The sequence below is a fragment of the Quercus suber genome, unplaced genomic scaffold (genome assembly GCF_002906115.3).
Source record: "Quercus suber isolate HL8 unplaced genomic scaffold, Cork oak 2.0 scaffold_41, whole genome shotgun sequence".
Lineage (NCBI taxonomy): Eukaryota > Viridiplantae > Streptophyta > Magnoliopsida > Fagales > Fagaceae > Quercus > Quercus suber.
The window spans coordinates 1,749,044-1,811,643 of NW_027069506.1; the positions used below are offsets into that span (position 1 = coordinate 1,749,044).

At 35.8% G+C, this 62,600-nt stretch overlaps 4 protein-coding genes across 6 annotated transcripts; 2 read left to right on the forward strand and 2 right to left on the reverse strand.

Moving 5' to 3' along the window:
- Nucleotides 1–18,373: 18,373 nt before the first annotated feature.
- On the forward strand, nt 18,374–21,680 carry LOC136066636 (high mobility group B protein 3-like). 2 transcript variants are annotated; one of them, XM_065771289.1, is made up of 6 exons: nt 18,374–18,599; nt 19,335–19,395; nt 19,489–19,581; nt 19,670–19,727; nt 19,840–19,884; nt 21,507–21,680. In XM_065771289.1, exons 3-6 carry the CDS (start codon nt 19,490–19,492, stop codon nt 21,561–21,563), a joined length of 252 nt encoding a protein of 83 aa, XP_065627361.1. In that variant the 5' UTR covers nt 18,374–18,599; nt 19,335–19,395; nt 19,489; the 3' UTR covers nt 21,564–21,680. The 2 variants fall into 2 exon arrangements, with proteins under 2 accessions (XP_065627361.1, XP_065627359.1); XM_065771287.1 differs by lacking the exon at nt 18,374–18,599 and having other exon boundaries at nt 19,193–19,395.
- A 17,376-nt stretch (nt 21,681–39,056) lies between these two features.
- Nucleotides 39,057–40,012, reverse strand: LOC136066637 (nicotinate N-methyltransferase 1-like). Its single transcript, XM_065771290.1, has one exon. It carries the CDS (start codon nt 39,851–39,853, stop codon nt 39,098–39,100), a length of 756 nt encoding a protein of 251 aa, XP_065627362.1. The 5' UTR covers nt 39,854–40,012; the 3' UTR covers nt 39,057–39,097.
- Nucleotides 40,013–46,297: 6,285 nt separating this feature from the next.
- LOC112029826 (uncharacterized) lies at nt 46,298–54,146 on the reverse strand. Of its 2 annotated transcripts, XM_024062505.2 has the most exons (11): nt 53,970–54,146; nt 52,654–52,833; nt 51,783–51,964; nt 50,969–51,673; nt 50,794–50,871; nt 48,993–49,464; nt 48,704–48,903; nt 48,446–48,522; nt 47,926–48,027; nt 47,147–47,330; nt 46,298–46,644 (listed from the first exon to the last, which is right to left on the reverse strand). In XM_024062505.2, exons 2-11 carry the CDS (start codon nt 52,823–52,825, stop codon nt 46,555–46,557), a joined length of 2,262 nt encoding a protein of 753 aa, XP_023918273.1. In that variant the 5' UTR covers nt 52,826–52,833; nt 53,970–54,146; the 3' UTR covers nt 46,298–46,554. The 2 variants fall into 2 exon arrangements, 1 of the variants encoding a protein (XP_023918273.1); XR_010628138.1 differs by lacking the exons at nt 46,298–46,644; nt 47,147–47,330 and having other exon boundaries at nt 48,346–48,522.
- Nucleotides 54,147–58,113: 3,967 nt separating this feature from the next.
- Nucleotides 58,114–58,982, forward strand: LOC136066627 (uncharacterized). The gene is made up of 2 exons (XM_065771278.1): nt 58,114–58,743; nt 58,875–58,982. Exons 1-2 carry the CDS (start codon nt 58,114–58,116, stop codon nt 58,980–58,982), a joined length of 738 nt encoding a protein of 245 aa, XP_065627350.1.
- The last annotated feature ends 3,618 nt before the right edge of the window (nt 58,983–62,600 follow it).

Here is a 62,600-nt window from a genome sequence, read left to right on the forward strand (position 1 = left end):
TACATTTGTGGGTAATGAGGGTATATATAGTATGGGTGAAGGGTAAGAAAGTCACTCATTAAAATCCTCCAGGCAGAATGTTTCACGACTGTCTCGCGGGAAGGCCTTACCCGCGAGACACTCGCGAAAAAGACAGCCTGGCATGACTCTTCAGCTTCCAGTCATGTGCTTCTCACATGACTCTTTCGCGGCTTAGCTTCCAGCGACACACCCGCGAGATCCACTGATCTTCAATAAAGCTTGAGTCTTCACCAACTTGATACTAAACCCAATACAATTAAATCCCACAAAATACAAGGAAATGAAATAAAGTAATTACAACACATTTTGTCATGGAATAAAGCCAATATAAAACATAGTTGTAAATCACAACTTTACAGGGAGGATACGCGAAAGGAGTGGTTACATACATGGTGATGGATGATCTAGTGGTGAAACCCATGTCCACCATCTCTAGTATCACTCTGCTTAACAGGTTTAATGTCAAGGATGTAGGAGCTCTTGAGGAGAAAGTGATCCATTTGGGCATCGATGAGGTACGCCAATCATTCTTTTATTTTTGTGCAAGAGTCCATTACTTCTGTTTTGTTTATTTTTTCTTAGTTAATGTTTGTTACATACATCCATACACACAACGTTTAAAATTGTACGTTCAAAACACGATTTCAAAATTTCCTTATACACACTAGTACCTAGTAATCATCAGCGCTTTTTATTCATTCTTTATGGTGAAATTTATTGCAAAATAACGTTAAACTAAGGTATTAGTTGAAGCTATTCAAGTCCTAATTTCTAAACCAAGATATGAGAAAGAGACTGAAATTTAAAATTGATGGATGATCCATCTCAATCCAAGTCCATATTCTTCAATGTTTCATGATATCTGATGTTTGTTAGAATTATGTGTGAACGGTTTTAGACCCCTTAGAACAACCAGATTGGTTAGCCTAGATTAATTAGCCAAGTTGTTACTTACTCAAATTATGCAATTCTAGGTTAAAGCAATCAAATAATCATATCAAAATAATAAAGCAGCGGAATAATAAAAGACACAATAATATGATCACCCAGGAAACCACACGGTAAAAACCTGGGGAGGATTTGACCTAGCTATCCTCAAGGTAAACCTGAATCCACTATGCAAAAGAATCGAAGTTCATACAGAAGGACTACAAGCTCCCCGCTTTACTTCCTAATGCTATCCACCAGTAGAACTTACTGACACGACCACGTGCAAGCTCCGAATCCACAGACTCCTTCTTTCTTGGATTCTTCAATCAGCTACAAGCACCCACGCTTGATATTCTTTAAGCTTCAATGGTAGCAACCAAGTTGATCATCAAGATATTGATACTATCTCTAACTTGAAAACCCTAACCTTTGTGTAAAGGAAAGCTCCTCTAGATCTCACAAGAGATTTACACAAAACAGCAATGTATGAGCAACAATACAACTGGAGCAACTCTCAAAACGTGGTTAGGGTTTTACCTTATATACCTAGGGCAAAAACATAAAACCCTAAACGTTTAATGAGTTAGGGCTGAGTTGGAAAATCTGCAGAAAACGCAATCTGGTCAATTTTCAATCGATCAAATCTATTCTTCGATCGATCGAGCCAGACCAAAATGCCCCAATGCATCTACAGTCTCTTGATTCCAACTTTACAATAATTAAACAACTTTGAGCACACTATAACAAGACTAAACATATTGTTTTGATCAAGGTTTGCCAATATTACACATTAGAATTCTAAATACATAAATTCCTAAACCTTTAGAACCTAACAAACTCCGCCTTTGGCAATCCGTGACAAAACCCTAATTAAAAGCTCAAAGTTTTACAAGTAAAAAGCCCTTTACAAAAATAATGCTCATAAACTTCAAATTCAACCCTAACTACTATCCATCGGTTGCAAGTGTAGACAGCAACTTAGTTGAATCAACCTGTATATTCCTGAAATACTCAACAAACGCATAAACGCATGTGTGACAGAAAAGAGTAAAACAACAGGTATAACATTCTTGTAAAATTCACACAAAAGAGAAAACCCTAGCCAAACACATTGGAAATTAGAGATTGACATCCCCACCTTTCTCTATACAATTGCTTGTGGTATCTCCTCAACCCTTCCCTCTCCATTTCCACACCATTGAGAGGTTGATAGCCCAAACACTTACCACATCCTTTGAGAGTGTTGAGTGACATTTTGGTGCTGCTGGGAAGTATTGGAAGAAGCCTGAAATGGAAGATGCAACATGGAGCTTGTTGCGGGATCCGGGGTGCTAGACAAGATACAGTTCCGAGAAGCCTTGTTAGAGTAGGAGCTTAGAGGGCTTAGGTACGTCGGGTAGATTAGGCTTGGAGGGTCTCTTGCTAACTCATGTATCCCAACTGATTGTCTAGTGGATTGATTTCCGCTTGGAAGGCGGCGGAGAGGTTTTTCGCCGAGGTCTTCGGTTTCCTCTTCGAAAACACGTCTCGGTGTTTTCTGTGTTTGCATCCTTCTTCCCTACTCTTGTTTATTTCATTTTTACTGCTGTGTGCTTTAAATATGGATTAGAGTAGGTGTATTGCTTATTCGCTTGTGTTTACACTATTCCGCACTTAGCATTAAGTTAGTGTAAAATCAACCAAGCCGTAATTTTAATTGGGGGTCTAAGCAGCTCTTGTGTTTTCAACACATTTTTGAGCTTTCATGCTTAATTATCATGAAACTGGGAGAGAATCAAGGGAACGTCTTGGGATGGGGCCATCAGGCGCTTCCGCTTCTTCTCTTTTCTCATCGCCGGTACCACTTGCACCGGCTCGATTGTTGTTGGTAGCCTTAAAACAAGCCTGCCTTAGCCTCTCTTTTTATAATTAGCTTTAAAACAAGCTTGCCTCAACCTCTCTTTTTGTAGTTAGCTTTAAAACAAGCCTGCCTAAGCCATTTGGTGTATGATGTACCCTTCCTTTATCTAATGAAAAAGGGATGTACTTTTTACTTTACGAATCTTTTTTTTTCTCTGTAGTGATTATTTAATGTGTGTGTTATCATTCTTCCCTTCAACGAGACTTGGAACTAATGTTGTTGGTGGTAACGAAAAATCGTCGCGTTGACTTTAACAAAGCCGACTACAGCACTCAACTGCTAGCCGTAAATAAGTAAGCCATGTAGGAATAATCATTAACATAACCACGTGTTCTATACTACAAACTGTGTAAACGTGAAAGGATATTGAGTCCGAGGACCATGCAAAACCTTAATTTTGTCCAACACTTAGATAATCGATAAAAGTTGTTGGCTTCCCCATAGGTTTGTGGTCCGAAGAGCCATGCAGGACCTTTGCTCACGTCTTTGTTGAGTGGAGAAAGGGTAGGCGATCCAACGAGTCGGACCCCTTTTAGATTCTACTCGTCGCCCAGACAGATGTTTGGGGTAGTTAATCTCATCGGGGGCTATGGTCCAAGGGTCCATGCAATGCTCTGATTCCATTCAACCCTTAGGTAGTTGCTGAAAGCTATTAGTTTCCCCATAAGTTTGTGGTCCAAGAAGCCATGCAAGACCTTGGTTCTGTCCAATACTTAGATAATTGTCAAAAGTTGTTGGTTTCCTCACAGGTTTGAGTCTAAGGACCATACAAGACCTTGGTTCTGTCCAATACTTAGATAATTACTAGAAGTTGTTGGTTTCCCAATAGGTATGTGGTCCGAAGAGCCACGCAGGACCTTTGCTCACGTCTTTGTTAAGTGGGGAAAGGGTAGGCGATCCGAGGAGCCGGACCTCTTTTAGATTCTACTCGTCGCCTAGACAGATGTTTGGGGTAGTTAATCTCCTCGGGGGCTACGGTCCAAGGGTCCGTGTAATGCTCTGATCCTATTCAACCCTTAGGTAGTTGTTGAAAGCTATTAGTTTCCCCATAAGTTTGCGGTCCGAGGAGCCATGCAAGACCTTGGTTTTGTCCAATACTTAGATAATTGTCAAAAGTTGTTGGTTTTCCCATAGGTTTGAGTCCGAGGACCATGTAAGACCTTGGTTCTGTTCAATACTTAGATAATTACCAAAATTTGTTGGTTTCCCCATAGGTTTGTGGTTCGAGGAGCCACGCAAGACCTTGGTTCTATCTAAAACTTTAGCAGATTAGAAGATATCAGTATATACCTTCCAGAACTAGCCCCACCGCGAGCTTTCTTGAATCGCTCTGTGTTACCGCCACTCCTTCCAATAGAGGTCCAACAAACTTGGCCACTAGATTCGCGAGGGCTACTTCGAAGTATAGGCCTGAGCAAAAGTCGGGCTAGGACAACATCTGTGTGTGTCTCGTGTAGTGTCCTTCTCAGGCATAGTAAACTAGCCACCATAATGTCCTTTTACGAGGGCTCTGGTCATGAGGGCCTGATCCTATCTTAGCTACCCATTGCACTAAACTATCACCCAAGCTCTTCCTACAGACGGCGCTAATTGTAGGGTCTCAGTTTTCGGGCCAAGCCCAAAAACGAATGGGATTTAGGCTCAGTGGACCCGGTACAATGAATTTGTAGAAAGTGGGCCAAAGAGCTAGGCTTTAGTGCAACGGAAAACGACTAAAAAGGATTTACATGATGATCAAATAGAAATAAGCTGAGCTTATCAAGGAAAGCTCGTCCTCGGCACCATCCGAGGAGCTCCGTTCTTGTTAATATTGGATGGCTGTGGTTGCAGGAGCTCTTGAGATTGCCATCGTCCCCCATCATCATCAGCAAAAGCACACAAGAAAACTATCACATCGCCTGGGTTTCACCAAACAAAAAAAAAAAAAATCAAAGAAACCCATCGTTTCAGGAATGCAGGATGGCGTGTACAAGAAACTCAGCATTTGGCTTGGGGTGCCAATATGCTCTAAAGTACCAATTCAGGCAAGCATCATTGAGGTGTCAGGTGCGGTTCTTTGTCTTGGCCTCTAGCTACATTTTCCAACATTCTACAATACCTCACCCACAACAGGATTCATTAGAACTTGGAACTAAAAAAGCGACCTGGAATTTGGATCAAGGTTTTCAGACCCGAACCGTTCACTAAACCGTAAAAGAGAGAGATTCAAAGTTTTTGAGGTCAAACCGGGGTCGAACTATGATGACATCATAATTAATTTAATAATTAATTAAAGCCTAAATATATATGAAATTTATAAAACTAGCAAAATTGACTAATATATCTATATATGTGAGGGAAATTTAATGACTTTCAAGCATATATTTAATAGTTAAATAAGAAAGTTAGTAAAATAAAATAAAAACTATGAAAACATTAAAATTTATGATTAATTTTTGAAGTAAAGTTGAATATCTTTAAAGAATTTTAATTATAATTTTTTTTTTTAATTTCTTGTAAGAGATAGATAATTTAATTAAGTAGAATAAAATTGTGTTAAGTTGTTTTTATAAAAAAAAAATAAAAAATAAAAAATGCTAAGGGGTTGGACCACATGGTTCTTGCCACCGGTTCGTGCGGTCCAACCCCGGTTTTAAGGGTTCACAGAATTACCACATATGCCCAGTTCTTTATGCTTAAAAAACCAATTTTCATCTCGGTTCCCAATTTTCATAGTCCAACCTCCCAGTTCAGTCCGGTCCGGTTTTGAGAACTATGATTTGGATAGCTTATTTCACTCCCATATTTTCAAATTTTCCCCATTATTTCTCAACAAATCTAGTGGAAAGCTCTAATAACTTACCATAGAAATAATCATCTTCAGTTGGAAGTTGCAACAAAATAATATTATCAATTTATCCTAAAGAGTAACCTAAAATCATCACTCAATTCCACCTCCCAACTTGAGATCTTCCACAAAGGGCAATCCAATATTCTTTATTGTAAGCTTAGCTCATTTTAGTTCTAAAAGGGCTAAGTAGAATAAAATTTTGTTAAGTTGCTTTTTTTTTTTTTTTTTTTAATTGCTAAGGGGTTGGACCGCATGGTTCTTGCCACTGGTTCGTGCGGTCCAACCCCGGTTTTAAGGGTTCACAGAATTAATAAAAAATCCAGTTCTTTATGCTTAAAAAACCGATTTTCATCTCAGTTCCCAATTTTCACGGTCCGACCTCTCAGTCTAGTCCAAATCTAAAAACTTTGATGCTAATAAGACCACAAAAATAGACACTGTAGTTTATTTAAAAAATATATATTTATGGACCGATCAAATCATCATTGCTTGATAAGAATAACTATTTGCTTCACATCACAATAATTTTAGTTAGAAAACATGGGTTTCTTTTTTAAAATAAAAATATGAGGTATTTTAAGCCTTGAAGAAAATTAAAACATTTGTAGAAGCCTATTATGACTATGAAATTAAGGTCTTGAGATTTTGATAGAGAATATGAATTTGCACCAAACGGATCTAAATAATTTTATAAAACAAATGTAATTCAACTTGGTTTTATCAATTTTAAGGTTCATATAATAAAATGGTGTAATTTAAAGAAATAAGTAGTCAATTAATTTGTAACATGGCTAAGGGCACGTTATGTTGTAAAGCATGCAAGAGTATGGCTAAGGGCACGTTAATTGTTCAATTGTTGTCCGATAAGGATTATACAAGAAAACTCACAATTTCAGAGAAAAAACCTAGTATTTGTCGAATCTTCACCATCCTTAACGGCCGCAACATAACCTAATCGCCAAGGAATTTACTTTACAGCTCTCTCTCTCTCTCTCTCTCTCACTCAGTGGTCCTAAGTGACTAGAACTCCTAAGACTAGATTGGAGATAAATTTGATTGTTAAAAAAAAAAAAAATGGTTAGGGTCGAAATTCCTCCTCATGTTTTGGTTATATATTGGGTTATGTTTCAATTGTGGAAAAGTGGTGGAGAATTTTTTTAAATTAGTCCAACTGTTTTTGGAGAATTTGGGGAAATTGTTACAGGGTATATTTCTTTTATGTTCAATTTGTTCGATAAGGATTGTACAAGAAAGAACTCACAATTTCGGAGAAGAAACCTAGTATTTGTCTTGTACACGTGTATTACTTTTATTACGCCCTAATTATATGTATGTGAAATTAGAGTCCAAATTTGATAAGGATATGGTGTAAAACCTATGTTTTACACATTCCAATAAGAGATTGCCATATCAACATTTTACTTAACATTCAATACATCATACAACACCTAACAATATCCCAATAAACTCCTAATTTTGTTGGATTTATATATGAGTATTAGAATTGATTGGGTGTGGTTGTGCTTATTTTTAAATATGTAATAAGATAATGTGTAATATGTTGGGATTGGAAGGGTAAAACATAGGTTTTACATCACGTCCTTACAGAATTTAATAACGGTAATGGTATATATATATATATATATATGGAGTATGCTAGAGATACAAACTTTCTTACAAAAAAAAAAAAATATACAAACTGGTGATGTGGTAAGTAGTTATTGGAAAATGAAAAAGTGATGTTAATGGTGGACCTAAATGAAAACCAATAAAAAGGTTAGTCATATCAACAGTTTGTAAAAATGTTGTAAAATAGCTTATAACTATTGCATTACTTATATATAAGTGATAGGCAGACAATCACTCACAGTTTATCACATTAAAGTTATAGCAAAAAAATTTAGTTTGTGATTCTAAAACTATGACCAAGAAAAAGAAAGGGGGTACAAGTTTTCAAAGTTTGTTTCATTAATTAGTTTAAACTTTAGGGATATAGATTAATTAACTTTTTAAATTATGTTATATTTGGAAATTTGTCAATAGTATATTTATTGACTTTTTAAAACATTCCTATATGAAGAGTTTCTTAAAGTTTTGTAATAAATGTGATCGAGAATTCGAAGGGTACATGCATGGTATAGTACTGCACCCGTACTAGTTTCCAAACCAATAAGAAGAAAAAATAAAATGCAAAGAAATTCATATATTTCTCCTCTCTCTCCGTTCTCTTTTCTATTGTGAGAGTAAGTTCACCATTCCAATGGCATATCCTGTGGATCAACCCCCTCTGTATACATAAAGGTTATTTGTCACTTTATTCCATATATCATAACCACTTCCTCATGAAAAGTTTCGCATCAAATACCTTCGTACGGAAATTTGACTAACATATAAAGATACTATTTAACTAGAGATGGACCCAAGAGGGCCTGACCCCGTCCTAAGAAATTTTTTTTACTGGATATATTTATCATTTTTGTAGATGGGTCCGTTTTCTCTAATTAGTCTAGCCTATCTAGCAACTATCCAATTCAAAAACTTAACAAAAACAAGATTCAAAAAAATTTAAAAATCTTAGCTAGCCCAATATTAAGAAACAATATCTTTTTTTTTTGTTTTTTTGTTTTTTTTTTTTTTATCTTTGTTAGTAGATGGTTGCATCTTAATATATTATAAAACAATGATTTTGTGTATTTATCTTGGTTAATTATTTATTATTTGGATTTTTTACTTTTTATTTTATAGTTTTGCTTATACTCCAAGCCCCTAGCTTGAAACCTTTAGCCGTTCCTGTATTTAACCCCAAAAAATAAGTTTGTGACTTGAATCCAACCATGTTACATAAAATATTCTTCCAAATTCTTTACTCTCAAAAAAAATAAATAAATAAACTTTACTTTATGGGATTTCCACTCTTTCATGTACCCAACAAAAAAACCCAAGGTAATGAATATAAAAGGTCGGTTCATAGAGAGAGAATCAAATTGAAATTCTGGTTTCAATTTGTATCCTTGAGAAGGTAGTGACCATATTGGAGAAATTAGAAACGGAATAAAAGAGGTGAACAAGCTTCGATTGATGCTTCAAGATGGAATTTATCTTTAGCTTCCATGTTTGACACCACTATTTACATGCTAGCAAGTGAACCCAAAAGTTGATTTTAGGCGAAACTACACTATTGGTCCTTAATGTTTACTTTGTGAGCGCTATTAGTCTGTTAAATTTCAAATGAGTGCTATTAGTCCCTCTAGTTTAAAAAATGAGAACTGTTAGTTCTTTAGTTAATTATAGTTAGCATTATTGTTTATGTGACTAACGGAAAAATGATGTGGCCGGGAAGGCGAACGATTGTGATTCGAAGGAGGTGAATGGTCGCTGGGAAGGCGAAGGGTCACCGATTCGAAGGAAGGCAAACGGTCGCCGGGAAGAAGGAATGTGAAGGGTTGCCGGGAAGTCGAAGGATCGCCGATTCGAAGGAATGCGAAGGCTCGCCAGGAAGTCGAAGGGTCGCCGATGTGATTTGGAGTGGGTATCGATGTGGGTTGCAACGGCGAACTGAAGCGTTGCCGTTAAGGTTAATCGGCAATGGTTGGCTCTTAACGGAGCTTCATCGGCGACGATTTGAACTTCATCGGCGACAGCTGAACTTAATCGACAACGGTGGGAGCTCAAAGGTGACGGTGGTTTGGGTTTTTTCGGTTGAGCTTAATCGGCTTTTTGCTCTTTTTTTTTTTTTTTTTACCGAAACATGTATTGAAATGTTTATGTATTGAAATGGCTCTCTGGGTATTGAAATTAGGCTTTTTAAGTCTTTAGTGACGAATTTCAGTTTCGTCACTAAAGACCAGGCTTTGTTAAGATTTTTAGAGACGAAATTCATATTTCGTCACTAAATCATACTTTTAGTGACGAATTATGATTTCGTCACTAAAAACATATAAGTGCAAAACTATTATTATTTTTAGTGATGAATATTTTTCGACACTAATTCTTTCTTATAGTGACGAAAGGATTTTCGTCACTAATACTATCCATAGTAATACCTATAGTGACGAAATATTTCGTCACTAAAAATTTCAACTTTTAGTAACGAAATATTTCATCACTATAGATTAATTAAACTCGCGCCAAAGTTTCCCTCCACTAGCGCCCATTTTTCAGATCACAATAGCGACGAAATTTATTTTTCGTCACTAAATGCTATAATTTTTTTCATTATTAGTGATGAAGTTCATATTTCATCACTAAAGCTGTATTTTTAGTGACAAAAAATATTTCCTCACTAATTTTTGTCACTAAAAATACATTTTGTTGTAGAGGTGTCAAGGAGGTGTCGAGATTTAAATTTCAACAGATACAACTATCGAGAAACTATCAAGGAGCTATCAAGGAGACAGGAGCTTTCTCGATCGATCCACTAGCTGTCGAGAAGCTATCGAGATTGCGATAAGAAGAAGTTGAAAATCTCGATAGATAGCCTAGCTGTTGAGAGGTGTCAAGAAACTACCAAGCTATCTATCTGCAGGTGTCCAGCTATCTGTCCAACTTTATTGAACAGTTTTTCTTCACTTGTTTCTTGGTCCAATCTTTATGGTTTTAATACTGTACTTGAACAACATGTTTCTTGAAGTATTAAACACATCCTAAATCTATCCAAATACAAGTAAAGTTCGTTTTATCAAAGGATTAGCCAATTACATAAAAAAATGACATATGTTCTTAACAAGTGAAACACATATGTCCTAACAAACACAATAAGGATAAAGCTTAGAATTGTATCCAGCTACAATTTAGGAATTGTCAAATAAGCACTTAATTAGGCAAGCCTAGTATTTAACCTCATCAATAACAGATTCCTCTTCGAAAGTTTCTCAACAAATTAATTCACAAGACATAGACTCCAATTTATAAAGTTAACCCATTCAATATCATCTCCAACATTATGACTAGCTTCCATAAAATTTACACAACATCATCAAGAGACCTATGTAAGCAAAATCAAAATATCCTCCAAGACAATAAATTTATAACTTCAACTAATTCCAAATAAACCCAATAGCAATGGAAAAATTAGATTTACCAACCATCAAATGTTATAACTCAAAACCCCTAAATTTCCACCATAAATAAACCTTAGATAGTCATCATTAACACAAACCATAAACTCACTCATCAAATAATTTCACCAATACAAAACTCATACATATAAACACATAAATATCACTTTCAGTGCTTATAAATCACATGGGTATCATTATTAAAGCTTAGATAAAAATATAACCTCAAGCAAAATATAAAACTCACCAAAAGGATTAGAAATTTTACCTCAAATAAAAGATGAAGATGCTTAGAGGTTCCTAAAGATTTTCTGGTGACATTGCCGGAAAATGATGGTGGAGATGGTGGCATGGAGGTACCAGTGGGAGAGTGTGAAGGAGTGTGAGATGAGTGCTTGTATTTGTGAGAAGATGAAAAAGAAAACAAAAGTAGAGGACCCTTGTTGACCGGCCAAAAGAGAGAAGGGATACTGTGAAAATGAGTGATGGAGAATGGTGGGTAGGTGGGAGCACATGGGACACTTAAAATATCTGAACCCCTTTCTTTTCTTTTCTTTTTTTCTTTTTTTTTTCTTTTTTGTGACTGGGACGTTACATTCTTCCCCTCTTATAAAAATTTTGTCCTCGAAATTTTACATACCTTGATCCTAAAAAAAGGTTTGGGTATCTTGACAACATAACATCCTCAGACTCCTAAGATGTCTCTTTCACCAAATGATTCTTCCAAAACACCTTTACCCAAGATATTGTTCTATTGTGTAAGACTTGCTCCTTACGATCCAAAATCTCTACCAGAATTACTTCATATGACAAATCATCTCTAATCTGAATAGGCTCATAGCTCAATACATGTGAAGGGTCAGGAATGTATTTCCTTAACATAGACTCATGGAAAACATTATGAATTCTTGACAGGGTCGGTGGTAGAGAAATTCTATATGCAACTTCTTCCACTCTCTCCAAGACCTCAAAAGGCCCTACAAACCTGGGGCCTAACTTACCCTTCTTACGAAATCTCATTACTCTTTTCATTGGTGCAACTTGTAGGAAAACTTTATCTCCAATTTCAAGTTCCAAAGCCTTCCTTTAATGTCATGATAGCTTTTCTGTCTACTTTGGGTTGCTCGTAGTCTATCACAAATCTGATTTACCTTTTCACAAGTCCTTTGAATAATCTCTGGCCCCAAGATTTTTTGTTCTCCAACATCATCCCAACAAATTGTGGATCTACACTTTTTCCCATACAAAGCCTCATAAGGTGCTGCTCTAATACTTGAATGGTAACTATTATTGTATGCAAACTCCACTAAAGGTAAGTGACTAGCCCAACTCCCTTTAAAATCCAAAACACATGCTCTTAACATATCTTCTAAAGTTTGAATAGTCCTTTCAAACTATCCATCTGTCTAAGGGTGGAAAGTTGTGCTAAAATCAAATCTAGTACCCAAGGCCTTTTGCACATCACCCCAAAAATGAGAAGTAAACCTTGGATCTCTGTCTGAAACAATAGAAGTAGGTACATCATGAAGTCTCACAATCTCATCAACATAGAGCTGAACTAACTGATCAAGGGAGTAGTTCATCCGAAAAGGGAGAAAATGAGCTGATTTTGTTATTCTATCAATAATCACCCAAATAGCATCATGACCCTTAGGAGACCTCAGCAATCCTAAAACAAAATCCATAGTAATTTTCTCCCACTTCCATTGGGGAATAGGAAGTGGTTGCAACAAATCTGAGGGTTGTTGGTGCTACACCTTAACTTGCTGACAAATCAAACATTGCTCTACAAAGTGAGCAATCTCTCTTTTCATATTATTCCACCAAAAGTTTTCACAAAGATCATGGTACATCTTTGTACTAGTCAGATGTATTGTATATGGGGAATAGTGCGCTTCCACTAGAATCTCCTTTTTAATCAATAGATCATTTGGCACACAAAGTCTAATCCCAAATCTCAAAACACCATCCTCAGAAATAGAAATTTAGATTTCTTTCCACTATGCACATCATCCATGATTTTCTTTAAATGCAAGTCATTGGCCTATGACAATTTAATTCTTTCTACCAAAGTTAGCTGAACACTCAAACTAACCAAGTAGGCCTCAGAATGGCCTATAACAACTTCAATCTCCATCCTTTCAAGATCACGAATAATTTTCTTTCGAGTTAACAAAGCAACTGAAAAACTTGAAAGCTTTCTACTAAGAGCATCAACTACAACATTAGCCTTACCAGGATGACAATTAATAGAGCAATTATAATCCTTAACCAGTTCCAACCATCGTCGTTGCCCCATATTTAGCTCATTCTAGTTAAATAAATACCATAAACTTTTATGATCCAGTGAAAATCTCATATCTTTCCCCATACAAATAATGTCTCCAAATTGTCAAAGTAAAAACAACTGTGGCCAGCACCAAGTCATGAATGGGGTAATTTTTCTCGTAAGTTTTCTCATAATTTTTCAACTGACAAGAGGCATAAACCACAACCTTCCCATTTTGCTTCAACACACAACCAAGTTCCTTATGAAAAGCATCACTATAAATAACAAAACCCCTCGTACCTGAAGGGATAGTTAACACTAGAGCTATGACCAATCTCCACTTTAGCTCTTGGAAGCTTTTCTCACATGACCCAAGAACACTACTTGATTCAACTAGAATTCACGCTTCTTTAATTTAGCATATAACTTCCTTCTATTTGAATTTAACATTCTTCCAAGTTAATTGTGTCAAAAGAGCTGCAATGCGGGAAAATCTCTCTACAAATCTTTTATAGTAACCAACAAGGCCCAAGAAACTTCTAACCTCACTCACATTTATAGGCCTATCCCAATTAACCATCTTCTATCTTATTAGGATTCACCGTAATTCCATCCTTAGATACCACATGAGGTGTAAAGGCAAACATGAAACTATAAATAGAAACTCTGATTCACCTGGAGGCCTAAACTCCACCTCTATCTCAAAACAATGCATACTAGCATGGTAAGAAGCCAACCAATCTATGCCCAAAATGACATCAAAATCATGCATATCTATTAACACTAGATCAACCAATAACTCTCTATCCTTAATACAAATAATACAAGACTTAATCACAAGATTTGTCATTAAAGTATCACCGACAGGGGTAGAACCCAATAACTCAAAATCAAGTAGTTCAAGGCTCTCAATAACTTTTCCATCTTTAGCAACCAATGGGTCAGGCTCCCCATTAAAAGGTTGAGGGTTTTGCTTATGGAACTCCCCAAAAGAACAACCCTCCTACCTATGCTCGCCACCTTCGATCGATCTAGCAATCCTAGCATAGATCCTGTCTGCCACCTCATCAATTTCACCACCATCAGGAGTGACAAATCTCTCACGCTCTTGGCATTGCCTAAGGCCATGCTCTAGAGCTACAACCCCATCTACATGCCTTATTTCAAAACTCTAATTAAATTAAACAAAGTCACAATCTTATCAAGAATAAGAACCTTAACATTGAGTCTAGGCCTATCACGCCAAAGGCTAACAAACCTCAAGCGACCCACCTCCAATAGAATTAATTAAGGTCTCGTTGAACATAGCAAGATCGAGTCACCAACCATTTACACCAAGAGTCTCCAAATTTAACATAACACTCTAATCATCACCAAAGAAGTAAGCTTCATACCTACGGTATAGCTTATAAATCTGAAAAAATGTTAGAGGGTGGGATGAGCTAATGCCCAGTAAGTAGCATAATTAATGGGGGTAGGAGAAATGCAAGTTTCGTCTTCAATAATAATATGACAAGACTGATTAAATAATGAAACACAAAGTTTCTCAAAGTAAATACCTTCAAATTATATACTATAATCTGTGAGCACCAACAATATAATTTCCAAAACCATAATATCTAATATAAGGTAAATTATTACAAATATACCACACTACCACATAGACTAGTTAGGGGATCCACCCATTCACAACTGATATGATATTGTCCTCTCTAGTATACAGGCTCTTGGCCCTATGGACAGCAGCTTCACCCATACTCTCAAGGTTTTTTTCTCCCCCCATAGGCAGTAGAGAAAGCACGTCAAATAGGACCTTTTGCATGTGGTCTTTTGGCCTCATAGACAGCAGCCTTGAAAGTTCAAAATGTGTGTAAAACACCCTTGAACGTTTAAATCCCAAATAATAAAAAAAAATCAATTTAAGCTTATAATTAAACAATTAACGTGCGGAACTTAAACATAAATCAAACACAGAATTGATAAAAAATCTAAGCCAAATATAATCACATCCATAACAGAAAATAAAAGGTAAAGATAAAAGAAGAGAGATACAAACACAAGGACAACATGCGATGTGTTATCGAAGAGAAAACCGAAGCTCTCGGCATAAAACCTCTCCGCCGCCCTCCAAGCGGTAAATAATCCACTAAAGAATGTAGTTGGAATACATGAACACCAGAAGACCCTCCAAGCCTAATCTACCCAATGTATCTAAGCTTTCCAAGCTTCTTGCTCCAACGAGGTTGCACCGAACCTATTTCTTCCTTAGCTTACCGGATTCCACTACTAAACTATAGCATCAACCAATAGTCATTGGTCCCTTCCAAACTGCTTCCCTTAGCATCAAATGTACCTTTTCACAGACGTGGGTGTGATGAGAAAAGTATTTGGTCAATGACCTCTCAAGGATGTATCAATGGAGAGGAAGAGAGTAGAGGAATTTGTAAAGTCTCTTAGTGAAGATTGGGGATGAGGCAATCTTGTTTTTCTCTAGGGTTTCTCTCACAAAAATTCTCTTTGGAAGCTCCCTTGATTTCGTGGGTATAGGGGTCTATATATAGTAGTGTGTGTTTGGAATACGAAGAGTCAGTTTTTGCCAAACAGGGTTGGTTGGCAGCTTGACCTCGCGGCTTATCTAAGTCATGAGTTCAAGTCGCGAGGTAACGGCCTAGCCAGCCTGGGACTTTTGTCTTGTATTGCAACAGCTGGCGTGACCCTTCACCTTCCCGCATGCTTCTCACGTACATAGCATTTGGCGGCTTGCAAGTCGCGAGTTAGTCGCGAGTCCTAGTTGCGAGTCTCTGCTTCTTTGCACAATGTTGAGCAATTCTTCACACTCTCTTCACACATTACCCTTACATGAATCCCACCTAAATATAGGGTTACTAAGTGCTAAATTACAAGCAAATTAGCACGGAATAAAGCCAACAAGATGGTTGATAATTTCAACCTTACAATCTCCCTCTTTGGCTATTCTGTGACAAAACCCTAAAATAAACTCTAAACTTAACACGTGAGTTGGGAACAATTGGAAAACTCACTCACACCTAACTCTAGAATCTATGAAGCTTTTGAACCATAAGAACAAGAACTCCTAAAACACAACAACACAATAAGCTCATTGTATGTAGAAAACTTGTAAAGCATATGGAGCAAGCAAAATGCGATCAAGCACAAAGGAATAAAGCAATAAATCAAGGCAAGACCAAAACAAGCAATCACTATAAACAAGTGATCACAATGTTCATTCACACTTGGAATGAACATCCGGACATTCAAGTTGACAAACACAAGGCACATCACTTGAATGACCAACACTCAACCAATGCACAGTACAAGAAGTATATGCATCTAGGAAAAATCCTACAAGGGCACAAGAGTGACAGTACTTAGAAGGAAATGCATAACACTTAGTTATAAGTACTGATTTAGCAAAGCACACAGGCTGCATAAAGCATGGTACAAACCACAAAGGCCTACAAGTGTGCATAATCAACCCTAAAAGCTTACAAAAGCAACAAGGGCACAAAGCATAAACAGAACCTTAAAAGCTTACAAAGGTACCAGATACAAACCATAAACTCCAAAAGTAAATGTTGAATAAACAACATATTATATACTAAATAACTACTGAACTAAAACTATCCAAGAGTTAAGAGTTTTAGCCAAACAACAACAACAACAACAACAACAACAACTTTTTTTTTTTTTTTTTTTTTTTTTTTTTTTTTTTTTTTTAAAAAAAAAAAACTGAAACCACAGAGTAACAAACCTATACTAACAGCAGTTAACCGAAAACAAAATATCAAAGCTATAGACATAACATCATTAAAAAATATGAAAGCTTCTCCTTAAACTAGAGCTCGCCCTCAAGAACTGCCCAAAAAAGTCTCTCCCTTTTTTACCAGAATGGCCAAAGGGTCATTGCTCCTAGTTGGTGTGAAAGCTGTCAATCTTAGCTGAATGAACATCAATCTGATCCTGCATTGCTGTCATCCTCTTAGTATGCTGATTTTGAACCTCTTTGAGTGTATCAAGCCTCTCCAGGATAATCTGAAATGCATCAAGAGGTACAGCTAATGAAGTTGAGACTCTACTCCTCTTTCTTCTGCTCTTGGGTGTGACTAATTGTTCTGCAGCTTCTGCTTCAGTCTCATTGGATCCCCTTCTTCTTGGACATCCTCCACTTCTTCACCTGGAAGATGACTTTGTATCCTTGTGAGAGTAAATTTGTTTATGGCTGATAGATGAGGCAAAGGACTGATATCCTGAGGGATTGCAACACCCTTTGCTCTGAAGATCCTCATGAGAAGACTAGGAAATATCAACTTGGGTCTTGAGGTGGTTCTAGTCTCATCCACTATAGTGTCAAAGATGTGAAAGTTGATGTCAATGAAGGTTTTTTCTTTAAGTTCCATGAGAAAGATGGCTTTGGCATTTGTCAGTGTAGTCATCTTCCTTATAGGGTACAGATTGTACATCATTATGGTGGTCAGACACCTCATATCTTTAGGAAAATCAGAAGTGTTGAGACATTTGTTTTCTTTAACCCCACCAATTCTAGTCTGGACAATGTCTAGAGAAAGCATTCTGTCCGTATAGTTAGTGAATTCATAATCTTCCAAACCCTCAAGCCCTAGAACCTTATCAATGTCATGAGCATCTAAGGTAACACTACAACAAAATGTATTTTTAGTGACGAAAATTAGTGAGGAAATATTTTTCGTCACTAAAAATACAGCTTTAGTGACGAAATATGAATTTCGTCACTAATAATGAAAAAAATTATAACATTTAGTGACAAAAAATAAATTTCGTCGCTATTATGATCTGAAAAATGAGCACCAGTGGAGGGAAACTTTGGCGCGGGTTTAATTAATTTACAGTGACGAAATATTTCGTCGCTAAAAGTTGAAATTTTTAGTGACGAAATATTTCATCACTATAGGTATTACTATGGATAGTATTAGTGACGAAAATCCTTTCGTCACTATAAGGAAGAATTAGCGAGGAAAAATATTCGTCACTAAAAATAATAATATATTTGCACTTATATGTTTTTAGTGACAAAATCACAATTCGTCACTAAAAGTATGATTTAGTGACGAAATATGAATTTCGTCTCTAAAAATCTTAACAAAGCCCGGTCTTTAGTGACGAAACTAGAATTCGTCACTAAAGACTTATAAGCATAATTTCAATACCCAGCACGCCAAAAAGAAACCAAGAGCCACAAAACATTTCAATAGCCATTTCGGTCAAAAAAAAAAAACACAAGCCACCGTCGCCGTTGAGCTCAGCCGTCGCTGACAAAGCTCAAACCGTCGCCGATTAAGCTCAACGGCGACGCCGACGACTCTAACACACACCGATCGCCAACGGTGACGCTAAAGCATTGGCGATCGTCATCGATCGCGATGCTTAAGCATTGCCGTTGGCGATCGCCGATTGCGACGATTAAGCTTCGTCATTGGCATCAATCCTTGCGACGGACTCAGCGACCATCGGCGACGATCCATCATTTAGCGTCGGGTTGTGTCGCCGTTGATCTCCCACTGTCGTCGTTGATCTCAACCATCAGATTCAACCCATGTAAGTTCTTCAACTTGATTTTTTTTTTTTTTAATTTTATTTCAACCCATATATGAGGTTTGCTTATTTTTCTCCATTTTTATTTTGATTTATTTATATTTTTTGGTTTGTTTATTTTTCTCATTTTTATTTTGGTTTGTTTATATTTTTTTCTCCATTGTTCTGTGATAAAAGGAATTTGAAAAGTGAATTAAGTGAATTATGTTTCTTTATTTGGTTTTTTATTTTTATTTTTCAATGTTGGTACTATTTCTACATGGTCCTCTCTCTATTTCTACTTTAGAACCTGTTATAATGGTGTTGAATTGGGTTCTTTTGTAGGACTATTTTCAGTTTTCACCAGAGCAGTGTATGAACTACTGGCTATTGATAATTGGTTTATTGCCTTTTGTTTTGTATAAGTTTCAACTATAATGCAGCTGCTAACTTAGTGATCAGATTGAAGGTTTCAATTTTGGAAGCTCTTTATCGCCTGTCAAACTGATTTGGGTTCTTGTATAAATATGTTTGTATTATAAGTACGTATATGTGTGTGTATAGCTCATTGTACATTGGGGTCAGCTCCTCGAAATTCATAATTTGGGATTATTTAGAAGGGTTAAAACTGGAAGGCATTTTCGTCTATAGCAGCTATGAATCAAATTGAATCTCGGTCTGTTTTTCTTAATATATTCCATTTTACAATTCTTCTGAAGAAGATAGATAGTTTTTCTTAATTCTTATTTTTGGATTCAGAGGCTCAGATTGTGGAGAAGCCCAGTGACCCCCCCAAGAAGAAACCCACTACTACAGACAGGTACTCTTCTTCTCTTCCCTTTCTCTGTGTATGCAATCATTTCTGGGTATAACACTGCTTTTTCTTTTTCTTTTTTCTTTTTTTGTTTGGCAGGATGAAATCAAGTTCAACAAAGCCAAAGGCAAAGAAAGCAAAAACTGACAAGAAGTCTAAGGAACCAAATGTTCCCAGTTGCCCACAAACTGGGTATACTATCTCTCACTCTCTCTCTTGCACATTTGGATTATCTTTTGTGTGTGTGTGTGCGCTGAAAAGTTTTCAATTTGTGTGTCAGGGATGACTTTAAGAAGACTTACAAAGAAGAAAATCGTTATTCTAAGGGTTCTAAAGAGGTACAAGTATTTATTTATTACTACCCTTACTCTTTATTTTTATTTTTTGTTAGGTGATTAAACTTTGGACAGCTTTTTCTAATCTTGTTGTTTGACTTACAATGAATTTTAGGTAGCAAAGGAGGGTGGAGAGAAGTGGAAATCTATGACTGATGACGTAAGTTTCTTAAATTTCTCTTGTTTTGAATGTTGCTGGGTTATTTTAGATGTGGTTTCATGAATTTGTTCTTACTGGGCCCTTTTGGAGGCTTTTGAAGTTAGTGGAAAATCTAGAGTCATGGTTTTGGCAATTGATAGGACTAGGCTTAGATAGAAAAGATTTTATAAATTTTTTTAGGACTCTAATTTTTTTTTTTCTCCGTTTATTACTGCCCTTACTCTTTATTTTTATTTGCTAAGTTTGTGTCGTGTATAATTATTTTTAGGACTACAAGCCTTTGAGATAATGGCCATAGCTGCTGTCATTGCGCAAAGATACTGACATCTATAATGACTGAGCACATTTCTTTATTTTTTTTTTTAATTTTAAAAAACAAAAAATTTTGTTTGTGCACTAAAGTTGGACTTAGAGTTGCTGTACAAAGTTTTCATTTCTACATAGCTAAGTCTAATAAAAGTGATTTGTAGATAGTCTTACCCATTTTTTTTAAAGGTTTGCGAATGACCATCCAAAATTCAAATTAAATGTTTTATTTTTAATATTTAAAGAGATTGTATAATGAATATTGTATAACAAATCTTGTATAAGATTTTCCTTATTCATAAAAGAAAATATTGTATATAGGAGGTACTATTGATCAAAATTTGCAAAAATAATAAGTATGTTATCTAATTAAAAATAATTTTAAAAAAAGATAAGTTAAGGATATGAAAGTATGTTGAGATTTTTGAAAAGAAAGCAGGTTTGTCATCTAACAACGTTGCCTTGTCTTCTGAGAGTGGAAATCCCCTTCAGCCCGAAAAGTTCAGGTATAATAATTTGTAAAATGATTTTTTCCTTTTTCTGTGCTTCTTGTTTTATCCTAGAAATTCTACACAAACTTTCAAATCATTATTGAAATACAGTATGAAAAAAAAAATAGTATTTAGGATCCCTATATGTTTATAAAGTTATGATGACATTTCATTCTTTAAACTTATTTCTCGGTCTGTTCAATTCACAGGATTGAATAGTAGCTCTTTCTAATTGTAATTAAGCTAGTTATATGGCCTCAAATTCTGCTATATTTGAAAATCTTGGATAATAAAATTTGGTGATGTTTATATGTTAATATATCTATTAGTTATCATTTTTCTTACAATATATTGGCTCCTCTACTTAATGACTGTATGCAAAAAATCAGGTTCTTGGACAAGGCTTGCATCAACTCCAAACATTCTCAGTCCAACAAGGAAGTGCAATGGACACCCAACTCACTAAATCCTTCCATATCCCACCGGCTTCACTTCAATCCATCCCATACATCTTGCTCATCATTGTAGTCCCTCTCTATGACACTTTCTTTGTCCTTTTTGCATGAAAAATCACTAGCCATGAGTCCAGAATCTCCCCCTTAAATAGAATCGGCTTTGGCCTCTTTTTTGCAACATTTTCAATGGTTGCAGCAGCCATCATGGAGAAAAAAAAAAAAACAGAAGGGATTCAATGGTTGCAGCAACTTCTAAATTTTCATTTTATAATCTGTTTTAGGCAACCGTTTCGAAAATTCCATAAAACACAAAGTTGTAAGCTTAGTAAATTTACGATTTTAACGAAGTATTGCTTTTATATTTGTGCAGATTTCTTATTGGTGGCCTTTAGGGGATTTACTTTTGGCATTACTTGAAGACATATGAGGACATCTTCCGTTAGTTCTAAAATAGGGTTTAGGTAGAGTCATTGTATGTATTGCAAACAATTATTGTATGGAAGGAGTTTGAATTGGATACTTGTTTTATTTTTTACTTGTGGAATGTCTGGATCTTTTTTTTTTATAAATGTGTTATTCAAATGTGAGGTTTTAATAATGTAATGACAGGTTACAGGTTAATATCAAAGCCACGAAAAAAATAAAAATAGAAAATAAGTTTTAGTGACGAATTTTTTCGTCACAAATATAGCAACAAAAAGTTGTTTTTGTGACAAAAATTTCATCACTAAATATAGCAAAATTTTGTAAGAAATGGTTTTAGTGACGAAAATTTTTGTCACTATATGTGCCTGAATTTTTTTAAAAATAGTTTTAGTGATGAATTTTTTCGTCACTATATGTACCCAAACATAGTTTTAGTGACAAAATTATTCGTCACTAAATATGATTTAGTAAACTAAAGTTTTTTTAGTGACAAAATATTTTCGTCACTAAATTGTGTTTTTAGTGAGGAAAACATTTAGTGACGAAACATTTTCGTCACTAAAAGTTAAAAAAAAAAAAAATTAAATTGGACTTTTAGTGAAGAAATTTTTCATCACCAGGACTTTTAGTGACGGGGCTATAGTGACGAAATGAGTTTCGTCACTAAAAGTCCAATTTCGTCACTAAAGGTCCTTAGTGACGAAAAACTGGACTTTTAGTGATGAATTTTTTCGTCACTGAAAATACATTTTGTTGTAGTGTAAATTCCTTTCTTCTCACCCAACAACTCAACTCCTCCTCCCTTATCACAGCATTTGCATAAAATTCTCTGATTAGAGGTTCACAAACAGGTGGAAAGTCACTCAGCAATTTTTCCTAACCTCTACCCTCAAAACAATCTGGAATGAATGTGTCCCTCAAATCCCTGAAATCAACAAATCTTTCCTGAATGATGGTTCCTTTTGAAAAAGAATCCCTATATCTCTCAAAGTGTTGAATAGACCTAAATAGGTTAGGGTCCATTTTCATTCTTTTGTCAGATTTCTTAGCAACAGTCTTCTTCTTTGTAGGAGATACAGCCATCTGTAAACAAGCAAAAATGGCCACAACAAGAACAAAACACAAAATGTGGAAATGCACACACATTAGTAACAAGTTAGTTACAAAGAGATTAACAGAGTATCAGGCCAACACAAAATGATCAAGTTAGATGAGCACCAAGAGAGGATGCCAATATATATCACAGCAACTCAAAAAAATAAAATAGTGGGAACCATAAGCAGATGTCAATGAGACAAGCCTAAATGACTATGAATACTGCAAGAGAAATCCTCAGGGCAGAACCCCACACATGATGAGATAATTAGACAAACACAAAGCATTAAAAGACAAACAGACCCAAAGTATCAGACAAACGAAAACACCCAGACACATAAACAGAGAAGATTAAAAAAAATAGACCTAAAGAGTATAAAATCTATCGAACACACTGGATTAGAACAACGACTAGTATACTGCCAAAAAAAAAAAACCAACAAGAATGATCAACCCCAAACAATCAATCACAACAAATTAAGCAAACCCATGTTCGAACCCCTCAAAACACAAACTAACATCACAATACCCAGATTCAAGAGAACAACAATGAAATCATGAAGAATGAGGTGAAGACAAGAAAACCCATACCTTTTTCTTGGTGTTTGATGAAGACATGATGCAAAAATGTAAGTTTTTTTTTTTTTTTTCAAAGAAACACGAAGTGTTTGAGAGAGAGAAATGGGGAAGACAATGAACAGTTACTGAAGTTCGTGGAAGAATTGAAAAAAAAAATTTTAAAAACTGTCCTAAAAACGCAAAACACGCGTTTTTCGTGACTTAATTAAGTCGCCAGTCAGTCGCCAGGGTAAGCTGCGAAACACTGTGAAGGTGAGAAACTTGAAAAATTTCTCTAAGTGTTTTTCGCGACTGGAAGGTCTACCTGCGAGATAGTCTCCAGGGGAGCCGCAAAAATCTCTGTGTACCCTCGCGACTAGACCTTCCACTCGTGAACAAGTCGCCACATTGTGCCGTGAAAACCATAAAAACTCAAATTTTGAAAAATTTTCTAAGTATTTTTTCGCGACTGCAACCATGACTCGCCAGTAAGCTACGAAAAATCTCAGAGTAAGCTCGTGACTTGGGCATGTGACTAGACCTACCCACGACTGAGTCGCCAAAATAGGGCAACACTGTTTTTGAAATTTTTGACAATTTTGTGAAAACAAAATACTTTACAAAAAAAAAATAAAACACTCAAAAATCTTTTTGTGTTTGATCAACATAGATTAAGCTGTGAAAATACATTTAAACAAGTACAATCACACAAATGAATATGGCATTCATTGAACATAGACTTGTGTGTTGTGTGTGAATATCAAAAGTGAGATAGTCCTTAGTCTAATGTGAAACTTCAATAATCAATTCAATCAAGGCATACACAACTAGCACTAGATAATAAGACTCATCTCAATTATAGAAATGTGCATATATGACCTCCCACATAAACTTGAGTACAATTCTTTGAAACTTTTCATTTGGCTCCATTTTCAACATATCATTTGATCTTTTTGAAGAAACATATCTTATTGTGAGATAGATGCCTGAAATTTTCAATAATTCAACTTGATGATTCAGCCTTTGGCTTTTTGGGTATCATAAATTTTATTTTGGTTGCTTTCCCTTTTTCCTAGTCAAATACTAGTATGTGCAACAGACTTTTGCAGCTCAATATCACCTTTCATTTGAAGATTTACATTTGGTGAGCTCTTTAAGTAAAAGCAATAAAAAATAAAAGTGGGAAGATATATAGACACAAGTCTATGCATGTCTCAAGATCAACAAAACCATTCACTAATCATTCATGACAATGTTTAAAATCTATTTACAACAGTCACAAAGATTTCAGAAATTCTTCCACAATGATATGAGTGTATAAGAGATAAGCTTAGCTCGTTAAATGCACAACGCCATTAGTACAAAGGTACAAGGCAAAACATACATTAAGACAACACTCAACAAAGTTGATCAAACTTTTGGATTTTCTACTTTTTATGTGTTTTTTGGATTTTTGACATAAAAGTAATAAAAGATTGATCAAAGACAATGTAAAAACATTTTAAAGTGAAACAAATAAACAAGCACCAAAACAAAACAAACAGAAGCATAAAGCATGCAACAAAACATATACACAAAGCATAGGAAGAATTTATGCATGGACATATTATAAAGCTTACGCATGAGTACCCTTTGTCACCCACACGTCACGTGCGTTTGGGGTGCTATCCTTTACGGATTGGGTACGAGAGTTTGGACTATCAAACCTTCATGTGAAGCTTTCCAAGCAATTTGTGAAGGCACCAATCATCTTCATCATGTCTATCATTCCGGGATAACGGTTTTGATTTCTTGGTCGCTCACCACCTCAAGACCTATTGTCGTCTCTTTTTCCTCGTGACCGAGGAGCACTTGCATTGTTCAATGCTCTCAGCTTGTGACAGTTAGGTTTAGTATATCCTTGCATTCCGTAATAGTGACAGAGATAATTCGTTCTAGGACCCTGCTTTGATCTTGGAAGTGATCTTCCTCTAGCTCCATATCTGGATTCTGATTGATTGCGGGACTTATTGAACACCTGTTGATCAGCCACATTTTTCATCTTCTTAGCCTTAATTTTCTCAGGAATAGACTTATTCATAGTCATTTCTTTAGCCTTTACAAACTTTACTTCTTTGATGACCTTGGCTGATGAGCTACTTCCTCCAGTGTATTCCAGCCTGGACTTGTCTGAGGAAGGTTTTTGAGATGAAATAACATCTTCTAACTTCTGGGAGGAGACTCTCTCTATCTTTGCATGAGCTTGCATTACCTCTTGCTCAAGAAATCTCACTTTTGTGTAAGCTTCTGATAGCTCACCATTTAGTGTTTCAATCTCACACTTCGCCTCCTCGTATCGTGCCAGAAGACTTTTGTAATCTTCCTCAGCCCTCTTCATCTTCTTAATGGCTGCATTAGCCACCTTAGTATATTCACTAGTCTTCTTAAGGAGTGAGTTGTAAGTCTCTTGCAATCCCACTGCTTCTCCAACGTCCTCATCTTTAAACTTCTCAACTATTCCAATAGACTCCAAATCAGAATGCTCCCCAAGCTCCTTCACAAGTGTACCCAAATCATCTGAGGACTCCATATGTGCAATGGTCATGAATGCGGAGTAGTTTCCTTCTCCGTCATAACTTTCTTCAGAATTAGAACTCAAAGAGTCTGTATCACTTAGCGTTGTGGCATACACCTTGCCTTTCCCTCTCAAGAAATTGGGACACTCCTTCTTAAGATGTCCATAGCCATTGCATTCATAACACACAATGTCTGAAGGAGATTGAAAATCCTTCCCTTCTTTCCTCGTAAACTCTTTCCTATCACCTCTTGAAGATGAAAATTTCCCTCTATTGAATGGTTTCCCGCTATTCTTCATCTTCAGAAATTTGCGGAAGTTTTTCGCAAGATATACTGCTTCCTTCTCCACTCCATCTTCTTCGGAAGGATCATCCATTCTTTTGGTGATAGTTTTGAGAGCAAGCAATTTACTTGTCTTGTGGGAAGGTAGTCCCAGTTCATATGTTTGGAGAGACCCAATTAGCTCTTGAATTTTGATCTCATCCAAGTCTTTACTCTCTTCTATGGCTGTGACTTTTGCTCTAAAGTTTTCAGGCAAAGACCTCAAGATTTTTCTCACCACCTTAGTATCATCAATCTTCTCACCAAGATTGAGCTTAGCAATGACAATTTCGTTGAGCTTCCTATAGAACGAATCAAAAGATTCATCTTCACCCATCTTGAGCTCTTCAAATTTGGTGGTAAGCATTTGGAGCTTTGTGTCCTTCACCTTCTTAGTCCCCTCATAAGTTGTCTACAAAATCTCCTAAGCTTCTTTGGCAACTGTCATGTGAGATATCTTGTGGAATTCATCTGGAGACACACCACAGAAAATAGCATTTAAAGCTTTACTATTAGCATTGGCTGCCGCAAGAGCTGCCTTATCCCAAGTAGCTTTAGCAGCATCCGGCCTAATCCAACCTATTTCAACCGCATCCCCCACGGTGTCATCAATAAAGCATAGAAATGCCCTCATTCTAACTTTTCAGAAGGCAAAATTGTTACCATTAAAAAATGGTGGAATATTTAAGGACTAAGACCTATCCATCTCAAAAGGGTCAAGGATCACACTTAGGTATTTAAACCACAACGAGTGTACCCGCTCTGATACCAAATGAAAGTTCAAAATATGTGTAAAATACCCTTGAATGTTTAGACCCCAAATAACAAAAAATCAATTTAAGCTTATAATTAAACAATTAACGTGCAGAACATAAATATAAACTAAACACAGAATTGATAAACAATCTAAGCCAAATATAATCACATCCACAACAGAAAATAAAGGGCAAAGATAAAGGAAGAGAGATGCAAATACAAGGACAACACGCGATGTATTATTGAAGAAAAAACCGAAGCCCTCAGCGTAAAACCTCTCCGCTGCCCTCCAAGCGATAAATAATCCACTAAAGAATGTAGTTGGGATATATGAACAGCAAAAGACCCTCCAAGCCTAATCTACCCAGTGTACCTAAGCCCTCCAAGCTTTTTGCTCCAACGAGGTTGCGTCGAACCTATTTCTTCTTTAGCTTATCGAATTTCGCTACTAAACCATAGCATCAACCAATAGTCATTGGTCACTTCTAAACTGCTTCCCTTAGCACCAAATGTACCTTCTCACAGACGTAGGTGTGATGAGAAAAGTATTTGGTCAATGACCTCTCAAGGATGTATCAATGGAGAGGAAGAAAGTAGAGGAATTTGTAGAGTCTCTTAGTGAAGATTGGGGATGAGGCAATCTTGTATTTTTCTAGGGTTTCTCTCACAAAAATTCTCTCTGGAATCTCTCTTGATTTCGTGGGTATAAGGGTCTATATATAGTGGTGTGTGTTTGGAATACGAAGAGTCAGTTTTTGCCAAACAAGGTTGGTTGGCGGCTTGACCTCGCAGCTTGTCCAAGTCGCGAGTTCAAGTCGCGAGGTAATGGTCTGGCCAGCCTGGAACTTTTGTCCTATAGTGCGACAGCTGGCATGACCCTTCACCTTCCCGCATGCTTCTCACGTGCATAGCATTTGGCGGCTTGCAAGCCGCGAGTCAGTCGTGAGTCCTAGTCACGAGTCTCTACTTCTTTGCACAAGGATGAGCAATTCTTCACACTCTCTTCACACACTACCCTTATATGAATCCTACCTAAATACAGGGTTACTAAGTGCTAAATTACAAGCAAATTGGCACGAAATAAAGCCAACAAGATGGTTGATAAATTTCAACCTTACAAGCCTCACCCACATACAATCAAGGAACCTCTTCCCCCCATGGAGAGTATAGAAGAACGCGTCATCCAAAGTGAAAGGTCATTGACCTAGATTTGATTCCGTTGTCACAAAGACTACGAAAACCAAACTGGGTGATCACTGGAAATCACAAATGGCATGGTGTTAAAACCACATAAAGCTCACAGTTTACATATACTTTGAAACACGTAGTTTATGTCTAGGTAATTTCTAGAAAAACCTTAAGTAATCTAATTTTCACAAAGTTTGTAAAGTTTTCAACTTCATTTTTGTCAAGAGATTTTCTATCAATTTCCCCCATAACAAGACAAGATAAGCATCTTTAAATTTTATAATATACCATAAAATCCATAATTTCCTTATCAAAGATTAAATAAAAGATACTCATATTTTCATATCAATAATTCATGCATTTCTCCAAATGCAATACCAAATATGATACATTTTCATATATAATTATATATGTATTAATGTTACGACACAATAGTTTTTAGGAAAATATAGTTTCCAAAAGTAGTTTCTAAAAGTGTGTCTAACCCAAAAACAACATATATGCAACATGGTTATTTTTCAAAAATCCCATTAAAAAGCTACTTACCTTGCAACCCGCAAAAAGCCTAATTCTCCAAGCTCCTAAGGAGATTAACTAGAACCTCAACAATATCAAGCAAATCTAACACAGTAAGCATAAAGCTTAAAATTGTATCTAGCTACAATTTAGGAATTGTCAAATAAGCATTTAATTAGGCAAGCTTAGTATTTAACCTCATCAATAACATATTTCTCTTCCAAAGTTTCTCAAAAAATTAATTCATAAGACATAGACTCCAATTTATAAAGTTAACCCATTCAATATCATCTCCAACATTATGACTAGCCTAGTTCTCCAATTTTTTTTTTTTTACATGACAATTTGGTTGGATAGAAGAATGTGCTTAAAAATAAAAAAAGATGAACCATATTGAAAGAGGTTTTATAAATTGAGTTAACTAAAACCCAAAAAGAATAACAAAAAACAAAAATAAGTTGAAGCTAACAATATATGCACCCTATAGTGGTATTGTGTTTTCTATCCATTTTAAAAAGTTAGTAGCCATGTGTGGAACCTAATTTTCTGAAAGAGTAATGCTATACATATATATACCCAAAAAAATTTATCACATTTTTCACACTAATTGGATTGACAAGTTTTTACTAATTTTTATATATATTCATCACTGATATAACTTTTTTTTATCTATTACTAATAATTTGTCACATTAACTATTGTCAAATTTTGTTAATTTACAATCTTTATGAAAAAACAAGCTATGCCTTGAAAAGTACAAGACTCTTAACAAAAGTTATTATTATTTTTATTTAAACAAGGACCAACAGAAAGGACATATATAAGAAATATACAGCAAGAATTGATGAAAATAACACAGAGGATGGTATAAATATACATCGTTGTTATTTTACCCTACTTCATGGTTGTTCTCAAGGCCAATGTCACTTAAAGCGTGGGATAAGGTCCCCATTAAAAAATATTTTATACCCTTTATAAAAAGGCCTCCTTCCATTATGAAAGTGTCTAACATTGTAGAGCAATGCTTAAAATACTACAAAGTTTATTACATAGAGCTTACAAACTGATATGTTATCATACAAATTGATATGTTATCAATCACAACAACAACAAAAAATCAAATATTCATTTATTAGGTGGTTGAAACCCACCAATCACATTTAAATGTTAGCAGAAAAATTGTATACTTTATGTAGTAAAATTTGTAGAGCCCTTAGAATTTTCTAAAAATATATGATCATAATTGGTTTAAAAAATAATAAGGGTTGTGACTATTTTTCTCCCCTCATAAAAGATATCCACAATGTTAAATCTATAAAAAAAAACTGACCCAATTGAAAACCACAAACTAATTGAAAAAATATATCTTGAGACTTTAATTTTTATAAACTAATATTGTACACAATAGATTGTTAATACTAACCACCTAATCTCTCACATGATCAAACATCAAGAATCTTTATCTCTTTTTGAATACTAAAATAAAAATTTATAACAATGTAACACCTTATCCAAAATAAATTAAACATTCTTCCTAAAAGAATAAGAACTTTTTTTTTTCTTTTTGTCTTTTTTTTTTTTTTTGGCAAAATTTTATGTTTGAACTGTGATATTTGAATCTCTATTTGACTAAATTTAATTTGTTAGTATTGATTCATTCTCTGTTTGATTAAATTTAATTCATTAATATTGATTCATCAAATTATCAGTTTAATTCAACAAATTGAATTTGGTTTTGTCATTATCAAATAAATTATTTAGTTCATATTTAAATATTAAAGGGTCCACTTAGATCTATCGTTTTAACTAGGGTTTTAGGCTTTAAACTATATTGAACTGCTCTGCTTTACTTAACAAAGTACGTCTTAGGGATCTTGAAGGTCTTGTCATTGGAGTTGTTAAATATATTATTAGCAACGCGATGTGTTATACCATATTGTATATGCTAGAGTGGATGCAAAAGGGGAAGCATAAAATAGGACACTAAGAACACGAGCGTTACGTGGTTCAGCCTTGTCAACCTACATCCATGGATGAATCCCTTAAGGGCTACATCTTTATTATATGAGAGTATAATACAAAAAACCTGTGTTACAATGAACCCTAACATGAGTATATATAGACGACTAAGCCCAAGACTACTAGTATAAGCAGGTTAGGAGTGGGCTTAGGTCTATTACATTGGGTTAATATGACTAATATATCTCTAACACCCTCCTTCAAACTCAAGGCAAAAGCTTAATGAAGGTTTGAGGTTGGATAAGCATGAGAAGATCACTTGGAGATGCCTTGAAGAATGCTTTTGAAGAAGCCACAATGAAGAATATGCCAATTGACCAATTTCGGAGTTTCAAATGAAGAAACGGAGTTCAAAATTGGAATCTACATGAAAAACTGAGAAAGATAGGCCCCTTCGAAAATTTTGACTTTTCAACTCAAAAGGTCAAAGTCAACGGATCTTGGTCAAAGTCAATAGTCAGTGCTCATGGGTCAAATTCGGGTGGTCTGGGTCAATAGTCAGCAAGGTGACATGGTGCTGACGAGGCGACACTACTGACGTCGCGAGTTGCATGGCTGATGACAAGCTAGGGTTGACGTGGATCAAGCTAACGTGGCATTTGCTAACGCCATCAAATGACGTCATGGATGACAGCATTACAGATTTCAGCGCATGGCAGCGCGTGGGTGGTCCACTGTCGTGTGGAGGAGAAGCCAAAAACCCAGGCAGTGCATGGAGGTGCGTGCAGCGTCTGTTGAAAGTCATATTTCTTTCATAGGCAGATCGGTGGTCGATATGTCCGATAAGACAGCGCGTGTGGCCGATGGATGAGCTACACATGAGGAAATTGTGGCGGCGCGTGGGAAGGCTCCAAAAACTCAGGCGGCGCATGTGAATGCAATACACAGCCGGACTTCTCGAGTTTTGTAGATCACCGAGCAATGAGGCCGACATGGCGGTGTGTGGCTATTATCTAACCTGGGTCTCAAGATTTTTGGTAGTGCGTAGGGAGGTTCTGGAGTTGTTAGCGGTGTGTTGTGGCGTGTGAGGCTGTCGTTAGGGGCCGAGTTTCTGGTTTTTTATCGCAAAAGGTTGTGGAGCACGTCTGTCGTGCTGGTTTCATTAGGCGAAGCTTGAATTTGTATAGATTTGAAAAGTTAAGTAACGGCTTTGCTTGAGTTTATGGATCTTGGACACAACATTGAGCCACGGTCGCAGCAAGATGCCATGGAGTCTAGATCCAGTAGAGAAGCATGTGTGACTTCTGATGGTGGTGTGCACGTGATATTCTTCTTTGCTTGCTAAAGATGTTTTGTTTGATGCCAAGAATGAAGTTTGGCTCTGATACCATGTTAAATATATTATTAGCAATACAATATATTATACCACGTTGTATATGCTAGAGTGAATGCGGAAGAGGAAGCATAGAATAGGACACCAAGAACATGAGGGTTATGTGGTTCAACCTTGTCAACCTATGTCCACGAAGGAATCCTTTAAGAGTTACATCTTTATTATATAAGAGTGTAATACAAAAAACCTACATTATAATGAATTTTAACATAAGTATATATAGACAACTAAGTTCTAAACTACTAATACAAGCAGGAGTGAGTTTGGACCTATTACATTAGGCTAATATGACTAATATATCTCTAACAGGAGCTTAATTTGTCATAGAGGATTGCTTTGCCTCCCTCTGTTGAAGAAGTTGAGGCACTAGCTTGCCATAGAACTATTAACTTTGCATCGAACTAGGACTGCCGGAGTTGGTTTTTGAAGGAGATTCTGAGTTTGGATTGCACCAGCTGCACCCGCTTTGGTCATCTGGTGGACGAATCTCGTGCCTCTACCTCAAAGCTTAGATCTTGTCTTTTCTCTTATGTTCGTCGAGATTGTAATAGAGTTGCTGATAGGCCAGCAACAAACTCAAAATTTTTTCTCCTCCTTTTGTATTTCATGATAGACTTCCTCTGTTGATTTAAAATTGCCAACCAGACCAAAGTGGGTTTTCTTTTTTTTTTTTTTTTTTTTTTTTTAAACAATGACGACAACAACAACAACAACTGCTAAGTACGTCTTAGGATGTGACTACAAACTAAAATTGCTCAGCCACCAAAACAATAAATAATTAATTGATTACATTGGATGCAAACGTCAATCAAAGCCATCCTTAAGGTATTAAATCCCTCAAATATCTTTAATTTTTTCAAGACTGTAACCTACGATCTGTTTTGGAATTTTGAGATTTTCATGAATGGGATGACCTAATAAGCAAAAATTGAGTGAGTATATTATATTTTGAAAAATTTGGTGTTTTAAAGATAGATTATTGACTTTTAAATGTTAATAACTTGATTTTGAAGCGGGTTATTAAAAAATCAGCGCCATAAACCATACCTTGACGTCGCAACTTTCTGGAAATAAAAAATTACAGATTGAATTCTACATGAGAAATAACTTGTGGGCCCAACCTATTTTATGAAAAAATTTGAAAAAACTAAATTGGAAAGGTAGATCTGAAAAAAAAAATAATCAAAAAGAAAAAAGACCATATTTGAGAATAAATATAAATAAATTTGGGTTCCTATGTATCCTACTCTCAGGCCACATCGCTAATTTTGTGGGCAGGTAGTTCTCTTTAGTTGATCTTTTGTGTGTGCATGATACGCTAAAACAGTTGTTAATGCTAATGAATCTTCTTTTGTGGACAGCCGCTATTGTTGTTCAAATTGAGTACATTTTCCATATTCAAATTTTGTATTTTATTTTGTGAATCTTCTATGAATGCAACATTCAAATTGTGTACCTTTGCAATACAAGAAGTTGCCAACTGTGTCTAAATTGCCAATTGCGTTTGAATGCAACAAGTTACCAGGCTAGGTGATTAAAACATACCACTTTCACTTAAAATAACCGTTTTCATTTCAAATTGTTGCCAACTACTAGCATTCATTACAAAATCTAGACAAACTAGCATCATTATAATTAAATTGTCTTCAAGTCAATAACAACAACTTACATAGTGTACGTACCCACGGGACACAACTTACATAAACTAACAAATTTTATAACAGCCTCAATGGCTTCACTCCAACATCCCCAAACCTACCAAAATGTACAAAGCACAAAAAAAACAGAACTCATGACACAACCAATGCAACTCTATATTGTCTTGCTCTTTTTTTGAAAATCATTTCTCTTAACCTTGTATTTTATTCTCTTTTCTTAGATAGTATTTTCCTTTCCCTTGCTTTATCTTCCATATCAAAAGCTAGCTTCTCCATATCACTAGCAGCCCTTGTCTCATTCTCCAACTTTCTAAATTTTATCACAAGTGGTGCAACTTCAGTCTCACACTGATAAATACATTTTTCTTTAAACCACTTTAAGTACTTGCAAGCCTTTACCTCTTCCTGCACATAATATACTATTCAAATCAATGCTTTACCCAATTGATACATTTTTCATCAAAATAATACATTCATTAGAACTCATATCATTGTAAAAGCAATAGCCAAAAAAACTCCTCTCAAAGTTAGACAGTGTCACAGAGGTCCTTAGCGCACATCTCTCTCTAGAACAAAAATGCTGACTGGAACTCAAGTAAAAATCACTTGAGGAAGATATGGTGCAAGGTGAATCTTTGATTCCTTACGCAAAAACATCAAATTGTGCTCAAAATCAATATGAATTTTTCCACAAGTTTTTTAACCCTAGAACACACACTTACCCATGTGAAAGGAGAATGGTGGTCAAAACTTGTATCTTCTTTCTCAAAATTAGTACCAGAAGCTGTCTCACACTATTTTGATCACTAAATGTGATTTCAGTAGCTCATTCGCTGGATTTGTTGTCTCATGTCCTAGGAGAAATATTTTCTCAAGAAATAGGGATCTTAAGAGATTGTTCTAAAAGTTGGCTTATATAGTAAACGAGGTTTACAAATGGAATGGGACCAGGTGAGGTGGGTTATGGAGACTTGGTGGAGGGTATCACAAGTGCGTAAAATGACAAACCACAAAACACAGATAAGCACTATTAAAATTGGCCTAATCACAGGTGAGTTACATCTAATTTTCCTTTTTTTTTAATTATGCAAATTTTTTTTTGGAGTGTCAAAATAAACTTTAGAAAAAAAAAGTGTGAATAGAAATTTTTATTTTATAAACCTTACTGAGAATACACAATTACCTAGTTTTTAATAGTTGAGTACAAAAATTATAATTATTTCATTATAATTTTTATAAATATTTCTTATTTGGCGATACCTTTTAGCCCACACAAAGTTACCTGATCAACTCTGATATGAGCTAAGAAAAAATGCTTGCCACATATGTATTATAACTTAAAAGAACTAATTTAGTCACAATCGAGGTTCATAGTAGTTGTTTACTTTCTTGGGATAACCAAATAATACTTTCGAAGTTCATAATGTGATATATTCATCTTCTTGGGTTCTTTGACCACAGCATCTACATTTTGTAAGTTTTTTTTTTTTTTTTTTAAAAAGAGTTGTCACACTTCTTTTTTCCACTCCTTGTTTTAGAGAGTTCTACTCCCCCCAAAATTGAGGAACTCTTGCTAGTTTATCTATACCATTAATAACAAGATTTTCTGTTTGGATTTCATTATTTTGCGTACCAAAATATTTTCACACAAATTCTTAAACTCTCTAAAATACCCCTATCTTTTAGTTGAATAATTTTAGATTTAAAAACACAAATTAGCTAAAAGGGTAATTTACTTTTTAAAAAAAAAAAAAAAAAAAAGAAGTTTCTAAGTTTCAGGCTTTCAAACTTTTTTCAAAATCCTAAAAATTAGGACACTATCTCTATCTCACTTTTAAACATTATTTCACTAAACTTAAAATAAAAAAGAACCTTACTTTTCACGTGTAATGAGTCTAATTATATCATAATGAGCAACGTGCGATCAATTCCACAATTTCGCAACTCTTAGTACTATACAGTGGCGTAATATTAGGAATTGATCCTAGTTTTACTACACAGTCTATTTATAAGCCAAATTATAAAAATAGGTTCAATCTTCATATTAATATTGAGTTAGGTATTTCTCTCAATATTTTAAAAGTCAAAACATTTTGACAAAAATGAATACAAAAATAAAAAAGATATGTCGAGGACATCACGACCACACTCTTAACTATGTAATGGTTGGATTACATATAATAGTGTCTTTTGTGGGAGAGCAAAGTGGAAAATTTTCATGAAAAAACTATGGTTATATTGAGACACTTGCAGAGCTAATGAGATAGCGAGCCCTCTTAAATTGTTTAATTTTTTTTTTTTTTCTTTATCATCCATATTTCTTATAACAAACAAAATTTATATATATATATATATATGTATATACACACATATACATATATATATATAGCCATAAAATTTAACTTGGCCGAGGAGCATTCCCTCATTTGTAAGAAAATACTTAGCCATTTTTAAAGATAAGTTTGGGCATGGTGATCAACGGCCAGCACCTAAGCCTGTCAGCCCACTCTCTATAAATGTATTGTTTGGACTTGTTGGGCTGAAAACCCAACACTCAATTCAAATTGAGTCCCTACAATATATAATATTGATTTTTAATATAAACATAGTAAACCATGGAATCAAAAAAATATTGATATTGTATATAATAATATTACTTTGCTAATTAATAAACTATATATAGCTTAACTGACACTTCATTATCCCATAATAATTTTTTGGAAAGTGAAGTTGTGGGTTCAAAATTTATTGGGTGTGAAGCTTATCAATAATAAAAAATACTTAACACAATTATCAATTATAATGCCAATAAAATTACAAAATTTTAGTAAAATTGGAGTATGACGTATGATAAAATCATAAAATATAATATGTGATATGTGTTTTATACTTTTAATTACAACAAAAAAAAAAAATGTATCTTTCAAATTATTTTGTTTGTACAGTAGTAAACAAGAATTAAAAAAAAAAAAAAAAAACATACATAGGTAAATATATATGTATATAAAATGCCTATTTTATGTACTCATTATATATTAATTTCCCATGTTTTTTCATGATCCTAATAGTTATATTTAGGCATGAATATCTGCTAACAATTCCTCTAGTGCAGATTCCCTTTTATTTATTTTCTATTTCTGAACTTTGGCTCATATTTGATATTTCTAACGTCCATTGAGAAAATAAATTAGTCAGAGACAAACCAAATATCTGCTAACAATTCCTCTAGTGCAGATTCCCTTTTATTTATTTTCTATTTCTGAACTTTGGCTCATATTTGATATTTCTAACGTCCATTGAGAAAATAAATTAGTCAGAGACAAACCAATGACCCTCGTCAACTTCTACATATCTCCCCCAGTTAATCTATAAAAGAAAGAAAGTAAAAAATGACAAAGAGCAACTGCACCACTTATCGAGGAGTTTAATTTTTTTTTTTTTTTTTTGAGAAGAAATACAAAGAACTTTTATTAACGACGACTGTTCAAATTAGCCTATAAAACAAATTTATTGTTTGGTCATTGGTGACACTTCTTTCATTCAGACTATGTGATAAAAATCAATAATAAATTATTTGAGAAAAAATACAAAGAACTTTTATTATAGACGACTGTTCGAATTAGCCTATAAAACAGATTCAATGTTTGGTGACACTTCGTTGAATGTGATAAAATTCAATAATAAAATATGAATTTTACTAATGGGTGCCCACACAATAGTAAACTAATTTTGAAAAAAATTATCGAAAATTAAAAAAGTTTTGCCAATTTTTTTAATTCTCAATAAAACTTTTCTAAAAATAAATTTGTTAATATAATAACTTAAATTATATAAAGACACACATTAACCGGATTCATAAAATATAATGACTTAAATTATATCATTATTTAAAAGATTTATAATAATATGGCTATCACGTTATGTACGTGTACTTTTAATATTAAATTATATTTTATGTAACTCAGCATCACCACCGTACCACTTGATTTGAATTAATAATTTATATATAATTAAGTGAGTTTCTATTAAAATAATGACCAAACGAACAAGAGACTTGAAAAGGTCATTTATATTTTAATTAATGAATTAATGATTAAAAAAAACCATCACTAACAGACTCAATAGATTTCAAACTCTAAATTAATATCCTCTTAAAATTCTTAAACTAACTCCACAATTAAAACCCTATAATCCTACCAATTCATTTAGAAATAATTCAATTAAATTTGGACAAAATTTAGCTCTATATTGATTTTAAGCTATCTCCTTTAACTTAATATGCAATTATTTATAAAAATATCCATGTATATTATTTAAACAAATTATACAACTTACTAAAAAAGTCAAGTGACCTAAAACTAGATATAAATGCTCTTTTCAATCACCACATCTAATGAGATTGAAAAAGATGGTGTTAAAACTGGAGCTAAACTTTTTCCTTATAAATGTTTCATTATCATAATTTTGATATCTATTTAGAACACAATTTCATAAAATATTTTTACAATTAGTGGATTGTTTGAGTGATAAGAAAAATCAATAAGGTCTATGAATGTAAATTGTGTCCAAGACTAAAGCCAACCGATTCAACAATTATGAAATTACTTATATTTAAGCTATTGTTAACATAGTAAGAGATTTGAGATTCAATTTCTATTAATACCAAAAAACGATTAGATTAATGTCTTGGTCTGATAATAAAAAACACAATTATTAGAAGTGGCCGTCATATGTTGAAATTCAATTTTTTTTAAAAAAAAAATGGTTGCTAACATAATTAGGGCTGTCCACAGGTCGATCCGGGTCGGGTTTGTGCCCAACCTGGAACCAACCCATTGGAATAATCGGGTCGGGCGGTTTAGACCATCAATGGGTGGTGAGTGGGTCAGTCGGAGTCTTAGATCTGAGAAGATGGCGAGAAAACGGTGAAAAAAGCATAGATCCAGAGAAGAAACCCAGATTCTGGTAATCGTTTTCCAGATTCCAGCGATATTTCCCTTAAATTCGGTGATATTTCGCCATATTCAGCGAAAATCTCACCGGATTTGATGAGATTTCGCCAGATCCAGTCAAAATCTCACCGGATCTAAGAGAAATATTGCTGAAATCTGGGTTTCTTCACCGGATTCTAGAAAATTATCGCCCGATCCTAGAATTTTTGGCTGGGATATGGAATTTTTGGTCGAAATCTGGAAATCTTTTGGTCGGTTCAAGTTTTTTGGGTTTTAGGAGAGGAAAACCGAAACCAATCCGCCGGAATCGATTTTTTGGTGGTGAACACCAGCCGGAGCAATCGGGTCGGCCAGATTCGGGTCGGATCCGGTCAGTTCTTCGGATGGGGTCAGGTTACTGGATCAATCTGAACAGCCCTAAACATAATAAAGTCCAATCTTTTCATTTTCCAAAAAACAAATGATAAGATTTTAAGATTTCAACGTAGAGAGAGAGAGAGAGAGAGAGAGAGAGAGAGAGAGAGAGAGAGAGAGAGAGAGAGAGAGAGAGAGAGAATTTTTTTTTTTAAAAAAAGCAATTGAATCAATAAAACAAGTAAAGAAAGAGCAAAATCCTACCGGGAATAATGGGTGCTTTGGCAACGACCTCCGGCAAATCAAAGTTGATCCCCTCCTTAACATGAGGATGCTTCTTCAATATCATCCTCAAGCAATCTCCTGCACTCCCACCCACATCAACCAGTGTTGTCACTCCATCAAACCCATCATAAACGTCCAAAAATGCCTTCATGAACGGAACAGATGCACCGGACATAGCTTTCACCATCAAACCGTTCATCTCCGGCCTTTTCCCATAGTACGAGTACGCTGGCTCACCGTTGACTTTCACAAAGGGCTCCAAAGTGGGGTCCACCACAGCCTCGTGGACCAATGGCCACGCTCTCATCAGCTCGTCCTGATGGTGCTGTAGCACGTACGAAGCATAGGATAATCCCTCGCTGTCCGTGACAAGAGTTTTCCCAACCTCGGTCAGAGAATACTGTCTCTCCGAGGTGTCGGAGTCTGGGGTTTTGCTAACGTGCTCCGCGAACACACCGTAGCTGGTGAGCATGCGGAGGATGCGCTGGAGATTCTCCGGGTCCCCTTGGTGACCCCCGGGGAGGACACGTGTCAGGATCTGAGAGGCTGAGAGAGGTGAGTTGGACCCACCTTGCCAGATGGCATCGGCGACGTTGAGGCGTACGACAGCGTTTAGGGACATGGGTACGCTGATCATGTGGGCTAGTTCCATTATGGCTATCCTAGCTTGGTTCCGATTCTCTGTGCTCTCGTTCTCCATAATACTTCTGTTTTAGTCTCTCTTTCTGGTCTCTGTGTCACTGTGTGTGTGAGAGAGATTGTGAAGTAACAAAGTTCACGAGTTCAGTTTCTGGCTTTTATAAGGAAGTAGGTGGAACTAGAAGACGTGCTTCTGCTCTAAGTTGCAATAATTTCCACAAGTTTTAGTACACGTTTGTATTGCGTCCACAGACGAGCCTGTTGCGTCTGGCTCTGCAAGTACTTTACTTGAAAAAAAAAAGCTAAATTACAAATTATTTTATTAAAGTATACTATTTATATATTTATAAATTATTTTATTACAATATTTTTAATTTTTAGCAAAGAATTATCACCAGAAACCAATACAAAGTTAAAACACACACTCCTTCTAAGAAAAAAAAAAAAAAAAAAAGACAAGTAATGGCAAAAAGACAAGTATGCATTTCTTGATTTATTTTTGTGGGAAGAGTTGTTCTTGTTGGTGTTTTTATTATTATTATTATTTTTTTATGTAGAACTATCCCATGAAGGAACTAAAAGTCTAAAACCCATCTCTGGGAGGGGTTGGGTGCCACACAGAAAGATATTGGGTACGCACTACGCACTGTATTTATTTTACATTTTCTTTTGAGATAAAGATAGGTTCCATGATTATCATGGACTTAAATCTCTTTATTTTATGTACTTGTCCAAAATTATATATATATATATATATAACATGAGAGAGGATTTAAATTATAAACGTTCTCATTAGAAATGTTAATGTTAAGGTATTGATGAAACATATTTTTTGAAAAATATTTTTTGAAGTTTGGAATAATAGAAATTCTTGATAAAAGGAAATCCCCCCACCCCCCTCCCCTCACCTCAAAATAAGTGATTTTAACCTTGTTAGAGCACTTGCAGCAGTGGAGCCATATTGCTATATTGCTAAAATTTAGCTACACAAACACAAAACTCACGCTGCAGCAGTGGTGGCAAATCTAAATATTTTAGATGTTCAGCTACAGTACACATCTATATATAGATGTGTACTGTAGCTGAAGCAAAAAAAAAAAATTATTTTTTTAATCAGCCGGTTAAATAAAATAATAACAAATCTCTCTCATCCCTCATCTCTCTCAGTCACTCTTTCATCTCTCTCTCAAAACTCTCTCATCTGTCTCTCTCAGTCACTCTCTCATCGCCGATCGCCTCACGCCGCCGATCCCTCATCTCATCTCACGCCGCCGATCGCCTCATGCAGCCTCACGCCGCCGATCGCATCATCTCATCTCATCTCATCTCACGCCACCGTCGATCCTCGCCGCCAGACCCAGACTCACACCACCGTCGATCCTCGCCGCCAGACCCAGACCCACGCCGTCGATCCTCGCTGCCAGACCCACGCCGTCGATCCTCACCGCCAGACCCACGCCGTCGATCCACATCGATCCACATCAATCCATGCCGTCGATCCACCGGGAATGATGTTTGATTTTTTTTTTTTTTTTTCCTGTGGGCTTGGTGGCTGTGGTGGTGGATTGATGACTATGATGGTTGTTTGGGGATTTATTTTGTTTGTGGGTTTGGTTGTGTCTGTATTGGTGGTGGTGGTGGTGGTGGTGGTGGAAGTGGTGGCTGTGGCTGATTGTAGAGGAGATTGTGGTCGGTACTGGTAGGTTTTTTGAGTTGTGAGATATATTATTTTATTGTAGGAGTATATTATTTTATTATGATGTTTATATTATTATATTGTGTTGATAGTTAAAATAGATATACTGCTGCAGCAGGTGTGTAGGTATAATAGATAAAGTAACTTTTAGTGGAGCTAAAAAGCTAAATTTTTAGCTCCACTGCTGCGAATGCTCTAACAGTCTCAATTGATTGACTAACTATCAAAAGTTGGCAAACATACTTAAATGCAGAATCTGGCAAATGTCTTGTCTTCAAAAAAAAAAAAAAAAAAAACCATTAAAATTACTAACAAGACATGTCTTGTTCACGAATTGCGAACCAAAAATAAAACCTAACAATTTTGTCACTTTAAGAAAATTTAACTCTTTGAACAAATTTTTTTTTTCTATATCATCTATTCAATGGTTGTTGAATTTATTTATAAACAAATTTTATGTGAAATTGGAAGTTTTATCAATGGTTTCCACTTTTTAGGATCATGTTATTCCTAGAATCAAGGGACCTAAAACCGGATATAAAGTGTAAGTTTTAAAAAAAAAAAAAATTTCTCTTATTATATTTAACCCCACCTCTCATTTCCACTAACAACCAAACAGTGAGTTGAATACCTTCTTTTTTTTTTCTTTTTTTTTTTTAAGCTAAAGCATAGAAAAAATCGATATTGATTTCTAAATTTTATTTTAATTGAGCTCTCATTACTTGATAAGAATAACTGTTTGCTTCACAACATCGATAATTTTAGTTAGAAAACATGGTTCTCTTTTTTAAAATAAATATTTGAGGTATTTTAAGCCTTTAAGAAAATTAAAACATCTGTAGAAACGTATTATGACTATAAAGTTAAGGTCTTGAAATTTTGATAGAGAAACTAGATTTCCACCTGAAAGCTCAATTAGTGTGAAAATGCTAATACTTGTTTAAACCCCTAATTTTAATAAAAAAAAAAAAAAAAAAACCATTAAAATTACTAACAAGACATGTCTTGTTCACGAATTGCGAACCAAAAATAAAACCTAACAATTTTGTCACTTTAAGAAAATTTAACTCTTTGAACAAATTTTTTTTTTTCTATATCATCTATTCAATGGTTGTTGAATTTATTTATAAACAAATTTTATGTGAAATTGGAAGTTTTATCAATGGTTTCCACTTTTTAGGATCATGTTATTCCTAGAATCAAGGGACCTAAAACCGGATATAAAGTGTAAGTTTTAAAAAAAAAAAAAATTTCTCTTATTATATTTAACCCCACCTCTCATTTCCACTAACAACCAAACAGTGAGTTGAATACCTTCTTTTTTTTTTCTTTTTTTTTTTTAAGCTAAAGCATAGAAAAAATCGATATTGATTTCTAAATTTTATTTTAATTGAGCTCTCATTACTTGATAAGAATAACTGTTTGCTTCACAACATCGATAATTTTAGTTAGAAAACATGGTTCTCTTTTTTAAAATAAATATTTGAGGTATTTTAAGCCTTTAAGAAAATTAAAACATCTGTAGAAACGTATTATGACTATAAAGTTAAGGTCTTGAAATTTTGATAGAGAAACTAGATTTCCACCTGAAAGCTCAATTAGTGTGAAAATGCTAATACTTGTTTAAACCCCTAATTTTAAATTACGGCTTAATTGCTTTTACTTTAACTTATCTAAGTTTGGAACAAAAGTAAAGCATGTGCAATAATCCGGTAACACTACTCTAAGTCATAAGTAAGTACAATAAGCAATAAATGTAAAGTTTAAAGAATAGGGAAGAGAGATGCAAATACAAGATAACACCAAGACGTGTTATCGAAGAGAAAACCGAAGTACTCAGCGAGGGCCCTCCAATCTGAAATCGATCTACTAGTGAATAAGTTAGAGTACACGAATATCAAAAAAACCCTCCAGGACTAATCTACCGAATGTACTTGAGCCCTCCAAACTCCTGCTACCAGCGGATTTCTTGGAGTCTTGTCTTCACTAGTTATCTGGATCCCGCAATTCAACTCAATTGTATCCACCACTCAATGACTTCTTCCAATACTTCTCAAAGGCACCAAAACTTCTCTCAACACTCGAAATGGATAAGGTAAGTGTTTAGGCTAAGAACCTCTCAAAGATATGAAGATGAAGAGGTAGGAGTAGAAGAAAACCAAGAGAATTTGTGTAAATGATTGTGGGTATGACAATCTTCAACTCTCAAATGTTTTGCTAAGGTTTTCTCTATAGAAAATACTCTTTACAATTTCTTGGGTAATGAGGGTATATATAGTGTATGTAAAGAATTTAGAAAAACACTCTTTATTATTGCCAAACAGAAAGTTTTGCGGATACCTCGCTAGATGGCCTTTCTCACGAAGTGCTCAAGAAATGAGAGACTGGTATGACTCTTCAGCTTCTAATCATGTGATTCACACGTGGCCTTCTCGAGAGCTAATCATGAAACTGCACTGATCTTCATTGCATGCTTGATTCTTCACCAATCTGTCACACTCATCCCTTACAATTAAACCCACATAAATACAGGGAAAGGATTGACTAAATTATAACCAAATTTGGCACGGAATTAAAGCCAACAAAGGCTAGTTGAAAATCACAACTTTACACCACCAAACGGATCTAAATAATTTATAAAACAAAAGGAGAATTCAACTTGTTTTACCAATATTAAGGTTTGCATAATAAAATTGTGTAATTGGAAGAAATAAGAAATCCTATCTTCTTAGCTCAAAAAAAAAAAAAAAGAAATAAGAAATCAATTAATTTTTAACAAGGCTAGGAGCACATTACGTTGTAAAGCTCTCTCTCTCTCTCTCTCTCTCTCTCTCTCTCTCTCTCAAAACCATAATTGTCCAGGTTAGAATTACCCTTCACGTTTTGGTTATTGGATTATGTTTTAATTGTGGAAAAGTGGTAGAGCATTTGTTAAAACTTGGACCACTTCATTAAAACTAGCTCAATTCTTTTTTAAAGAATTAGGGGAAATTGTTACATGGTATATTTCTTTTATGTTAAAAATTTTTTATGAACAAAATTATCTAAGTAAAATTAAGTTAATTTAAATTGGTATTAGAAATTGTAGATTTGTGTAATTAGAAGTTGCTTTGTGTATGTGTATTGCTTTTATACTTATTTATATGTATTTTAATATTTAAATAGAGATATATGAATGTGTAACAATGAAACTATATGTATTTGAAATAAGACTTTGCATGAACAATTGAATATCAATTAAAAAAATTTGGAACCATCACATTGTTATTGGCAAAAATGAATTATGATGATGCGTAAGATCGTCAATGAGCCAACATCCAAACTCGTACTCAAAAGACCTATAGAGTTAAACACCTATAGAGAGCACCATTGTACCCAGTGCCGGTCAAAGACTATCCAAAAGTTAAGTAAAAAACTCGCACCAATCTCCAATAACTCTAAAAATATGAGAGTTAGGAAATTATGAACGTACATTCAGGGTAGTTAATGGCCTGAGAACTTCGGGTTCAACTTACCATACTTAGTAGTTACGGATTTGTAGGAGGATACTCAAATGTGGTATACAAGTTCTTTCCATTTGGAGATTGTGGAGTAGAGGACAGGCAAAGGCTAGGGAACTAAGTGTCGTTGGTCATTCGTCTATCTCAAGTATCGAACATCTGGTGTTGGTTGGGTAATACATGAGTGACTCGCACCAGCCAATCGGCCGTTTATTGATCAAATAGTTGCTTGGTCAACCATGTCATATGACTAGACCATGTGAGGTAACTAGACCCCATTAGATGACTCTCTCTTGCTAGTCATTTTGCCTTGTAGAAATATTTCCTACAAAATTCTACATTGACTAAAAGCCAACCGCAATTACATTTAGTATAATTATTTTCTTAACAACAAAATTTTAACATAATACTAAACGCAATTTTTTAGATTACAGTCTATGTACTATATAATGCACTGAGCTAGATTACGTACTTAAATGCTTACCTAAGCATATCAACTATCAAGAACAACATATCAATATATATATATATATATCAAGTATTTTTTATTTTCTCAAAAAAAAAAAAAAAAAATCAAGATTTTCTACAATTTACGGTGTTGATAAGAGTGAGAATTTTATATATACTTTGTTTATCTCACTTCATTAGTTATAATTAGAAATCCAACCTTATAAGTAAGGTCATTAATTTATTACACAATTTCATGGGCTCATATGTAAGTGCTAAACAATCACCCACAATTTGTCATGTTAGAATTATGAAATAGTTTAAAGTCTTAAAACCACTCGTTTAGAATTCCAACCTTATAAATAACTTCATTTATTGCATTGTCTTTGAAAGAATATCATTCAAGTTTTCATAATTTCTTTCATTATTAGTTTAATCTTTAGGTATATAGATTATTTGACTTTTTAAATCATGTTATATTTGGAAATGTCTTTTTTTTTTTTTTGGTTGAAATATTTGGATATATGTCAATAGTATATTTATTGACTTTTTAAAACATTACTATATTTTATTTTTGGGATATCTCAAAATAAAGTAGATTACCAACAATATAAGATGGAGTAATGCTACATGTATTACAAGTTTTATTAGTGAGTTCTGATTAACTCAACTGGTAAAGTCTATAATTGTTGAATAAGAGATTTTAAGTTCAATCTCCGTCTATAATAGAAACCGATTAGTATCTTAGTTTGATGATAAAAAACTATCATTAAGAGCAAATGCATAAAAATTGACAGTGTTTCTTACTAAAAGATTTGGTAGGATATAAAAATGGAAAAAACTTAGAAATAACAAAAGTTGATGACTATGCTAAATTGACTAAGATATGGTATTCACGCTAAAGCTAGAATATTTTCTGACGTCTGTCCAATCATCCCACAAAATGGCTGTCATCCCAAAGCCTTCTACAAAAACAAAATGACTCTCATCCCATGGCCTTCCACAAAAACAAAATGGCTGAGACGATTCTATTGTGCCTATCTTAATGGCCATATCAGGCCCATCACTGAATTAACCTATCGTTCTATACAAACGTGAAAAGTGCCCTTTCATATATGATTATAGAACAATGGCTGACAGGAAGCACCTTTTCCCAATGGCCCTAGTCTGTGTTTCTTGCCAACCCTGACCATCCTTGTAAGTTTCAACCTGTCGTGTTACAATTGAAACTCAGCATGATATTGATGAGATTTAAAAAAAGAAAAGGGTAAATATAAGACCATGTGGTACACCCTTAAAACATGAAGTTACGTTGTGCAATATTTTATGATGCTTAGTTCCCAAGAGGCATTTTCATAAACTTTAACTAAGATTGATAATGCGGTAAGTGCTAACATTATCTATTGAAAGAGAAATTATATAAAAATATTTCTAGTTCCCTCCCTAACTTTCTACTTCAATCCTTATTTGGGGTTTGTGTATTCACACAACTTAAACTTTAGGGTAGAATGATTTTTTTTTTCCTTTCTTTTTCGCTTAAATTCTTTTTTAATACATGATGTTGACACTTGTCTCCAACAATGCATAAAGTAGTTCCATATTTTAAAGGTATACCACATGAATGGTATCTGTAATTTGATCTTTTTAAAAAATAATAATAATAATAAAATAAAATTGTGAACGACGGAAACCATAGCAAAATGTAACTTACCGTCTCAAGAATGTTTTCGCCAACTATCCCTCCCATTACAAAGATAGATTCGTTGATGACACCAGCAGCAAAATATCCCCTGGGCTTTTTCATTGGTTCTCCACTCATCCATGACCCAAGACGTGGATCAAATATTTCAACACTTGAAACCGTTTTACTTCCATCAAATCCACCAAGAGCAAATCTGGGAAAAAGAAGGCGGTTACAGTGAAGACATAAATGTGCTCAGATTAAAATATCAAAATCCAATTGAATGTGGGAAAAAGAAGGCACACAAATGCGCTGAGATTAAAATATCAAAAATTCAATTGAATGTGATTTAACACGTGTACTTGAAGACCATAATTTCACAATAACCAAACGCCCACCCCCCTACATAACAGCCAGTGACCAAAAGTGATTGATGGATCTTCCCAGAGCTGTCCTGATTCATTAGTGTAGCTCTCCATATTGGATAAATGTTAAGCTATTACTTAATTATTATCTACGTGAAATTTGTTATCATAATAATAATAATAATAATTGTTAAAAAGAGTAGTAGCAAACTTAGTAATATGAATTCCCCAACTGAAAATTATTATTATTATTTTTTGATAAATTCCTCAACTGAAAATTAATATATATAGCTTCCCAAACAGCTAATGTGGGGCAGAATGACTTGTATCCAATATTCATATCTAATCTTGTACACAAGCATGCATTTCTTAGGAAACCTATAAATGAAGGGCCATTGAAATGGTAAAAATAAAATAATAATAATAATAATAATAAAAACTTACAACTTTTCATTAAAGACAACCAGGGAATGGCTGCCCCTCTTTGTATTCATACTTGCAATTTTGGTCCAAGAATGTTCTCGAGGGTCAAATCTTTCAGCAGACCTGAGTCGGTAGAAAATTTCAATGAACCCTTGATACAGAATGAACATGTAACAATATAAAAAGAAAAGATTTCAGATACAATTGTTCTTATGTTTTCTTCTCTCTTTAGTGTATTAAAACCCTCTCAAACTATTATGTCTGTCATTTGGTTTGTGAGAGCGTTCGTGTGTGCATGCCTCCTTTTTTTGACAAGTGCATTCTGCATACATGTAACATGTGTGTGAGGGGTGTGCACCAACAAGTGTTGTTCTGGGAAAAACATATAGATATATTCTTATGAATATATCTCTAAAATCATACATGTAGATGTGAACATACAGGTTTATAGAGAAACTGATCCAAAGAAAAGATCATTCCTAAATGCAGTCATGATCTCAACGTAGTAAGCAGTTTGGTCAGCAAACCAGTGATATCTTACATCAAGTAATCCTTCCCATCATAACCACCGGTAGCATAAAAAGCACCATTCAGTTCCACTGCACCAACAGCGAAGCGCTGGAAAAATAAAAGAAGCACTCCCGATGAAAAAGAGTTGAAAAGTTTGCACAAACATTAATAATTTGAGAAAAAAAAAAGGATGTACCTTAAGGGAAAGAAACACATAAAAATAAGAATGAGGCTTGACTTAAGCAACACAAGTGACTAAAAAAAAAGTAAGCTAAGCAATCTATAATACCTTTTGTAGCATTGAACGCGTTGGGATCCATCTTCCAATGTCTAAATCAAGCATTTCAACATTTGAAAAGCATTCCACATTGTTCCCCCCACCAATGGCAAATATTTTGTTATCTATAGTAGCTCCAGCTAAACTTCCCTTTTTCTGATTCAGTGAAGGGCGTGGGGTCCACTGATCATTTGCTAGGCTGTATGACTCAACTTCACAGAAAGATTATTAAAAAAACAGTTAGCAAAAGTTTAAATTCCAGTAAGAAAAACAGTTTAAAAGAGTCGGTCCAAGCTCACACCTGTGTCATAATACTCGGAACCGTCTTGACCTGAACCACCTCCAAATACATAAAGATCATTATTCAACCGTGCAGCCGAAAAATATGAACGGGCACAGCTCATTGGCTTAAGAGATTTGATCACATCATGAGAAGGATAATACGAATCTAATGCTGACAACCATGATATACCATCATATCCTCCTGCTAGAAATACTGACTCATTATGATCCAAATGGAGCTCATCAATCACCTCACTAACTGAATCATTATGATCCAAATGGAGCTCTTCAATCACCCCATTAACTGACTCATTCTGATCCAAATGCAGCTCATCAATCACCTCACTAGCTGACTCATTATGATCCAAATGGAGCTCATCAATCACCTCACTAACTGTCTCATTAACAAGTGCCACAGAAGGATTGGACACAGGTTCCAACATCATCACACAACAATCTTTCAACTGCTGAATTTCCATTTCAGCCTCCATCTGAATAACCATTGTAAAATGTGTTCATCCAAACATTACGAAGAGAAGCAAGATAGGGGGAAAATAAATAAATATATATATGTGTGTGTGTGCGCGCATGTAGTATCAAGTTTCAAGAAAAGAGTCATAGCATAAGCTCAAAGCTTCTGGCATATGGACTGTAATTTAATTTGAAACGAAAAGTCTAGAAAAATGAACTGTACATTACTTGCACTTATAATAACTGGGTTTTGATCTATGAGACTCTGTTGACAGTTATGTTAACATGTACATAATCTGCCAAATTAAAGATTTCCAGAAGAACATTTTATTTTTAATTTCTCCTCAAAGCTTCTTCTATGTTCAAGGGCCTAAATTTTATTTAACTGCACAATCAACCATTCATAGCCAATTTTTACTATGCTTTTCTACACGCTAGTAGGAGTGTCATCTATACATGGTTTATTAAAAGATAATCCTAATATTTTGCAGAATCTATCTAAGTTCTCACTTTCCCCTTTGTTTGACATTTTTTGTCCCTATTATGAGTCAAAATTATTGTATACAACAAATGCCTAATACAAAAAGAAGAAAGAACTCACCATAACAGGATACAAACACTCAACAACTGACAAGAACAGATCAAACTAAAACCAGAAAACAACCCAGATTGTTTAAACTCAACCCCTTAAAAAAAACACAGTAATTCCAACACAAATCCAGCAAAAGCTCTCTTCATTACCAAGTTCCTAGCAATTCTCAAGTTGACGTTTCTGATATCCTTCCACCTAAATTTTTATGCTCTGAGATTTTATGTTTATATTATTTATAAACTACTTATTATAGAAGAATCTCTAGTGCAACTTCTTTTAAAGCCATCATAGAATAAAAATTCAAATGGTCCCATCCATATACATCAAGGTAGCCAGAGAAACATAAAAAATATATATATATATATATATTTAACATGCATTTGAACATCTCATGGAAATTAAAAAGAACCATTATTTTATATAACTTCATAGAGAAATCTCACTCTAATTAGGGCCATTACCAAAAAAGCAGTCATCAACAGCAAAAACATAATAAACTTGAAACAGAAACATTCATGAGAATTTTGAACATAAGTCATAACATCAATTTGACTGACAACAGCAATTCTCAAATGGCCATATGCAAGTTCCTTAAAATGCCAATCAGAATAAAATTGAGCCACCATATTCCCAGGGCTAATCAAACAAACCCTCAATGCTTGTTTTTCATTTTACTAATTTAAACATCCAAGATAAGGGCTAAAAACATTCAAAGAAAATGGAAAATTTTAAAATTAAGAATATGGCAAGGAAGAACCAGCTTCTGCTCCAAAATACTTGTCTTCTGAATTTGTTCTGTTCTAAAGGCCTTTAGCTCTTGCACCTCTTGAATCAACTATGTATAAACATAAAAATATATGAGAATGGTGGTAAACAAAACCAGACTAATGAATAGAAATTATAGAATGTGGACAATTGACATACTCAAATACCTGAGCTATGATCAACTGACCCTCAGATGATGAATGACGACACTCTTCATTCTTCTCTTCTACACCCATTGGTTCCACTTGAAAACCTTTGTCCTCCAATTGAATACCATTCAGAACAGTAGTATCATCTACATAACCTGACATTGGAACAGACAATTCTTTTCTTTCAATTGGTAAGTCACACACAGAACCATTGGGTCTTGAACCAATGACTTGACCCTCCACCTGACTATTACAAGGGAAGGAGGTGCCATTTGAGCTAGAGCTCACTGGCTGAAGTGACAATTCTTTCAATTTCATGCATATAACGTCATTCTCATCTTGTTTAACTAGCTTTGTGTCCAAGCAAGCTCCCAATGGCTGGTTATTTCCATCAAACGAAGAAGCAACAACTGTAGAATCTGATTTCCAACTTGAGTAATTCGAATACCCAGTTTCCAAAGAAAGTGGCTTAAACCCTTCACCTTCCTCTCCAGCGCCATTTGGGGGAAGTGCTTGAAAAATAGTTTTCCACTTTGCAGTATTCTGTGGTACAAATGCACTTGGAGCAACCACTAAAGATGATAATAACGACATGAGCCTACTTGCTTGAGCATGATCTAGCTCAAACCAGAAATGGTTCTGAGAGTAATAGTTGTCAGAAATTATTGGTTTAAACTGATTTTCAAGTAGTGGTTGGCACTGTAGGCGGACGTGAACCTGAACCTTTTAAGTAAAATGCAGTGCAATATCAATACTAGACCCATATCTTCAGCCAAATCCAACGTACAACTCAAAACAATTAGACCATATATGAGAAAATTTCATATGATACCTGTGCAGGATATGATGTCCTCTCTGAACCATCAGTGGTCCAGGCATAGGGGTTAATATTCATTTGGCCATTGCTAGCAGCCTCAAAGATTCCATGAAGTCTTCTATCACTGTAGTTGAATAGAAACAGTGGCAAGCCAGGATAAATTTTCTTCACATATGAAAAGTGTTGAGCTGGTAAGCCTGTTAAATGAAGAATATATCTCACTATTATTAGAGCCAAAACTGGGAGAAAAATGACAAATCATCAGTTACCACATTACTCACAAATTAATAAGATTTATAGTTCATAATTTAAAAAAATATGTGCTTCACTTTTCTAACCCATCGGGTGCTTGTGCTTACCAATAAAATAAATATTAAAAAAAACTTATTCTGTGTTTAGATCATAATTTGGGAGCATCTATCACAGTTTGGCACTAATTTTATCATTAATTATTGGTTGTTTTTTGTGAAATTTTGGTCATGGGTTCAACCGTGGTGCTCGCATGTGTTATTTTTCTTAATTGTATAAGGTATGTTGATTAATAAAGGCTCTATTTTGGGCTTTTGTAAACATTCCGAGAGGGAGAAACAGATCCGGTAGTTGTATGGTTAATTTTTAGAATTTTTACATTTTTTTTTTTAAGTTGGGGCCACTGGGCAGAGGTAAGTTGCAGAAGCATAAAACAAGGAGCTTTAGTAAGATAAAATGTCACTTTTAAACCATGGGTAGGCAAGGTGAAACTGCCAAAAATTACATATGGATAAAGTTTAGTTATCCCTATTAAGAAAGGCTTCACATTGCAAAACAAAAATTGTAAGCTCAAAAAGAAAAGCAAATGCAAAATCAGGTTGGCAGATATGCAACAAAGGCAGATGAGACAACTGACCAAAGAGTTGGTTCAATAAGCATTCTTTCATGGTACTGTTCTTGCAACCAAATATGACACCGCCCAGGTGACTCTTCCTCAAATTTCTGGCAGCTGTAGAGCTGTTCACTGACTTTGGAGAAGGTGCATTTTCACTAACAATAAATGTTTGTGTTTTCCTCCTTGCACCCATTCTGCAATCTAGAGGCAAATCTATATAAATAAAACTCAGACAACAAATGGAGATTACTGATTAAAACAGCCATAGGGGACAAAGCAACAACCACCAAACCTTATTCCAAAATTTACAAGTTATTACATTCCTCATATTTAATTGATGATAGTGGGATTATTGATTAAAAACCATAGGACACAAAACAACAACAACAACAACAACAAAACCAAGTTTTAGTCCCAAAATTTTGGGGTTAGCTATAGATATAGATTAATAAATGAACAAGAGTTGAAAAGACATCCATTATTCCAACCGCATTCACTTTCCTTCTATGAGAAGTCATTAAACCGCATTAATAAGCATCAAAAATTATATTTAGAAAATTCATTACATGATAGCTTTTCATGTAACTTGTCCAAATCAATTGGCACAAGCCTAAGACACATTGCACACAATTAATGCAAGTAATGAATATACAACTGGTGTCTTAGCCTGAAGATAAAAGACAATCCTCATGGAATGGACATCATCGGTTCAAGATTCAACTCCTATCATATCTATTAAAACGACCACTTATTATAAGATTGAAGCCTAACTCCTTTGTCAACATCGACAATAAGCAACATTTCGACTATAACTCGGAAAAATCATATAAAATATCAGCGCAGGATACTATAATCCCAATCTTTTTTTCAAATATCATCCACCAGATATTCAGACAATACAAAAAGAATTATACTAAATTAAACAAAAACAAACAAACAAACAAACAAACAAAGAATCATCGTATTTAAGAATCGGAAACACATATTCAAAATACTTCACAAACAAACACACATCAATCATAAGAAAATCACACAATCAACAGACAAATAGCATCAGAAATCTAACACTCAACGATTAAACCCTAGACGTACTAAATGGCTATGAAATCAGAAATCGGACAGAGAAATATCACAAAGATTTCAACAAGTAATAAACAATTAGCACTAACATTAATATTCGCATAATCCAACAGTTCAAAACAAAACCCTAGAAATCCATAAAACTCCGATACTGAAAAGAAATTGAAACTACAAACACTAAACTAAACGAAGTTGATCGCATCAATTAAAGAATCCATTTCAGATGAAAAAAAAAATCATAGCATTGTTCTTCTTACTTGTTCATGAAAAACTTCGAAGCTAAGCGAAGAAAAATTTGAGAGAGAGAGAGAGAGAGAGAGGCGTAGTGTGAGAGTGAAGGTTTTGCAGGTTTGTTTTTGGAAATGAAAAAAGCTTCGGAGGGAGAGACAGAGTGAGTGAGAGATGTCACGCCGTCACGCTAAGGCGCGAAATGATAACCGAGAGTGACACGTATGTATATGTAGGCGTTAATTTTAAAAACTTTATATGTAGGCATTTTCAGTTTGCAAAATAAGTTGGTTAAAATATCATTTTCGTTCTTAAACCTTCACAAAAGTTTGTTTTTCGTCCATAAACTTTCAGAAGTTCTTTTTTCGTCCTTAAACTTTGCAAAACCTTCTACTTTTCATCCCTCCGTTTATATCTGTTAGTTTATTACCTATGTAGCCTAATGGAATGCTGACATGGTATGAAACGTGGACTAAATTATTTTACTTAAAAAAAAAAAACACATGGCTAGTAATGATTCGCACACATGACAACCATTTTTAACAGTACAAAAATACCCCTCACTCCATCTCTTTGACACAACCTGATAAGAGCACAAACACACCCACCGGCAACCCCAGCATTCAAACCCACCGGCAACTATACTTATCAAACCCCCCAGCAACCCAATCGCACCACCACTCTCCACAACCAAACCATGCTCACAAACCCACCACCCTACCAGAAAACCCAAACTCATAAATCCAAACACAACAAAACCACCCAAATCAAACTCATTCCTCTCAATCTCACCCAATCAAAGTTATCTCTACCCCTCACTTCCTAATCGCCCAAAACTTCCACCGGAAACAAACACAACAAACCCACGGGCCCAATCATTCAACGACAAACTTCTTCCGATTGATACCCAGCTTCACAAACCTCAGGTCGAGGCCGAGAACACATCCTAGATTTCACTGATTAAAATACCCACATTGAGAAAACTTCGTTGTATCGAAGGTGGGTTAGGGAGATGAGTTAGGGACAAAAAACGAACTTTTGTGAAAGTTTAGGGACGAAAATGATATTTTATCCAAATAAGTTTAATCCAAGTGGAAACACAGACAACACAACTACACAAACAAAATACACACGCCGCTTCCTGTTTTTTAAGGCTATCACGTGGTTACCTTACCTCAAATGGAAATTTTATTACTTAATACCCATTAATAGTAAAGTACTAGTCCACTAGTTGCCTATGGTTGCTTCTTATTAAAAAAACAAAAAAAAAAACAAAAAAAAGATGGAGCATTGCATATTTTTGGTGTGATGGTCATTCTATAAGTATAGGTGTTGTGCGGTGTAGAGGATAAGAATCGAGATTCTTGTATCTAGGAGCAAGCTAACTCTATAATGTATGTGGTCACAATTTACATTTTGGAAATTCCAAAAAAAAAAAAAAAGAGTAAAATTTTGCTATTTAATATGGATAAAATTTAGCTTTAAACCAACTTGAAATTACTCTTCTAACTCACTATGTGACAATTTACAAGACTATATATCTCTTTTCTATCTCTATATATTAAAAGGATTCAAAAAATTAGTTATCTGATGATTAAATTCTCTAAATAACCCCTAATCTTTACAAAATATTACTTTAATCAGATAAATAACTTAGGGTATATAAGTAATTTAAATTTAATAATTTAATGATAAAAATAAAAATAAAAACTGCTCAATTTTTCCTACCCACGTTCTCCTATTGCCCCTAAGAATAGGCCACACAAGTCACAACTATCTCTAATGCGGTGGAAAAAAAAAAAAAAAATCCAAATTTTAAACCCACTTAAAATTCAGAACACACTATTATCTTTATTGGCGAAAAAAGAAACACCCAATTTATCTGCCGACCCACGTTCCATGTGTTCATTAAATAAATAAATAAATAATCAGTTAAAATTGAAAACACATACTTATCCATATTGTCAAAAAAATAAAAACAGTCAATCTGCCAACCAACCCACGTGCAAAACAAAAAACTTCCCATTAACATAGCCAAAAACTACATTCGGATAACCTCCAACTTTATCTTTATATATTTTTAATCTCTATTAGCGCGTGCTTAGAGATTTTTCTATTTTTTAAAAATATTTTTTTTATAATTTTTTTTCTAAATGTTAATAATTGCATTCATCATAATTTGGAGTTACTAAATTATTTAATCACAAAATATTTAGAAGGGTGATGAGATATATGCGTTTATGAGTGAAATAAATTTTTTGTATATAAATCACATCACGCCCCTAGGTATTTTATGATTAAAGAATGCGGCAACTCTGAATTATGATTGTGGGGCCAGCTATATAAGGAGGTATTGGTAAGTTTGTAGGAATTGGGCCTGTGGCCTAGTGGCCCAATCCGAAAAAAGCAATCCGTCCAAGGATGATTTAATAAGAGCATGGTACGAATAATATAAGAAGAAGAGCTGAGGATTGCAAATGAAAATTCAAAATGTATCTGAGGAGAAGGTTCACCTCGGAACGATAGTCCGAGGTAGATGCAACTATCTTGTTACCATGGATAGTCCACAAGTTTGTATTATAATTGAGAAACGGATATGGGATAGTGGAGGCAACAAATATCTACTGACATGCTACCTCCACATTAAATGCTTCCCAGCTAACTCTCTGGCCGCATTAATGTGGAGGTGATGCCTGAACAGTGATCAAGCAGCCTTATGGTTGCTAGTTGGAAATTCTAGGGGTGGGTAGATGGGACAGAAAGGAGTTCCCAGAATAGAACCTACACGTGTATGGTGAAAGCAAGGGGATGAACGTGGTATATAACGTGAAAGGGGATGACATTATAGAGGACTTCTGGCTGTATAAGAAGAAAGGGCTTTTCCTATCGAATAGAGTTAGTTCTTTCGCCCACTCTCTAAAAATTGATTGTTTGGGCTTGTTGGACCATTTTTCCTTCTTATTTTTAAAGGCTTTTCCAAATTGAGTCCCTACAATTGGCACCGTCTGTAGGAAGAACTTGATCTATTTTTAGGGAAAGGCAAGTGCAGCGGTTGAGATGGAAGAGGGAGCACCGCAACAACCCGTGGTGGACCCACAATAGACAGATGTTAATTCACACCAGGCAGAGTCCACGGGATCTCAACATGATAATCCGTTGGTAGTCCATGAACAAAGGGGGGATCGCGAGGGAAGTGTGCGGACAACCCACACTGAAAGAAGTCATTCTCGGGGGAAAAACCATATTTCCCATGCAAAGAACGACGAGGACATGCAACGTGAGATTAGCAAATTGAAAAGGGAATTACGACATGAACGACAAAAGCATAGGTCTCACCACTCCAGGCAGTCTTCTGAAGAGTCCGATGACATCAGTTATAGGTGGAGGTCAAGAACTCCACCCAGTGAATCTTTTTCCTACGACGAGGAGCACCACCGCAGAAAAGAGGATAAGAGTCCGCCTCGCCAGGGTTTGGGGAATGACACCCTAAACAAAGCTTTGAGTCAGGTTTCAAAATCACCCTTCACGCGACGTATCGAGGATGCAGATCTTCCTCGGCGATTCCATCAACCCACGTTCGCCATTTATAATGGTCGGACGAATCCAATGGAACATGTTAGCCATTTCAGTCAAAGAATGGTTGTTCATGCTAAGGACGAGGCCTTGATGTGCAAGGTCTTCCCATCTAGCCTGGGCCCAATGGCGATGAGATGGTCCAACGGTTTGAGAGCAAATTCCATTAGCTCCTTTGAGAAGCTCACCCAGGCTTTTGGTGCCTGCTTTATCACCTGCAGGAGGGTTTTTCAACCCTTGGGGTCATTATTATCCATGTCTATGCGTGAGGGGGAGACCCTGAAGGCCTATTCTGATAGATACTGAGAAATGTTCAACGAAGTAGATGGGGCCTATGATGACGTGGCCATTAATACTTTTAAGGCTGGCTTGCCAACCGAGCATGATCTGAGGAAGTCCCTGACTGGTAAACCTGTTACCAATGTGCGCCAGCTTATGGATCGGATTGACAAGTATAGAATGATAGAGGAGGATTAGATATAGGGTAGAGGAAAGTCCAAGGTAGTCCCTCAGGAGATGAGGGATTTCAGGTCGGACCGGTATAATAATAACCGACCTCGGAAGGATTTTGGGGGGTAACCAGGATCTGCTAATTCTCAGATGGTTAACGCCGTGTTCCGAGAACCAGTGCAACGGGTTCTGGAGAAGATAGAAGACGAGCCATTCTTCAGATGGCCCAATAGAATGGCAGGGGATTCTGCAAAACGTAATCAAAATCTCTACTGCCAGTATCACCAGGATCATGGACACACTACTGAAGATTGCAGAAATTTGTGGGATCATTTGGATCAGCTGGTCCGAGAAGGGAAGTTGACCCAGCTTCTGCACCATTCTAGTGGCCGAGGAAGTCAGCCAGGTTCGACATTTCGGGGGGATGCTTCTTCAGGACCCCCTTTAGGTAAGATACACGTTATATTTGCTGCCCCGAGTAGAACTGAGTCCTGCCCTTCCAGGGTAATGTCTGTGTCTCGTTGTTTGGATGAGGGATCCAGTTCAATGCCGAAGAGAGCCAGATTGGAGGCATCGCTGGTTTTGGGCTTTTCAGAGGAGGATAAAAAAGGAACCATACAACCACATGATGACGCTTTGGTGGTTACACTTAGAATCGGGGGGTATGATGTCAGAAGGGTGATGATTGATGAGGGAAGCGCAGCTGAGGTGATGTATCCCGACCTGTATAGGGGGCTGAATTTAAGACCCCAGGATCTGACAGCTTATAGCTCCTCGCTGGTGAGTTTTAAGGGCAGATCGGTCACTCCGATGGGCATGATTAGATTGCCTGTGCAGGCTGGCTCAGACATGGTGGAAGTGGATTTTATTATAGTAAATGCTTTTTCTCTATACACTGTTATTTTGGGTAGGCCCTAGCTGCATACCTTAGGGGCTGTCTCTTCTACACTTCATCAGAAGGTGAAATATCCATCAAAAGGCTAGGTGATAGAGATACTGGGAAATCAAACCATGGCTAGGCAGTGTTTGATAATGGCTATTCAACATCGGCCAGAGGCAGATATTTCGACCACGGCCGAGAATGATTTATAGCAATCAAAGTCTCCGACGACCCTCTTCAGCACTTCTACCGGGAGAGTGGAGTGTGAAATTTTGGAAAGGGCGAGTGTTGGGGATGACCCAGATAAGTTCTTTTAGGTCGGAGCGCAGTTGCCTATGGCGGAGAATGAACAATTAGTTGAGATCCTTAGGAAAAACATTGATGTGTTTGCATGGAATGCTTACGAAGCCCCAAGGGTGGATCCAGACTTCATTTGCCATCATTTGAATGTTAATCGCTCTGTTATTCCAAAGAAACAATCACCTCGGCGTCCGTCCAGAGCACATGTCGAGGCAATCAAGGATGAGGTGACCAAACTCAAACAGGCAGAGGCTATCAAGGAGGTGTTTTACCCTCAATGGTTGGCTAATACGATCGTGATGAAAAAGAAAAATGGAAAGTGGCGCATATGTGTTGATTTTATAGACCTTAATAAGGCTTGTCCAAAAGACCCTTTTCCTATGCCCCGTATAGATCATCTGGTGGATGCAACAGTAGGCCACCCTCGGATAAGCTTCCTGGATGCCGTCCAGGGCTATCACCAAATCCCACTGGCATTGGATGATCAGGAGAAGACCGCTTTTCTCACTCCCACTGGAAATTATCACTACAAGGTAATGCCCTTTGGCCTGAAGAATGTAGGGTCTACTTACCAACGGATGATGATGAAGATGTTTAAGCCACAGTTGGGCAGGAGCATCGAAGTCTATATTAATGATATGATTGTGAAGAGTAGCGCAGTGACTGAGCATGTGACAGACCTTACCAACACTTTTGAGATTTTAAGGAAACACAAATTGCGACTGAACGCGTCCAAGTGTGCATTCGGAGTGAGCTCGGGGAAGTTTTTGGGCTACATGGTGACTCACCGAGGAATTAAGGTGAACCCCGATCAAATCAAAGCCATAAGTAGCTTGCAAGCACCTCGGAATCCCAAGGAGGTCCAAAGATTGACTGGGATGACCGTTGCTTTGAATAGATTCATCTCCAGGTCGGCGGATAGGTGCAGACCTTTTTTCCTTTTACTCCACAAGTGGAAGGGGTTCGAGTGGACAGAGAAGTGTGCCCTGGCATTTCAGCAGCTTAAGGAATATCTATCTCGGCCACCTATTATGTCTAGCCCTGAGATGGATGAGGTCCTTTTTTCCTACTTGGTGATAGCCACTTATGCGATTAGTTTTGTTCTGATATGAATAGATAATGGCATACAACGGCCAATCTATTATGTGAGCAAGTCGCTTCATGAGGCTGAGGTATGTTATCTGCCATTGGAAAATGCCATTTTGGCAGTGGTACACGCTACAAGGAAACTTTCCCATTATTTTCAGGCACACACTGTGCTTAAGGCAGTACTTCAGAGTGTAGACTACACTAGTAGGGTTGCCAAGTGAGGCACAATTCTATGAGCTTTTGATATTAAATATATGCCTCGTACCTCTATAAAGGGATAGATTCTTACTGATCTGGTGGCCGAGTTTGCTGAAGGCCCTGAAGAAATAGAAACAAGTCCACAGGGCATGGATGAAAAATCAGTTGGCCTTATCTCCGTGCAATATGCCTCACCTTGGAAAGTGTATGTCGACAGAGCAGCAAACCAGCGGGGGTCAGGAGTGAGACTGGTTCTGATATCTCCTGAAAAGGTCATTATCGAGAAGTCTTTAAGGTTGGGATTTTCAGCTACTAATAACAAAGCAGAGTATGAAGCTTTATTAAATGGGATGGCGATGGTCAGGAAACTAGGTGGAAAAGCAGTGGAGATTTTCTCGGATTTGAGACTGGTTGTGGGTTAGGTTAGAGGTGAGTTAGAAGCTCGGGACACCAGAATGCAAGAGTACTTGGGCCAAGTTAGACATATGCAAGTAAATTTTGAATGTTATGAAGTAACCCATGTCCCTAGAGCAAAAATGCCCATGCGGACTCTTTGGCTACCCTTGCTACCTCCTCGGTGCAAAACTTACCCCAAATGATAATGGTTGAAGACTTAAACACACCCACCCCAATAACGGGAGACTCGCTCCAGGTCAATCAAGTCAATTCGGCGTGCAATTGGATGGATCTTCTATTGCTATTCCTTGAGAAGGATATACTGCCTGAAGACAAATCAGAAGCTGAAAAGGTACGAAGGAGGGCTCCTCGGTTTTGGCTATCCGAGGACAAAAAGTTATATAAATGCTCTTTCTCTTAGCCATATCTGCTTTGTGTACATCCCGAAGCATCAGAGGCATTATTAGAAGAGCTACATGAAGGGATTTATGGAAGTCACACTGAAGGGAGGTCTTTATCTCACCGGGCAATTACTCAAGGGTATTGGTGGCCAGGTATGCAAAAAGAAGTGCAAGAATATGTTAGGAAGTGTGATCAATGTCAAAGATTCGCACCGAACATCCATCAGCTGGGGGGAGTTCTTAATCCGCTTTCTAGTCCTTGGCCTTTTGCTCAGTGGGGCTTAGACATCGTTGGCCCTTTCCCTAAAGCAGTAGGAAATAAAAAATGTTTATTGGTTGGCACAGACTATTTTACAAAATGGGTCGAAATTGAGCCTCTAGCCAATATCAGGGATGTGGATGTCAAGAGATTTGTCTGAAAAAATATTATTACTCGATTTGAGATTCCTCAATCTCTCATCTCGGATAATGGTCTTCAATTTGATAGCAAGGCTTTTAGAAAGTATTGTTCCGATTTGGGGATAAAGAACAAATATTCCACTCCAGCCTATCCACAGGGAAATGGACAGGCCGAGGCTGTCAACAAGGTCATAGTTGGTGGGCTTAAAAAAAGGTTAGATGATGCAAAGGGAAGATGGGTGGAGGAGCTGCCACATGTCCTCTGGACATATCGAATAACACCTCGACGATCAACAGGGGAAACCCCATTTTCAATGACTTATGGCGCTGAAGCTGTGATTCCTCTCGAAACAAGTTTTCCCACCCTAAGGACTAGTACTTTTACCTCGGATGGAAATGATGAACTGTTGAAGAAGAATCTAGACTTGATAGACGAACGACGAGAGAATGCGATGGTTCAATTGGCCTACTACCAACACAAGCTAAAACAAGGTTATGATGCAAATGTCAGGTTGAGGCCGTTAGCCCCAAGAGATCTGGTATTGAGAAAAGTCTTGGGAACTACCAAAAACCCAGCCTGGGGAAAGTTGGGGCCTAATTGGGAAGGACCGTATTGTATCACATCTATAGCGAGAATAGGTGCTTATTACTTAGAAGATTTGGCTGAAAAAACTGTACTCCATCCCTGGAATGTAAGCAACCTAAGGAGATATTATTATTAATAAGAACAATTTTGTTTTCCTTCCTTTTACAATTTGTCCTAATTCTGCAACTTATGTTTCTAAGTCCATTGAAGTATTAAACAGAAACTAAGTTATGTCAGGTCCTCGGACCACAAACTTAGTGAAAATTAATATACTATGACATCCTTTGAAGTATTAAACAGAAACTTAGTTATGTCAGGTCCTCGGACCATAAATTTAGTGAAAATTAATACACTATGACATCCTTTTAAAGTATTAAATAGAAACTAA

Coding starts and splice junctions, on each gene's coding strand:
- LOC112029826 (XM_024062505.2), bottom strand. CDS start 52,825: ATGGGTGCAAGGAGGAAAACACAAACATTTATTGTTAGTGAAAATGCA. Junction 51,965..52,653: donor CTTATTGAACCAACTCTTTG/GTCAGTTGTCTC, acceptor TTCATTTAACAG/GCTTACCAGCTCAACACTTT. Junction 51,674..51,782: donor GGACATCATATCCTGCACAG/GTATCATATGAA, acceptor TTTACTTAAAAG/GTTCAGGTTCACGTCCGCCT.
- LOC136066636 (XM_065771289.1), top strand. CDS start 19,490: ATGAAATCAAGTTCAACAAAGCCAAAGGCAAAGAAAGCAAAAACTGAC. Junction 19,728..19,839: donor ATTCTAAGGGTTCTAAAGAG/GTACAAGTATTT, acceptor AATGAATTTTAG/GTAGCAAAGGAGGGTGGAGA. Junction 19,885..21,506: donor GGAAATCTATGACTGATGAC/GTAAGTTTCTTA, acceptor ATATTTGTGCAG/ATTTCTTATTGGTGGCCTTT.
- LOC136066637 (XM_065771290.1), bottom strand. CDS start 39,853: ATGGAGAACGAGAGCACAGAGAATCGGAACCAAGCTAGGATAGCCATA.
- LOC136066627 (XM_065771278.1), top strand. CDS start 58,114: ATGGTTAACGCCGTGTTCCGAGAACCAGTGCAACGGGTTCTGGAGAAG. Junction 58,744..58,874: donor CAGCTTATAGCTCCTCGCTG/GTGAGTTTTAAG, acceptor TATTTTGGGTAG/GCCCTAGCTGCATACCTTAG.